Source organism: Miscanthus floridulus, chromosome 11 (genome assembly GCF_019320115.1).
Source record: "Miscanthus floridulus cultivar M001 chromosome 11, ASM1932011v1, whole genome shotgun sequence".
NCBI classification, from domain to species: Eukaryota; Viridiplantae; Streptophyta; class Magnoliopsida; order Poales; family Poaceae; genus Miscanthus; species Miscanthus floridulus.
In genome coordinates this window covers 16,449,144-16,521,232 of record NC_089590.1, presented here as the reverse complement: position 1 = coordinate 16,521,232, position 72,089 = coordinate 16,449,144, and the positions used below count along the sequence as shown (strand labels likewise).

The 72,089-nt window shown below is 46.9% G+C and overlaps 1 long non-coding RNA gene across 2 annotated transcripts; it reads left to right on the top strand.

The window, feature by feature from the left end:
- The first annotated feature begins 41,374 nt into the window (after positions 1-41,374).
- On the top strand, positions 41,375-62,450 carry LOC136494574 (uncharacterized). 2 transcript variants are annotated; one of them, XR_010768628.1, is made up of 5 exons: positions 41,375-41,498; positions 41,603-41,733; positions 42,153-42,208; positions 61,781-62,003; positions 62,096-62,450. It is a non-coding gene; the product is annotated as an uncharacterized lncRNA (long non-coding RNA). The 2 variants fall into 2 exon arrangements; XR_010768627.1 differs by having other exon boundaries at positions 61,781-62,444.
- The last annotated feature ends 9,639 nt before the right edge of the window (positions 62,451-72,089 follow it).

Genomic DNA, 72,089 nt, shown 5'->3' with positions numbered 1-72,089 from the left:
ATACTCTTCCCAGCAGCTCACTTAGAAAGCCGTCAACTGCAATATCAACGGGCTGCTCAGCGCATTGCCGATAGAGCAGCTCAAGCTCAACTTAAAGGAGAGATGCTACAACTGAAACAAATCGCTGATGAGAAGCACAAGGGCATCGTCAACTTGCAGACTTCGGGTGCTGCACTTAAGCAGAAAATCTTGGATCTATCGGCAAGGAAGGCAGCTCTATTGGCTGAATTGAAAGAAATTGATGCAGCCTTAACTCATGCTCAACAAGAAGAAAGCCAGCTACCCAATGCTGTCAAAGCCCTTCAGCAAGAAAGAGATATCCAAGCTCGCAAAGCTTTAGCCATGAAGAAGAAACTCAAGCCTGTGGAAGGTGCTGCCGATGACGATATCAAAGAAATGGAAGAAGCTGACCAGATTCGCCTGCGTGCGATATTAGCTATCCAATCCTTGCTGAACGTATAATCTTATTTACTGTATCGGCACTTTATGAGACATTGATACCCTTGCATAATTCTTAGCCGATAATACTGTTATCGGCACTTATACTTTTATGCATCTGTCCAGATACTAGGGTAATATTTCTTTAAATATTTTCCATTTAACGCTCTGGGAAACACAACCCCTTCGAGGGTTTCTAAAATATATGCATTACCAGGAATAGACTGACTTATCCGATATGGACCTTCCCAATTAGGAGACCACTTTCCAAACTTTGAACTTTTAGTCCCAATCGGTAAAATCAATTTCCAGACCAGATCTCCATCGGCAAACTCTTTTACTTTCACCTTCTTGTCATACCATCTAGCTACTCTTTTCTTATTTTCTTCAATACTAACTAAAGCCCTTAACCGATGACCCGCCACATCTTCCAACTCATCTTTCATAAGAGTATTATACTCATCGGCTGTCAGCTGATTTTGAGAACGTATTCGTCTAGAGCCAACCTTAATTTCCCAAGGCAACACTGCATCGTGTCCATATACTAACTGATAAGGCGTCACTTTGGTTGCACCATGGCATGACATCCGATATGACCACAAGGCTTCATTTAATACTGTATGCCACCTCCTAGGATTTTCTTCAATTTTGCGCTTAATGAGTTTGATGATCCCTTTGTTAGAAGCCTCAGCTTGACCATTAGCTTGAGCATAATATGGAGAAGAATTTAAAATTTTAATTCCCATACCTACAGCAAACTCATCAAATTCTCCTGATGTAAACATAGTACCCTGATCGGTAGTGATAGTCTGAGGAATACCAAATCGGTAAACAATATGCTCTTTCACAAAATCAATCATATTGACCGATGTCACCTTCTTTAAAGGAATTGCCTCAACCCACTTTGTGAAATAATCGGTAGCAACCAGAATAAATTTATGTCCTTTACTCGATGGCGGATAGATCTGACCAATGAGATCAATAGCCCATCCCCGGAACGGCCATGGTTTGATTATAGGATTCATAGCCGATGCAGGCGCTCTTTGAATATTACCAAACTTTTGACACCCCTGGCATCCCTTAAAATATTTAAAACAATCTTCAAGAATGGTCGGCCAATGGTACCCATTCCTTCTGATCATCCATTTCATCTTGAAAGCCGATTGATGTGCCCCACATACTCCTTCATGAATTTCACCCATCAAGCTTTTCGATTCATCATTGCTAACACATCTGAGTAAAACTCCATCTATAGTTCGATAATATAATTCATCATCGAGGAGCACATATTTGGTAGCTTGGAACCTTATACGTCTCTCGACCTTTTTACATGGATCCTTTAAATAATCGACAATCTCTTTCCTCCAGTCATCGGTATCAACTACCGATGTTAGCACTTCCTGAATAGGCTGATACCCTGAAGCATGCTGAGCTAGTCGATTAGCTTCCTCATTATGCAATCGAGAGATATGTTCAAGACGAAAATCTCTAAATCCTTTCAACAATTGCAAACATCTTTCATAATACGGAATCAAAGCTTCACTTCGGCATTCATAAATTCCATCTAATTGATTTATAACTAGCATAGAATCGCCAAAGATTTCAACAACATCGGCACGTATCTCCTTCAGCAATTCTAACCCCTTTATCAAGGCTTGGTATTCAGCTTGATTATTTGTCGCTGTAGCAACAATCAGCAATGAAAACTCATACTTCTTTCCTTGAGGTGAAATTAACACAATGCCGATACCTGCTCCTTCACCACATGTGGATCCATCGAAGAAAAGTGTCCAGGGAGCAATCCCCAAAGAATCCACCGTATTACAATGCTGAGTGACAAAATCAGCCATCACTTGCCCTTTAACTGCCTTAGTTGATTTGTAGCGTAACTCAAATTCTGATAATGCTAAAATCCATTTGCCGATTCTACCACTTAATATCGGCATCGACAGCATATACTTGACCACATCGTCTTTGCATATGACCATACACTCGGCAGATAACAAATAATGCCTTAATTTGACACAAGAAAAGTATAAGCACAGACACAATTTCTCGATAGCCGAATACCTCGTCTCAGCATCCACTAATCTTCTGCTCAAATAATAAACAACACGCTCCTTCCCTTCAAATTCTTGAATAAGAGCTGAACCGATAACTGTATCATCAGCTGACAAATACAACCTGAAAGGCTTCCCATGTTGAGGTGGAACTAGCACTGGAGGATTTGATAAATATTTCTTAATTTCATCAAGGGCTAATTGCTATTCAACTCCCCATACAAATTCCTGATCAGCTTTTAATTTAAGCAGTGGGCTGAAAGCCTTGATCTTACCCGACAGATTAGATATGAATCTTCTAATGAAATTAATCTTACCGATCAAAGATTGCAATTCAGTCTTATTGGCAGGAGCAATCACCTTGTTAATTGCATCAATAGACTTCCCACGATTTCAATGCCCCGTTGATGCACCATAAAACCCAAGAATTGTCCTGCCAATACACCGAATGCACATTTATTAGGATTCATCTTCAATCCATGCCTCCTTGTGCACTCCAGTATCTTTCGTAGATCGGCTAAATGTGCTGTGATATCCCCAGACTTAATCACTACATCATCAATGTAGATCTCCACTAATGTGCCGATGTACTCATGAAAAATAAAGTTCATAGCCCTTTGATAAGTAGCACCGGCATTTTTCAAACCAAACGTCATGACTATCCACTCGAACAACCCCACATGTCCTGGACATCTGAAAGCAGTCTTGGGAATATCCTCCTCAGCCATGAATATTTGATTGTAACCTGCATTACCATCCATGAAGCTAATAATTTGATGTCCAGCCGCAGCATCAATCAACAAATCAGCAATCGGCATTGGATAGCCATCCATCGGTGTGGCTTTGTTGAGATTCCTGAAATCAATACAAACACGAAGTTTTCCATTTTTCTTATAAACAGGAACCACATTAGAGATCCACTCTGCGTATCGACATTGCCGAATAAACTTTGCTTCAATTAACTTAGTTATTTCGGCCTTAATGTCAGGAAGTACATTAGGGTTGCATCGGCGCGCTGGCTGCTGATGTGGCCGAAATCCAGATTTGATAGGTAACCGATGTTCAACTATCGATCGGTCTAACCCAGGCATCTCAGTATAATCCCAAGCAAAACAATCTTTATATTCTTTTAACAAATCTGTTATTCGCTGCTTACACTTAGAATCTAACTTAGCACTAATAAAAGTAGGCCTCGACCTATCACCATCACCGATATCTACTTCTACTAAATCATCTGCCGATGTGAACCCTTGGCCTAATTTTCCGTCATCGGCAAACCTATCCATTAAAACTCCTCTTCAGAACCGACTGCTTGGATCGGTGGAATCTCATAATCAGCAACTCTAAGGAACTCTTTTTCCCAAGCTTCTCCTGATATGCATTTGGTTCGCTCATAAGTATCTGATTCTGCCGATGCGATGATATAAGAAGAATCACCAGGGACGACCTCAATCTTATCCCCAATCCACTGTACGAGGCATTGATGCATTGTAGAAGGAACACAACAATTAGCATGAATCCAATCCCTCCCTAGAAGCAGATTATATGCACCCTTGCCGTTGATAACAAAGAACGTCGTTGGCAAGGTTTTGCTGCCGATGGTCAATTCAACGCACACTGCCCCTTTAGCCGGTGACACATTGCCTTCAAAATCTTTCAACATCATATCGGTTTTGGTCAAGTCTTGCTCTCCCCTACCAAGTTTCCGATACATCACATAAGGCATAATATTAATCGCAGCTCCTCCATCAATAAGTACCTTAGACACAGGCTGCCCATCAACTCTGCCCTTCACAAATAAAGCTTTAAGATGCTGTCTCTCGTCATCGGTAGGTTTCTCAAAAACAGCCATCATTGGATCTAGTGTTAGCTGAGCCACTTGATCAGAGAGAACAACTTCTTCCTCATTATCAGATATTGCCAGAAACTCCATCGGCAACATGAATACCATATTAACATCTGCCGATGGACCCTTATTTTTGTGTTTTACTTGCCACTGCTGATGACCAGGCCTTTCATTGGAGGAATTTTCCTCCTGGTATAAATCCTCCTGACGCTCACGTTGCATCCTCCTTCTCTGCGTCTTTGTCAGACCCTCTGGGCACCATCGAGGAAACTTGGTCTTCCAAACCGGCTGATAACAAGTCCTAGTTGATTCTACGCGACGTATATTAGGGTCCCTGTAGAATATTTCCTCATCGGGAACTCTTGCGTTTGCCATCTCCTCAAGCTCCTCTTGATTCCTTGGAAAATATCCAGCGCGTTTACCAAGCCTCTCATGTACACTAAGTCTGCCCCCCAGCCGATCATGCACTGATGCTCTGCCTCTGATCGGCTCGTTGATAGACAAACCCTGATTTACACGTTGAAACCTCCTTTCTGAACGATTGACTCCGTAATAACCATTACACTCAGGGCAATTTTCAACAGTTGGCAATTTAATACCTTCTTCCCAGCAATGGATGAAGAACGGACATCTCCAATGATCTTTATGTCGATTCCACTCTTCCTGACGTCTCATTTCTTGCTGTTGCCGATATCGGTCATTACGTTGATGCCAACCCTCCTGCTGCCTTCGATGAGTAATCACAATGCCAGGTCGAGGAGGTTTTTTGGAACTACTGCTTTCTCCTAGCAAACCCTTACTTTTTGCATCATCGGTAGTTATCCGATGTTGGGGGTCTACTGACGCATTTTTCTCAGCAGCCTCTGACGTCAACACCTTGGTCTTTCCTTTGGCATCCAACGTATTTGCTGGAAAAGGATGTTGATCAATTTTCATCGGCTTCTGGGTCTTGGAAATACCAAACTTAATTCTCCCAGATTCAATAGCCGATTGTAACTGTTGCCTGAATACCTTGCACTCATTTGTACTGTGTGAAGTTGCATTGTGCCATTTGCAGTACAAAATCTTCTTCAACTCTTCTGCCGATGGGATCACGTGATTAGGTGACAGCTTAATTTGGCCCTCTTGAAGCAGAAGATCAAATATTTTATCGGCCTTGGTGATATCAAAGGTAAACTTTTCTAGCTCTTTTTGACCAAAGGGACATGATATCGGCTTTTTATTCTTAACCCACTCAGCTAAGCCGATAACTGGTTCTTCATCAGAGTCAGAATCTCCTACTTCTTCAACAAATGATACCTTTTTACTCCAGTTCTTTTTAGGTTCAAAAACCCTAGTATCTTGATCAGAGATCCTTTGCACAAGATGACTGAGGCTTTCAAATTCCTGAGAAGCATATCTGTCCTTAAGATGTGGCAATAACCCTTGGAAAGCCAAATCGGCAAGCTGCCGATCATCCAGCACCAGGCTGTAGCACTTATTTTTTACATCTCGTAGCCTTTGTACAAAGCTCTCTACCGATTCATCATTACGCTGTCTCAATTTTACTAAATCGGTAAGCTTCTTTTCATGGATTCCAGCAAAGAAATACTTATGGAATTGTTTTTCTAGATCAACCCAAGTAATAATAGAATTTGGTGGCAATGAAATGAACCATGTAAATGCTGATCTAGACAAAGATGACGAAAATAAACGAACTCTTAATTCATCTCTGTTAGCTGCCTCTCCACATTGAATAATGAAGCGATTGACATGTTCCATTGTTGATGTATCATCTTGCCCAGAGAATTTAGTGAAATCTGGTACCTTGTACCGATTTGGGAGAGGAATTAAATCGTATGCAGGAGGGTATGGAGTCCGATAAGAATAAGTATTGACCTTGGGTTTTATCCCAAACTGATCCTTCATAATCTCTGCTATCTTATCGGCCCAAAAAGCATCAGCCTCCTGCTGACGAACTGGTTGAATTTCTACAGGAGGTGCCTGCTGACATCCCTCCACATATCTTTGTGGCCCACGATCTCCAGCAATCGGCATATTTGCCATTACTTGTGGTCCATTGACCTGTTGGAAAGGATTCATCGGCTGGGCTGCCGATGCTTGATTCTGGATACCAGCTTGTATATGACCTTGTTGAATCCCTGCAACCTGCTGATTTCGCTGAACTGTATGTTGAACAGGTAACTGTCCTGACCAATCATTATTAGAACTCATCGGTACAAAACCTACCGATGGCTGGTAATTTGCTGATATTGTTGGATAATTATAACTGGTTTGAGGCATGAACTGAACCCCAGTTTGACTCAAAGCAGGGGCTTTCTGCTGCATCGGCAGTACGCTCGCCGATGGACTTGAATTGAATGTTTGAATCATAGGCATCTGGAAACCTCCTGGAGTTGGTTGTACAGAAGTAGTCGTGGCATATTGAGGCACTTGAGTCATCGGCGAAACGGCCGATGATATAGGCGCTCTTCCTGCTGCATCAAATACTTGAGGTAATCTAGGATTGAAAGCAGATGACTCTGGAGGCATGCCATATCCCCACCAATTAGTAGGAATCTGGTTATTCTGAGACACAGGGCCTGACATAGCTGATGCCGATAGATCTGTATTAAGCTGAATTCGCCCTCCTGGTAGTACCTGATCTGACTGTATCGGTGTAGATTGAATATTAGGTGAACCTGCCAATACTGGTGGGGAAGTAGCTTCTGTACCCACAACGGCCGAAGGAGCCGATGGAGTTTTGACAGATGCCGGCTCTGGTTGATGATAGGCAGGCCCAACGTAATGTGGTGCCGCTTGTCCTTCTTTGAGAGTTCGAACCACAGCATTATGAACAGTATTGGACAGCACATTGGAATGATTAATCAAAGCATGATTTACTGCAGAATTAACCATCTCTTGAAGTTTACCAGGATTGGAGTCAAAGGTAACCTGCCGAGGCAACGGCAAATCTTGCTTCTGGATGACTTGTCCACTCTTGTTCAAGCTAAACGATCTCAGACAAAGCTGCTTGTATTCTTCTACAGCCTTTTCCATAGCCTGCCTCTGTTCTTCCTTGAGATCTTCTTCTGATACTGCGATAATGTTCCCTGGATCGATCTCGGAGTTGAACATATTGGTTGAAGTGTCCCACCGAGCGTGCCAAAAGATGTGTTGATGCAAAAGTGATCTGCAAACACAAAGGGCTAATACCCGAATCGATATCCAAAGCGTGCCAGTCGATTTGACCTACTAATCGACAAGGATGAAGACACGAACACTTTGATCCTGACAACAGCGATACGCCCGGAAGTCACGGCCAAGAGGTGCTCACACGGAACTCGAGAATCGCCGAAGGTCGCACTGAAGCGATGCAGCTCGCCGAATCAATGAGAACTCGTAAAGAGGAAAAATATGCAAATTGACGAAGTCGCCGAAAAGTAAGTAGATGCAAATAGGAGTAAAAAGTTGGTTTTGATATTGATTGATATTCTCTATTACATTGCCCTTTACTCCATATTTATACCCTAATCTAAAGAGACACAACCAAACACAACTAGGACACCAATCCCGTATCTAAGGAAACACGTGACTCTTACACGAATTATAACCTAACAAATACAGAAAAGGAAACCAACTCCTATCTATTTCCCTGTCCGCCTTAATTACGATGGAAATCTCACTGTCCTCCTTCCCATTGGCATACTCCCTATTTCATCGGCAGCAGGCTTCAAGTCTTCCTTCATCGGCATACTCCCTGCTTCATCGGCAGTAGTCTTCAAGTCTTCCTTCATCGGCATACTCCCTGCTTCATCGGCAGTAGTCTTCAAGTCTTCCTTCATCGGCATACTCCCTGTTTCATCGGCAGTAGTCTTTAAGTCTTCCTTCATCGGCATCGACAACAACTCCTCCAACCTCATCGGCAACGCCCGAGTCCAAATCAACCTTTCCATCAATCATCACCAACTATCGGCAACCATTTTTACAAACTGGCTTTCATTGGCTATCAAAGTATTCAATAACTTTCCCCTTGCCGATTGGTCCACTCCGATTATTTTGACATGTGCAAAAAAACGGTGTCAACACAATGAATCCCAAGAGCATGCCTCGGGGGACCCCAAACACACACTTCTCGGGGTTGAGCTTGATGCCCTTCTCTCTAAGGCATTTGAAGGTCACCCTCAAGTCATTCATGAGATTTTTAGCCTTTCTGGTTTTGACCATGATGTCGTCTACGTAGGCCTCGACGGTCTGCCCAATGTTGTCGCCAAAGACCTAGGTCATGCACCGCTGGTACATGGCACCTGTGTTTCTGAGGCCGAAGGGCATCGTCACGTAGCAGTACATGCCAAACGGTGTGATGAAAGAAGTCATGAGCTGGTCGGACTCTTTCATCTTGATCTGATGGTAACCAAAGTATGCATCGAGGAAAGACAGGGTCTCGCACCCTACGGTGGAATCAACGATTTGATCGATTCGAGGTAATGGGAAGGGGACCTTTGGACAGGCTTTATTCAGACCGGTGTAGTCTACACACATCCTCCATTTCTCGTTTTTCTTCTTGACTAAAATGGGGTTAGCCAACCACTCTGGGTGGGATACTTCCTTGATGAACCCGGCCGCCAAGAGTTTCTGTACCTCCTCTCCGATGGCCCTACGCTTTTCTTTGTCGAAGAGGCACAGGCATTGCCTCACCGGTCTAGATCCAGCCCAGATGTCCAGGGCGTGCTCGGCGACTTCCCTTGGTATGCCCGGCATGTCCGAGGGACTCCATGCGAATATGTTGGCGTTCGCACAGAGAAAGTCGACGAGCACGGCTTCCTATTTGATGTCGAGGGTGGCGCTGATCCTCAGCGCTCGGTCATCGGGGCATGCGGGGTCAACCGGGATGAGTTTGATGGTTTCAGCGGGCTCGAACGCCCCTGCACGATGCTTGGAGTCAGGCACCTCGCCACTGAGTTGGTCGAGGTGGGCGATGAGGGTCTCGGCCTCCGCAAGAGCCTCGGCATACTCGATGCACTCGACGTCGCAGTCGTATGCATGTTCATACATGGACTCGATTGTGATGACACCATTAGGGCCTGGCATCTTGAGCTTGAGGTAGGTATAGTTGGGCACTGCCATGAACTTGGCGTAGCACGGTCGCCCCAGAATGGTGTGGTAGGCTCCCCCAAACCCGACTACCTCAAAGGTGAGGACTTCCTTGCGGTAGTTGGAAGGGGTGCTGAAGCAGACAGGAAGGTCGATGCGCCTGAGGGGTCGCGTGCGCTTCCCTGCCACGATGCCGTGGAAGGGTGCGACATCGCCTTGTAGCCTCGACCGGTCGATCTCCAAGAGCTCCAGGGTGTTGGCATAGAGGATGTTGAGGCCGCTGCCTCCGTCCATCAACACCTTGGAGAGTCGGGTGTTGCCGATGATCGGGTCGACGACCAGTGGGTACTGCCCGGGATTCAGAATATGGTCGGGGTGGTCACCTCGATCGAAGGTGATCGCCTCTCGAGACCAGTCGAGGTACTGGGGGGTGGCCACCTTGACTGAGAAGACTTCTCGGCGTTCCCTCTTGCGCTGCCGCGCCGTAAGGCATGCCGAGGGCCCACCGAAGATCATGAAAGTGTTGCGTACCTCAGGGAACCCGTCGTCCTTGTCTTCGTCCCGACCGCCGGTGCCTTTCTGCTTGGCGTCGTCGTCGGGGAGCCCGAGCCTGGTGTAGTAGCGCTGCAGCATGGTGCAATCCTCGAGAGCGTGCCTGACCGGGCCCTAGTGGTAAGGGCAGGGTTTCTTAAGCATGTCATCGAAGGGCCTAGGGCCTTTGGGGCCTCGGGGATTCTTGCGCTCTATGGTCGCGACCAGATCAGCCTCCAAGACCTCCTGCCTCCCTAGGCGCCCCTTTTTCTTTTTCTTAGGGAGGTGGGAGGCTGAGGCCTCGGGGGCCTCTTCCCTCCGCTTACCCTTAGTATCGGCGTCGGGGAAGATGGCTCCGACAGCCTCTTCTCCTGAGGTGAAGCTGGTGGCGATGTCGAGGAGCGCGGCAGCAGAGCGCGGGACGTTGCGACCTAACTCTCGGACCAAGTCCCAACAAGTGGTGCCGGAGAGGAAAGCCTGGACGATCTCCGAGTCGCCGACGCTGGGTAGCTCGGTGCATTGTTTGGAGAAGCGCCAGATGAAGTCTCAGAGAGACTCGTCCGGCTTCTGGCGACAGCTCTTAAGATCCCAGGAATTCCCAGGGCGCACGTACGTGCCCTGGAAGTTCCCGACGAAGATCCTAACCAAATCACGCCAGTCGTGGATTTGCGAGGGAGGGAGATGCTCGAGCCAGGCTCGTGCTGAGTCCGACAAGAGCAAAGGGAGATTGCGGATGATGAGCAGGTCATCGTCCACGCCACCTAGCTGGCAGGCTAGGCGGTAATCGGCGAGCCAGAGCTCCGGGTTGGTCTCGCCGCTGTACTTCACGAGATTGGCCGGCTGTCGGAACCGGGCGGGGAAAGGAGCAGCGCGGATGGCCCTACTGAAGACCCGAGGGCCTGGTGGCTCAGGGGAAGGATTGTGGTCCTCACCGCTATCGTAGCGACCGCCTCGGTGTGGGTGGTAGCCTCGAGCGGGCCCCTCGTTGTCGTGGCGTCATCGCCTGCTGACCACCTCATGGTCTCCCTGCACCTCGCATCGACTGCCAAGGCGGTCCAGAAGCACGAGGACCCTGTGGGCTATCGGTGCTCGGTTGGGGTCGGGACGAGCCAGGGCTTCCCTGTCCTGCCGAGGCGGTGCCGTGAGAAGGTTTGAGGCGCCCCCGCGCCGTCGGGAGGCGGAACTCTTGGCCTGCTAAACCGCAGCGGTCTCTAGGAGATCGTGGAGCTCGCCGTGGACCCGCCGCCCCTCTGTGGTAGAAGGCTCGGGCATTGCGCGAACCAGCATTGCTGCAGCCGCAACATTCTGGCTGGCGCGATTGAAGACTGGGGGTTGCTCACTCCCTTCGTCGTCATGGATGCGGTGATACACATCGTGAGCTCTTCGTCGGGCTCCCCCACCTTTGCCACGGCCTCGCTGTTCCTGTTCGAGAGAGTCTCGAAGCTGCTGCAGAAGGAGTTGGTCTTGCTCGACCTTGGCCTAGAGCTCACAGAGTTGCTCTAGGTCTGGGCGCTGAGGTCGTGCAAGAGCGACGTTCTCATTTTGTGCGGTCGGTAGGGCATTGCGTGGGGGTGTGACGGCGCCTGCCCCTGGACGAAGTGGGGAGCAGCTACCTGCCCCCTCATCCTCTTTGCCTACCCTCGGCATCCCAAGCCCGACGTGAAAACACTCGTGAGTGGGGTCGTAAGTGCCTTCGTCGTTGGAGTCGGAGTAACCGAAGCAGTAGTCGCTTGCGGCCAAGAACTGGCGCAAAGTCCCAGGGTCGTGGAGCCTGGAGAAATCCACTCCGGGCCATGCCTCGTCCTCATCCGAGGAGTTAGCGTGGGTGCTTAGGTCGAGACCGAAGCGCTGGCAGCGTTCTGAGGGACCCTCATGAGCAGCAGCGTATGCGTAGGTGTAAGAAGCGGCGGCATTTTTCAACCCAAAGGGGTATGGGGATGATGTTGTTGCCAGATTCTGCTCCGCCGGGGTCGGTTCTTCAGGGAGTGGTGGAGCGGAGCTTGACGACTGGGCATCATCGCGAGCCACCGACGATTTCCCTTTGTCCAAGCTCAGGCCAGATAGGTCCCCAGCCAGGGACCCCGTACCAACAGCTGGTCGTAGGATATCGGCGGGGAGTGGTGTGCTGCCCCGGGTTCGCGTAGCGTCAGGGTGGTCTTGCTCGTGTCGTGCCTGGCGAGCGCGGCGAGAGCGGCCGCCCGGGCGCCGCCTACGCCTAGGCTGCCGGTGCGTAACTTCATCGTCGGGCGGTGGGGCTCGAGGAGCGAGGAGTACCATGTCATACTCATGCCCTAGAGACATGAACTCTAGGCTCCCGAACCAAACTACGGTGCCGAGACGCAATGGTCGCATGGGGTCTACCATCCGGAACCTGCTGGGATGACGAAACTGACACGCAGACGCCCCCTACCTGGCGCGCCAACTGTCGGTGTTTCGGACTGGGGGGTCCTTAACCGACTAGTGAATTTTTTCTGCGTGCTCCCGATTCCAGATGGTGATGCAAGGAGACACAAGGTTTATACTGGTTCAGGCAATCGGCGCCCTACGTCCAGTCTGAGGGATAGAACTTGTATTCCTTGCACCGAAGTGCTCGTAGTAGGGGGTTACAAGCTAAGGGAGAGAGGGAACTTGTCCTAGGTCTCGGCAGGGTGTCGTGGGGCCGTCTGAGACGTTGCTCTCAAGCGACTGGAAGGTGTGCCTGTGTGTGTGTTCTCCGGGCATGCCCCCTAAGTGGCCCAAGTCCTCTCCTTTTATAGTTGAAGGGGGGACAAGGGCAGTACATGTATTACTATGCGGCGTCGTGCCGCCAGCGACGGCATGTCTAAGCCCTGTGGCATGTTCCTGTGGCAGCGTGGTCGTCGGAGTGGCCCATCCTTGGAGTACTAGGACGGCGTGGTCGTCCATCAGATCCTGTGCGTCGTGGGAGCCCCAGGAATGCCTCGGAGTGGATGTGGCAGCGACCATAAGCTGCTGGGGACGGACTATGCACGAGGCCAAAACTTGGTCGGGGCCGAGGCTAGTACTGCGGTGGGGGGTCTCGGTAGGCGCGGACCCCAATATTGCCGAGGCCCTGATGTACAGTGCCGAGGCCTTGGTGTACAGCACCGAGGCCTTGAGCGGGTGGCTGATCATGGACACAGTGGTAGGACACAGCGGCCAGTAACCCCCGCCATATCCTGTCCCAGGCGCTGACGATGGCTGATCGTGGTCATAGTGTTTGGACACAGTGGCCGGTAATCCCCGCCATATCCTGTCCCAGGCACTGACGGCGGCTGATCGTGGTCACAGTGTTTGGACACAGTGGCCGGTAATCCCCGCCGTGCCCTGTCCTGGCTGGTATGGTGCTGATGCGACTTCGGGTCGCGTCGGTCTTTCTGTGACGTTGAGCCACTGTTCGGCTGAGATCACGGGAGTGGTTGAAAGCATTAATGGGACATGACCGGCTGTCGGGAGGGTCGGCCGAGGCGGGGGGCGACGGACCGCGGGCGAGCCGGCCTCGAGTGACATGGAGAATGGGGCCTCGCGCGAGACGGGGATTAGGCTTCTTGCCAAGGCTTCGCGCGAGAGGCCTCACGCGATACGGAGAACACGCCTCCTGCCAAGGCCTTCTGTGGAGAGCCTCGGGCGAGGCGGAGACGGCGTTCCCTGCTGAGGCCTTCCCTGGGGAGCCTCGCCAAGATGTCGAAACCTCCTTCTCGGGGCTCGAGGCGAGGAGGAGGAGGACCCAGTGGGCCTGGTCGCAACGAGGAGGGGCCCACGACTTACCTTTTTGCTTTTATCATCGTTATTTTTTAGATGGGACTGGGGCAACCCATTTGATGTTTTGCTTGGGGTACCCCATTCTAAGGTACCCGACACTTTTCCATACACTGCGCCCAATAAAATAAAAAATTAATTTGGCCTTTAATAATTGTTGCAGTTAAGAGATCGGGATATATATAGTTGCTAGAGAGACCAAATTACCCTTAGATTATATCTATCATGTCTTGGTACTCTGTTTGCTCTTTTTTTAATGAGTCTAAGATGCTCAACCGACTATTGGCTATATCGATGACCATCAATATCCAGTGATTGCTGCATATGTTTTTATATATAAATATGATCGACATTAACTAGAGTCAACATATATATATATATGGGAGATAGCTTAGCTAGTAAGTAAATAATTGAACAAATGTCCATATGATCGACATTAATTATTTAACACTCACTTGAAGTTGTAGGAAAAGAATATGTCCTTGTTTTGTTGGTTCACTAAGAACCTCATAAGATTTTTCTCGAGTTCAGCTTTCCATTAAGGCGGGGGATTAGGGTGTTTGAATACGACATTTGGATCAACGAAACCAATATCATTATCCTTTCTCTTTCTGAGTTCTGTCATCTCATATCTGCATATATAAAAATATAGTGTGAGGATATATAATTTATATATATACATGTAGCTTTATATATATACACTTTAATAGTAGAAAATAATCACACTTACAGACAATAGCAGCTAATGAGACTTTTGTCGAGAGAGTCCAGGTGGCATAGTTGGTGTAATTCTAAAAACTCGACATATATAACGTCATCGCCATGGAAGTAATGTTGGTTTCTAACTCTGACAGAAACAAAGGTCTCTCCCCATTCACACGCCGCCATGTACCACTTGTTTAGCAGGTACATTTGCGTAATCAGTTCACCTAAGGCCTTAGGGTTGTATAGACTCTTTTCATGTTCAAATTTCTTCTAAGGATCCACTTTTGGAGCAGATGGTCCTTTAGCGAGCACTTGGGCAAGGTCCAAACTAGTATCCTCATAAAATCAAGCTAGGTCCTCAAAATCGATATCCAGTAAGTCTAAGTTTGAACCATATTCATTACAAATGACAAGAGGGGGGACTGATGGTTGCGATTGTTGTCCGAGTTGTGCAACACCTTTCCCTGCTCTAGTCTTTTTCTGCATTGCCTCAAATGACTTGGTGAGAGAGCGGTCGTAGTCCGATTTTGGCAGGGTCTTTTGAGATTCCCGCTTTTTTGGTCCACCTTCTTTCTTAGAAGATCTGGAGGTAGGTAGAAGTACGGTTTCTCATGGTTCTCCCTCGCTTCTCGTTACTTTCTTACTTTTTCGAAGAAACTGTTCACATCTTTTTGTACTGCAGCATTTAATTCCTTTTCACTTTTCTCGTAAGATAGTTTTTGGGGAATAACTGGATTAGAGGAGGCTTTCTTCTTTACCGGCTGGTGGGCCAATGGCTTCGTTTATGGGGCGGACCTCTTAGGAGCTGGCTGCTTCTTGGTCATCAAGGGAGGCAGGGCAGCCATTGGAGACCTCCTTGGAGGTGGCGGCGGTGGCGGCGTTGCCACCTGATTGCCCAGAGCACTATGATGATCTGGAGATTGAATAATTGGATTTAGGTTGGTGGAGGCCCTGCTGTGTGAGTACAAAAAAGAATAATTAGGTATAAGAAATTGTTATTATTAATCATGCATGTCAATAGAAAATTAGTGAAAAAATTATTTCGTTCACCTTTGTCCGCATCTATTGTCTGGTAGTTGAGGAAGCGGCGGTGGACTAGAGACCCCGGGAATAATGATGTAGCGCTTGCGTCATAGTATGAATGTCTTCTCTGCTTCTCCTGGAGTCTTCTCCCCATTACCTCCTGAAATGTTAAGAGCTAGATCACTAAAACCTTTGTTAACTCTATCCATTGAGACGCTAACATATCCAGGTGGTATTATTGCCCCATGGATTCTTGGTGTCTTGGTAGGATCTGGAGGAGAAAAAACACTGAGAGCCATCATGATTGTGGCATTCCCTTTTGGAATATGTAGCTCACTGTAAACGATGCAGTGATGTCATCTATGGGGAAACGTAGCATTACATCATCTTGATTTAGCAACTCCGTGGAAGCGCAACTGCTTTTCAACTGATCAAGGGGGCTAATATTAATGTTGATTCCTGGATCTGATGCCTGCCTTTGGGCACTCATTTCTATTTGCACTTGCTTTATGATTTCATCCTGCATTCTAGCTTGCATGTCTTTTTCACGCTCCTGTGCTTGAAGCAACTCCTCCCATGACTCACGAACATATTCCTCCAACCTGCTGATCCACGCTGCTTCCTCATCCTTCCTTCTCTGCCGGCTTCTGTAGGTATCTCTGTTGTTAGGGAAACCATGCTCCCAAGAAATGTTCCGTCCTAAACCTCTTGTTCGGCCACTGTGTTCAGCAGTCCCAATGGCATACATCAGTTCATCCTTCTCTTGATTGGGCCTGAACGCACCAATAGCTTTAGTTTGTAGAGCATAAGAAAACCTTTGTGCTGCTCTTTCAAGTTTTGGGCCATGAACCAGCTTCCCGGTCTCTAGGTCTAGTCTTCCCCTATGAGCGAAAAACCAATTCTTCACGTGTTTGGGCCAATTGAGTGATTCTGGTGTGATACCCTTGGCAAGAATATCCGCTTCCATTTTTCCCACTTGGGAATGGCAGTCGCGTAGCCACCTGATCCCATGCCATGGTGGTATACCTTCTATCAGGCATTCTCTTGGTTCCTTCTCACCTGTTCCTCACCCTCTTCCGATGTCTTGTACTGTACAAAATCATTCCAATAGGGCCTCAACTTCGCGAGCAGGCCCCTAGTATTGAAATTGGACGTTAGGTTCTTCTTGACGTATTTCGTGTATAGGGATTTCTTCCAAGTCTAGAATTGTGTGGCCATCTTCTTCATAGCCCACTTTTGAACTAGCTCCTTCAATTCATCATCGTTGATATCATCATAATCATCTGCTTGCAACGTGAAATGTTGAAGGATATCATCCCAAATTAAATTCTTATCAAGATCAGAGACAAAACTAACATGAGGCTCATTGATCTTTTGCTTCCATTCATAGGCACTGATCGGAAGTCTGTCCCTTACAAGGCACCCACAGTATTGCACAAATTTCCTTGCATGTGGACCAAGTGCTTCGCCTGTCTCGATATTGAATTCTGATATTATGTAGCGCCCCTCCAATGGCTTTTTCGGGCCTCGAATATTTTTGCTTTTTGCCGTTGTGGTTGTCGATCCAGAGGGCTACGTATAAAAAAAGAATAAATAAATATTATGTATACACATAATAGATGATAGATATACAAATATATATATATATATATATATATAATATTCAAATATATATATAAATATATATACCTTGCCAGTATTTTTTTGCACAATATTTTCTTGGTTATTTTCAAGAGCCAGGTATTGACTCACGTCATCTACATCCTGCTGGTCACCATCGACAAATTGAGTGTCAGTGTTGATAATATCCATCATTTCTTCATCCATGTTGTCTCTCGGGGCAACCATCTAGCTTTTACACCACTAGATATATCTATAAAAAATAAAAACCATATATCTATAAAATGGATCGAGTCATGTGCTTAAAATTAATTAAATAACTACACTCGAAATTCAAGTCTCCAAACCATAACTCACTCTGAGTCATGTGCTCTATCTATTTTTCTATTCTTTCTATGCCAAAAAAATATGCACATCACACACACACTCACTCACTCTGACTCACTCACTTACACACATAATTTACTGATCATCACTCACATACATGTACAAGATGATCATCATTATATCACACACATATATACAATATATACTCATCAACTCTGGTGAGGACGAGGAAGGAGAGGATGCTGACATACGGCACGCGTGAACGATGGTGGCATGTTGTTGAGTAACTAATAATGGAAGTTTATAATGCGACAAGGATGACATGTCATTTATAATGCGCAATTGTTGAGTAACTAATAACGGAAGTTTATTCATTACAAGCTCATTGAAATGGTAACTAGTTAGAAATATTCAATCTTAGCTAGGATATCTGGTTCGTCGGAAAATCCAATTTTCGCTAAGAAATCTAGTTTGTATCCAGTTTGTCGGAAACTCTAGTTTCTAGAACTAAGGACTATTCTTGTCAAGCCACGCGATAAGGATGCCATGTCATTTGTAACACACGATTGCTAGGTGATTCTCAAAACAAATTAGAACACTATATACACGAGTTCCACTGTTTACCATGATCAGACTACAGCGACACGCCATGAGATTTTGACAAATAGTAATTTGGATCAAGCTCAGCAAACACAATGGCATCAAATTCACATTTTGCCAAAGGCAACAATGGAATGCCAAAGAAATTCACAGACATGTAATCAGATGAATTTGCCCCTAGAACTAGTCCAAATACCCACATGTAATCAGACAAATTAAGCACCTAAACCTAAACCTAAGCCCGAAGACTAGTCAATGTCTTGTCAACATCGCTCTACCATACCCAGCAATGCTCTAGGAACTAGAATTTAGAAGGACATTTGCATTAGCTACGAAACCTTCAGTTAAAGTAATCATACATGCTATACTACAACATAGATCCAGTGAGGATGGCACGAAGACGAGGTAGTGCTAGATCATCGATCAGAGATGATGAGACGTGGAAGACGCGCTCTAGCGAGGGAGACGATGAGCGCGTGGCGATGCACGCGTGCACATGGAACTAGGGACGATGCGTGAGTGATGAGGTAGTGATGACGAGGACAAGGCACTTTGGCGAGGACGAGGGACGAGCGGCTAGCCAAGGAGAGGAGGCACGCCCGTGCGGGCTAGGGACGAAGCGCGCGCATGATGAGGCAGTGTCGGAGGTAGGCGCATGCGTGGACGATGACGATGATGGAGGTGGTTCTAGATTAGATCTAGGTGAGGGCGAGGACAACGGTGGCGGATTTGGATCTACGCGTCATGCTCTGATGGGAGAGGCGTGAGCCGAGCCGTCGGTGGAGACGATGAGAGAGGTCCGCGTGTGTGAAGGTGGTGTTGGAGGCGATGAGGAGCAGTGGCGGTGCGGTGGCTCTTGGCGAAGAACAAGAGATGATGGAGGGGGAAAGAGAGGAGGCGCTATATAGTGGGACCTTTAGTCCTGGGTGAAGCCACAGCCTGGGAGTAAAGGTCCTTTAGTTCCGGGTGATGGTTAGGTGCAGCCATAGCCCGGGACTAAAGGTCCTTTAGTTCTAGGTGATGGTTAGAACCAGGACTAAAAGTCTGACCTTTAGTCCTAGGTGCAGCCACGGACCGGGAGTAAAGGGAATTTTGGCGGGCCGCGAAAACACAACCCATCTTTAGTCCCGGGTGGTTGATCAACCCAGGAGTAAATGTGAGCTACAGTTTGGCTTCCCGTCGGTTTCTAGAAGTTTTTCCTTTTTTATATATTTCTTTTATATAAATATGCAGAGAGTTGTTAATTGCCTAGTAAATAAAATATTAGCAAAAAAATTACAAAAAGAATTCCTGGACCTGGTTTTGCATTATTGTACATAAGAAAAATTTGTAACCTAAACTCTTTTATTTTACCATATAAATATTTAACATAGTGTAAATAATAATCATAATTTTCACCATGCAAAAATATACTACTTAATTAAAATCATTAAAACTATTACTTTTCGATAGGAAATTAGTTTTCACATCTTATTGACGTTGAAAATTCATTTAAACTATAGAAAATATGAAAACATGACAAAAAATCTGAAGTCATAATTATTACATAATAGGTCTAATACATCACCATATCAAGCCAGGACTAAAACAAATTTTTCACTAATTTTTTCACATCAGATGCATTGCTTTTGCTTTTTGCTTTGTGCGACATGGAAATCCCACCATCAAACACAAATTTAATCTGAACATAGAAAAAAGGAAACACCTAATAAACATCTCTGAATTCACAATTATTACATAATACCACTAATACAAACTATTAAACATCACTATATATATCAAGTGGGCATAGTAGTGAACTTCTTCTTAACGTATATCCCTTGGTTATGATCGCACCGTAACCATGGAGTGTCCTCATCATTTAGCTGGATGCTTGGGTCTTTGTTCACTGTGAAGGGTGGAATTCGGTCATCCTTTTCATAATCTTCTGATATGTCTGACTTGTCTTCAATTTCGACAATGTTTCTTTTCCCTAAAAGAACTATGTGGCGCTTTGGCTCATTGATTGGGTCGTTGTTGTTTTTCCCTCTCTTCGGTTTTGTAGACATGTCCTTGACATAGAACACCTGATTCATATCCTTGGCAAGGATGAACGATTTGTCTTTGTACCCAATATTGTTGAGGTCCATGGTTGTCATTCCATACTGGTTGTCGACTGCTACCCCGCCTCCAGTTGCCTTTACCTATTGGCACTTGAACAAAGGTACCTTAAAAGTAGGTGTATAGTTTAGTTCTCATATCTCCTCTATGTGGCCATAATATGTTTGCTTATTTCTATTAGGTTTGGTGGCATCTATGCGGACACCACTATTTTGGTTGGTGCTCCTTTTATCTTGGGCTACTATGTAAAATGTATTCCCTTTTATCTCATATCCTTTGTATGTGAGGATATGCCACGATGGCTGCCTAGCCAACAAATACAATTGCTCATCAATACTCTCATCACCCTGACATTCTTTTCGCAACCTGTCGCTGAAAGTTTCTATGTGCTGACACGTAATCCAAGCTTCAGGCTTCTCTAGAAACTCGGATCGGAGCAACTCTTTATGTGCCTCGATATACGGATCCACCAAGGAGGAGTTTTGCAGAACTGTGTAGTGTGCTTTATTAAAATAATTGTCCTATGTACCAATATATGTTTTCTTCCCTAGTGTCCCCTTTCCACTTAGTCTCCCCTCATGTCGCGATTCAGGAACACCAATTAGGTCAAGGTCAGGAATAAAGTCAATACAAAACTCAATGACCTCCTCTATTCCATAGCCCTTGGCGATGCTTCCTTCTAGCCGAGCACGGTTGTGAACATATTTCTTTAGGACTCCCATGAACCTCTCAAAGGGGAACATATTGTGCAGGAACACAGGACCAAGAATGCTAATCTCCTTGACCAGGTGAACTAGGAGGTGTGTCATGATATTAAAGAAGGAAGGAGGGAACACCAACTCAAAGCTGACAAGACATTGAACCACATCATTCTATAGTTTAGCTAGATCCATTGGATCGATTGCCTTCTGAGAAATTGCATTGAGGAATGCACATAGCTTCACGGTGGCTAGACGTACATTTGGAGGTAGAATTCCTCTTAATGCAACTGGAAGCAATTGCGTCATGAGCACATGGCAGTCATGGGACTTTAAGTTTAGGAATTTCTTCTCTAGCATATTTATTATACCCTTTATATTTGAGGAGAATCCAGATGGTACCTTGATGCTTGCTAGGCATTCAAACATGCTTTCCTTCTCTTCTTTGCTAAGAGTGTAGCTGGTAGGACTTAAATAATGGCGTCCATCATCTATCTTCTCTGGATGTAGGTTGTCTCATTCTTTCAAACACCGCAGGTACTGTTGTGCTTCAAGTGTGTCCTTAGGCTTCCCATACACACCCATAAAGCCTAACAGGTTCACACAAAGATTCTTCGTTAGGTGCATCACGTCGATCACGCTACGGACCTCTAGGACTTGCCAATAGGGTAGCTCCCAAAATATGGACTTCTTCTTCCACATGGGTGCGTGACCATCGATGTCATTCAGAATAGGTTCACTGCCATGTGCCTTTCCAAATACTACTTTCACATCCTTGACCATATTGAGTACATCTTCACCAGTTCAGTTGCCTAGCTTGGTCTGGTGGTCTGCCTTACCTTTAAAATGCTTGCCTTTCTTTCTTAGGGGGTGATTCACAGGAAGAAATCGACGATGGCCAAGGTACACGACCTTTTGACATTTTTTTCAAGAATATACCTTTAATGTCATCGAAACAGTGTGTGCATGCATTATATCCCTTGTTTGATTGTCCTAAAAGATTACTTAGAGTAGGCCAATCATTGATTGTTATGAACAACAATACTCATAGGTCAGAGTGCTCTTGTTTGTGCTTATCCCACACATGTACACCTGGTCTATTCCATAAAAGTAGAAGTTCTTCAACTAGTGACCTCAGGTACACATTGATGTCATTGCTAGGTTGCCTTGGGCCTTGGATGAGCACTGGTATCATAATAAACTTATGCTTCATGCATAACCAGGGAGGAAGGTTGTAGATACATAGAGTAATAGGACAAGTGCTATGACTACTGCTCTGCTCCCCAAAAGGATTCATACCATCCATACTTAAAGCAAACCTTAAGTTTCTTGCATCATTTGCAAACTCCGGGAATTCTCTATCGATTGCTCTCCACTGGGACCCATCAGTAGGGTGTCTCAACATATTATCTACCTTACGGTCTTCTTTGTGCCATCATAACAACTTTGCATGGTCTTTGTTTCTGAACAGATGTTTCAAGTGTGGTATTATAGGAGCATACCACATAATCTTGGCAGGGATTTTCTTCGTGGGACGTTCGCCCTCAACATCACCAGGATCATCTCGCCTGATCTTATACCGCAATGCATGACATACCGGGCATGCATCTAACTTCTCGTACTCCTCGCCACAGTAGAGGATGCAGTCATTAGGACATGCATGTATCTTTTGGATTTCTAATCCCAAAGGGCAAACTACCTATTTTGCTTCGTACGTAGTGGCAGGCAATTCGTTATCCTTTGGAAGCATCTTCTTTTGGATTTTCAGTAACTCCCCAAATCCCTTGTCAGATACACCATTCTTTGCCTTCCATTGCAGCAATTCCAGTGTGGTACCCAACTTTTTCTGCCCCGCATCACAAGTTGGGTATAGCAATTTCTTGTGATCCTCTAGCATGCGCTCGAACTTGATCTTCTCCTTTTCACTTTTGCATTCTCTTTGTGCATCATGAATGGCCTGACCAAGATCATCAGCGGGCTCATCTTCTGCCCCTACCTCTTATTTAGCTTCCCCTATTGCAGTATCATTGAAGGCACCATATTCAGCAATAAAGTCATCATCGTCCCATTGTTCTTCTTCACCTTCTTCCATTATAACCCCGGTTTCTCCGTGCTTCGTCCAACAAATATAGTTTGGCATAAAACCCGACTTCAACAAGTGTGAATGAAGACTCCTTGAGCTAGCATATTCCTTCAAATTCTTACATATGGCACATAGGTAGCACATGAAACCATCGCGTTTGTTTGCCTCAGCCACACGTAAGAAAGAATGCACGCCCTCAATGAACTCTTGGGAGCGGCGATCAGCATTGTACATCCAATACCGGCTCATCTACATTACATGACATACATACCATATTAAAACCTAGAACATAATTAGTTAATTATATGACATGCATGCCACCACACAAGGTATTAATTTATGAAAGTCTCGCTACAATGTAGACAATCCCAACTACCACTAAAAAAACTAAAGCTAAAATGCACTTCAGCAGCATAAGGAGACCAATCCCAACTAAAACAGACAGATCATGCGTTTGTTCAATATCTATGGGCTTCTTTCGCAGGATCACTGCCTCATTAGCCGCCATAGCTGAAACGACCCCAATTTCCGTGAAGGGAAATCCACAGCGTCGAAGTGTAATAAGACTGTTGTAGATCATATTACCCAAATTCCAATCGAATATCACATCCATACAATGATAATATCAGAGTATAATAGTGTAGAATTACATAATTTATTACATCGCCGCATTGGCGGAATCAAAAGTAGCATTCATTCAGAACAGCTTGAAGATAAGATCGCCAAACTTGAGCGTAGGCACGAACCCCTCATCCGTCAAACTCCTCGGAGCTATACTCCTCAGCAGAACCTGTGTGCCAAAATTTATCAGTACGATTTGTACTAGCCACTCCCATCCCTATGAGCATTGCTTTGTGGAAATTGGATGCAAGTTGGATATAGTCAAAAGGAACCTATAAGGCTGGGGTTTCCTATGTATTTTAGCATATCAAGTATATAACAGTATAGTCAAGTTTTAACACCATTCCCACACATATTCCACCCATTCCTATTCTAGAGCCAGGTTTCGATCTTGGGGATCGATATACCACCATCTCCACACCATCACCATACCATACCATCGCTCAGTCGACAGGCCAACTCCCTCTCGGCACTGTCTCAAGGCCCGTAGCCCCTAGCTATGACCGAACACTCACTTCTAGGGGGGAGAAAAGGACTCATCTCTCTATCTAGTTTAAGCAAAACCCAGGAAAGGTCCATTGCCGACGAGTCGGCACATGTATCGATCGATCAACCATACACTCTACAGAGGTTTTACATCACCACAAGATCCGCCTTCCTCGCTGACCGTCGTTAACTAGGCTGATTCTGGCCGCTTGCTAGCCTAGGATAATGCCACTCTACCATTCAGCCCTGGTACACCCCAAGTCTAATCTGGGGTGGCTAAAATTGTGAGTTATGAGCCAGGTCCATAAGGTCTCCATGAAGTCTTAGAAGGGTGTGGGGGAAATCCTCCACGCCCCGTACCTCCTTACACTGTCTGCTATCAACCTAGCAGTAGTGGCAATATCCTACCAAGTAGTCCGGCCGTCCCGCACCATATAGGGCGAGTGGTACGTAAGGCTTCCCAGTGAATCTGAGTACTAGTAAGTCCTTAGGGGTGACCAAGCTAGAATGTCTTCATCAGGGTTTCCATTTATCGTGCCACCACAGCACCTCCATCCCAGGCTCCTCCCATCATAGGTTCACACCCAGGACCACCTCATATACCATTTACCCACCACAGGTATCCATTCCAAGGGTGCCCAGGTAGCACCACATGGCATGACTTGCCCCAGGCTCATCGTATACTCCAACTTGGTCGACACAACCCTCACCCTCCACACACCCAAGTCACACACGCAGCACTCTCCCGTAGTCCAGAATACACCGCGCATTAATGTAGTATAAGCGTAGTAGAAGTACAAGCAAATAAAATATAGCAGTAAGCATGTGTCTAACCTAATAGTAGGGTATGCAGGGGTAAGGTTGCGTCAAGTCAAGGTAAAGGCCATCAAGAAAGCATACTACCATGCAAGTCCTATCATAGTATGATTATAACAATAAAGTAAAGCAATAGCAGTTCTACATTAGCCATGCATAATAGGTGCTACGAGATTAGGTGGGATGTGGCACCTTTAGTGTAGTCATCTCTGTACTCCTCACAGTACTCACGATCCTTGTCCGTCAGGTTTTCCTCCGAGTCTGCAAACGATCATATTATAGTCGCGTTAGCGACGTCCATAGAATAGCACATAGAAGCAATGAAAATTCAAAAGAGCCAAATGTACTCAAACATGGGTTCATTGCGTAGAGCTTGATTTTAGATGAATTTTGGTCCTGGTTTTGTATTTTTCTGAGGTCATATGAATTAGTTATGAATTTCCAAAGTTTAAATCATTTCTGAAAATGGAAAAGGCTGAATTAATCCTGGGCTGACACGTGTCATGCTATGGTTGGTCCACGTGGCTTGCTAATGTCATCATGACGTCAGCATCACAGTTCCGAGCTGACAGGTGGGGTCCAGCTGACGTCAGCATGACGTCAGCATGACGTCATCACATCATCCACACCAACAGGTGGGGCCAAAGGCTATTGGGTCACTAACAGGTGGGTTCGGTCAAAGTCAACATTGGTCAACAGTGAGTCAACGATCAATGGTCAATGGTCAACAGTCAGGGTTATTGACATGTGGGGCCTGGGCTGCTGACGTCAGTAGCTGATGTGAGCGTGACGTCAGCATGACATCACCCTGACTGCATGGGCTGCTGACATGTGGGTCCCGTGTGACGTCAGCATGATGTCAGCGCCTATCATGTGGGTCCAAAGTGTCCGTGTCATTGACATGTGGGGCCAGGTCAACGGTCAATGTTGACCAATCAACGGTCAACACGGCCGGGTCTCAAATGGGCTTTGGGTTGGGCCGGTCTAGGCCGGGTTGGGCTGAGCACGTGGCGTGTTGTGGCGTAGCCACGTCACGGCCATGGGCCTCCACTAGGCCGTGGTCCATGGTTCACGGTCCATGGTGGATGGATGCGTCGATCCACGGTGGACCGCGTCTTCTTCCGGTGAGCCGCGTCCACCCCTCTCTTCCTCTGTCTGTGGTTCATGTGCACCAGGTTTACATGTGGGTGGTCGGCGAGGGGGGTGTTCCCATGTTTTTCTCCCATAGCGGTGCTCCCGATGGCAGCGAGTGCTCGGGGAGCCTCCGTGGCAGTGCCGGTGTCCGATTAGGGAGGGGGAAAGCTTCCCCGGGCCACGGCGATCATGATCCTGAGGTCTAAGTGGTGGTCGAGGTCCTCCAGTGCGTTGGCCACGGCGGCTGGTGGCTCAGTAGTGCTCGCCGATGGCGAAGCCATGCATGCAGGCCCTCTAGTGGCTAGTGCTGGGCAGATGAGGCTTTTATGGCTTCGTGTGGACGCGGCGAGGGCGTCCCAAGCTCGAGGTGGGGTTTCGGTTTCTCGGTGGCCGGTGGGGGCTCCAGCGGCCATGGCGACATGGTGACGATGGTGATGCACATGGTTGATCAAGGGGGCTCCCGTGGGGTGGTCACGGCATGGTCGTGGGGTGTGCGTGGGTGCGTGTGTTACTAGTGGCCGGAGACAAGGCGCTAGCCTACGTGCTCCAGGTGTGGAGCGCCATGGCCGATGGTGAGGTTCGGCAGCAGAGAGAGATCGAAAGGGGGGGCTCACCATGGGTGGCGTGGAAGAATGGATGGTGGTGCCATGTCGATTCGAGGCCATGTAGCTCCGGTAGCCATGTAGTGCCGTGCCGATCCACGTCGGTGATGTAGACGACAGCGTCGCTCTCAGCTCCGGCGGTCTCCTCCCCCACAGCGGCTTCGGTGTCCCCCCCCTTCTTCCTCTTTCTCCCTCCTCTCTTGGTTCGGGTGCGCAGTGGATGGCCACCAAGTGGCGGCGGGCGACGGGACGAACACTAGGGCAACCGAGGTCGTGGCTTTATAGCTGGAGCTCTGAGCTCCAAGGCAGACGGCTGGGGATCACGTCGAGCGCATTGAGTGGCATCGCGGGGCATGGGTGGTTGGCGCGGAGTTTATGTGGGTGCGGCGCCCAGGGGGGCAAGGCCATGGCCTAGGCATGACCCCCTGGCCCACTCTGCCATCGCTGTCGGCCTCTGGTTGGCTAGCGGTTGAGCGTGAGCACGAGGAAGATGAGCAGGGGAGGGCTGTCATGCGGGGTCCATTGGCAGCGACTGCGGGCGAAGAGAAAGGGGCGTGTGGGTGAGCAGTGCTCAGCTGACGTGTGGGGCCCAGGGGCAGTGACAGCGAGCGAAGGCGGGGAGGCATGGGGCGTGAGCGGCGTGCGGGGCTAGCCGCTGGGCCTGCGCATGTTGGGTCGACTTGCTGCGCGATGGTGGGGCTGTGCTGGCGGGCCGAGCGGCTGGCTACGAGGCCCACTTCTACTTTTCTTTTTTCTATTTTCAGTTCTCTTCCATTTGTTTGAATTCAAATTTGGTTTTGGTTTTTGAATTCAAAAATTAGTGCACCGAATTCATTAGAGTTTTAGATATGTGACCCACAACATTCTTATATATATATATATATTAGGAATTTATTTAGCCATTTTGTATAAAAAGTAAGTGTAACAAATCCTTATTTTTTGATTTGATTTGATGGTTTATTACTTTTAAAGGAGTTGTTAGGCATTACATAAAACAAATGAAGATCCAACTCACAATTTGAGTTAACAATGTATGCAACCCTTTATTTGTTAGAAATTAAATAACATAATCAGCAAATGTCATGCTATGCTTATGTGATGACTTGGGTTGGGGTTATGCCTAATACAGCCCTCAGGTTGGCTTTCTATACATGACACTCACCACTACATGGGAGTTCGAAGAATTTTTTTTTGTAGTTGGTATTTTTGGTGTATGGATTTTTGGGTTGTTACAGTCCTACCCCCTTAACAGAATCTTGTCCTCGAGATTAAAGTGTAACATACTCTTCAAAGAGGTAAGGATATCGTAGCCGGAGGTCCGACTCTTTCTCCCATGTTGCTTCTCTCTCAGTATGATTACTCCATTGGATCTTGCACATAGGAATAGTCTTGCTTCGGGTCTCTTTGGTATCTCTATCTAGAATTCTGATAGGATGTTCTTTATACTCAAGTGTATCTTGATTGTCGAGTGTATCAGTTGGGACTACTTCATCGGGCACCCTCAAACACTTGTGTAGCTGTGAGACATGAAATACGGGATGTACATCCACCAATTCCTCAGGTAGCTCGAGTTTGTAGGCGAGCTTTCCAATCTTTTTGCAAATCTTGTATGGGCCAACAAATCTAGGGACAAGCTTTCCTCTCACATGGAATCTGATAGTCCCACGTAGCGGGGATACCTTGAGATAGACGAAGTCCCCCACATTAAACTCAAGTTCTCTTCTCCTTTTGTCAGCATAGCTCTTGTATCGACTTTGAACAATTCTCAAATTCTCTCTTACTTGAGCAACTCCTTCTTCGGCATCTTGAATCTTAGCGGAGTCAAAGAATGATCTTTCTCCTGGTTGGGACCACATCAAAGGTGTCTTACAAGGTCTACCATACAGAGCTTCAAATGGCGACATCTTGATACTGGCTTGGTAGCTGTTGTTGTAAGAAAATTCTACATAGGGTAAGCATCTCTCCCAATCAGAGCCATAATTCAGTACACTAGCGTGAAGCATGTCTTCTAAGATCTGATTTACTTGTTTAGTCTGTCCATCTGTCTGTGGATGATAAGTGGTACTAAAATCAAGTTTGGTTCCAATGGACTTGTGTAGGGCTTCCCAAAATCGAGATACAAACTGAGGGCCATGATCAGATACAATACTAGAGGGAGCTCCATGCAGTCTGAGAATATGTTCAATGTATAGATCTGCTAGTTTTTTGGTATTGGTCTTGGTCTTAACTAGTACAAAGTGAGCAACTTTGGTCAAGCGATCAACAATCACCCAGATGGAATCATTGCCTTTCTGTGAACGGGGCAATCCAACTATGAAATCCATGGATATGCTCTCCCATTTCCACTCGGGAATGTCAAGAGGCTTTAGCAAACCTGCAGGCCTTTGATGTTTAGCCTTGACCTTATTACAGGTGTCACATCATGCCACATGTCCTGCAATATCTGTCTTCATGCCTTTCCACCAAAAGTGTTTCTTCAAATCTTGATACATTTTTGAACCTCCAGGGTGGATACAGTACTTAGAATCATGAGCTTCTGACAGAATTTCCTCATAGCACTAGGTCAGATGGAACACAGATTCTGTTCTTGAACCAGATGGTTCCTTGTTCATCTTCATGGTGGTTGGTCTTATAGCCTAGTTTCATCAGACCGCAGAGATATTCGATTTCTTCATAATCTTTCTGAGCTTGATGGATGCGTTCTATGAGATCATACTGTATGCGGAGCTCATTCAACAAGCCGTGCGGTAGTATCTCAAGTTGGAAATCATCAATCTCTTCCTTGAGCTCAGGTGGTATGGATTCAGTGATCAAAGTGTGATAGTAGCTCTTGCGACTGAGAGCATCTACGACTACATTAGCTTTTCCCGGATGATAGTGAATTTCTAGGTCATAGTCCTTGATCAACTCTAGCCAACGGCGTTGCCTCAAGTTTAAATCTTCTTGAGTGAAAAAGTACTTCAAGCTCTTGTGATCCATATAGATATCACACTTGTTGCCTATCAAGTAGTGTCTCTAGATCTTCAGGGCATGCACAACTGCTGCTAACTCAAGATCATGAGTAGGGTAACAGTTCTCGTGTTCTTTCAACTATCGAGACATGTATGCTATCACTCTTCCATCTTGCATCAATACACAACCAAGTCCTTGACGGGATGCATCACAATAGACTATGAAATTTTTGCCGATATCAGGCAATGCTAGTACATGAGTTGTGGTAAGCTTCTATTTCAATTCCTAGAAGCTTTGTTCGCACTCGGGTGTCCATTCAAACTCCTTGGTCTTCTTCAGAAGATTGGTCATTGGACGGGCTATCTTGGAGAAGTTTTCGATGAATCGGCGATAATATCTAGCCAATCCCAAGAAACTTCTGACTTCTGTCACATTACGGGGTTGATCCCACTCTTTCACAGCTTCAATCTTGGCTGGGTCAACTACAACACCTTCAGCTGATAGTACATAGCCTAGGAAGGCAACTTCCTATAGCCAAAACTCACATTTGCTGAACTTTGCATAGAGCTGATGTTGGGCTAATTTCTCGAGCACAATTCTCATATGATGTTCATGTTCTTCAGCGATGGGTGAATAGACAAGGATGTCATCAATAAATACCACCATGAACTTATCTAGTTCATCCATGAAGACCTTATTCATCATGTTCATGAAGTATGCGGGCGCATTCGTGAGTCCGAAGGATACCACAGTGAACTCAAACTGCCCATACCTAGTCACAAAAGCTATCTTTGGGATATCACTTTCTCGAATCTTCATCTGATGATAGCCAGATCTAAGATCAATCTTAGAGAAATACTTGGCACCTCAAAGCTGATCAAGCAGATCATCAATCCTTGGCAAGGGGTACTTGTTCTTAATGGTGACTGCGTTCAAGTTCTGGTAATCAATGCACATTCTCATTGAGCCGTCCTTCTTCTTGACAAACAGAACAGGGGATCCCTAGGGTGAAGCACTAGGTTTGATATATCCCTTTGAGATGAGCTCATCAAGCTATTTCTTGAGCTCAGCCAGTTCATCAACTGACATGCGATAGGGTCTCTTGGCAATGGGTCCTGTTCCCGGCAACAGATCAATGATGAACTCTACATCACGGTCTGGTGGCATACCTGGTAATTCTTCAGGGAATACATCGGGATAGTCTCTGACTACTGGCACATCATGAACTGTCTTCTCCTCTTTTTGTGATTCTGAACTTGCTTTAAGAGCACATAGGATAGAGGTGGACTTTTCAGACTGGGGTTCACATCTAATGACTTGGCCTAATGGGTGGGTCACTTGGACGTATCTAGGTGAACATGATATGATACCTTGGTGAATGGTTAACCAATCCATACCTAGGATGACATCTAGGCTAGTGGAAGGTAAAAGGGTTAGGTCGGCTTTAAAGACAAGACCCTCAATGGTAAGACTCACTCCCTTACATATGTGGGTGCATTTTAGGTCTCCTAACGTTGAACTGGTGATGATAGGCTTTTCACGTGGGGTTACAGGCAGGTCATGCTCTCATGCAAACTTGGATGATATGTATGAACAAGTTGCTCTAGAGTCGAATAGAACTGATGTAGTGTTGCCATTAACTAAAAACATACCGTACACCACGTCAGGGGTAGCTTGTGCTTCCTCGGCATCCAGATGGTTGAGACGTCCATGAGTAGCAGATCCCTTGAGCTGAGACTTCTGAGCAGCTGAGTTCTGAGGGCACTCAGTGGCTTTGTGACCTGGTTGGCCACAAGCAAAGTAGTTGAAAGGCATACCACCTGTAGGGGTTGGCGCGGGTGCCTTCCAGTTTCCAGTGCTTGGTGCAGAGCGGTTCTATGCTGGGCGTTCATTCGCTGAGCGGGGATGGTTGAAATGGTCCTGAGTGTTGCGGTCCTGCACCTAATGGTCCCGGGTGTAATGATCCTGAGCAGGGCGGGAGTATTTGGCGTTGTAGCCTCCACTACCCCTACTCGATCTAGGGTTGTCATCCCTGTTGTGGCGAGAGTGCTCCCTGGAGGGTGCATCTCTACGGAACCTCTTGTGATCACATCCATGGAAGGACTCCTCAGGCTTACGCTTTCTCTCCCTGTAATCTTCTCCAGCTTCAGCACTGTCCTTCTCAATCTGGATGCAGCGATCCACCAGAGCACACAACATGTTACTCTCAATACCGCCAAACTTCAGCTTGATGTGCAGGTTAAGTCCCTTGCAATAATAGTATAGCTTCTCCTTCTTAGAGTTCACAACATAGGGAGGTGCATAGCGGAGAAGGTTGGTGAAACGAGTAGTGTACTCAGTCACCCTATCCTTTCCCATCTTAATGTTGTGGAACTCCTCAGCTTTGGCCTCCATGACACCCTTGGGAATGTGATACTCAGTGAATGTTTCAGCGAACTCATCCCACGAGATGTGGGTAGGGTCCTCATGGGAATCACTGAAACTGTCGCACCAAGCGCGTGCTGCACCAGTGAGCTAGTGTGTGGCTGCTCCAACACACTCATCATTAGTGAAAGTAGTGAGATCAAGCTTCTTCTCCATCTCCTTGAGCCAGTCATCGGCTATAAGTGGGTCAGGGTTGGTACCATCATAGGTAGGTGGCCTTAGCTTTAGGAATCCCTCCAGCTTCCTTTGGAAGTCATTCTGCTAACCTCCCTGGCGACAGTTTGCTCCTTCAACAAGAGCTGCAAGAAGTTGGGTCTGCTATGCCATCACTTCTACCAGGTTCGGTGGTGGTGGTGGTGGAATGTTCTCCTCGGGCGGTGGGGTATTCTCTATGTGGAAGGGTATCCCTCCACGTCCACGGCCATAGCCACGGCCATGGTTGTTGCCACCACATCCCCCATTTGGTTCGACTGGTTCGGGGGTGGGCGCACATCCATGGTTCATTAGGCGATTTGATCGGTGGTTCGGCATCTGCAATACGGATCATAGGAATTTTAGTTCTTGTGCCAAAAGTGCTTATAATTCAATATGATTATCTGTTTTTGACGATTTGATGATTTAAAGAAAACATTTATACTATCCAACACTCATCACAAAGAAGCATTAGGATTTATAAGGTGCAATAAGATCCAAAACAATCATTACATGGGTTTTATTACATAGCATCATCTCCAGTAGCTACACTTGAAGACGTGCAAGAATCGTACTATGCATAGTGTCTCATAATACATCTCATAAGGGTACATCATGGGGTACAACTCATGGAAGCTTCTGACATGACTCATGACCACGCAGGGTCATCTACTCTAACTCGTACACCACAGCTGGGATACGGCTGTTCTCGATCTCAATCTCCTCATCAGACTTATGAAGTCGGGACACGTACTTCAAGGCTTCGGCGAGCTCCTCAGTAGGCTTGGCTCCAGGTAGGGTAGGACAGGCATCTAGGTTGAGGCGAGTCGGGGCTAACTCAAACTCCTCTACCCTAGGCTTCGTCTTGCTGTGAATCTCCTTAGGTAGTTGATCCCACATACCCTTCATCTCCCTAAGGCACTTCCTATCAGACTTTTGCCAGGCCTGTCGAGTCCTATCACACTTGTCCTATAGGTACTCGTTCTGCCTGAGTGCCTCGATCAGGTGACCCTAGTTGCGAATGGCCTTCTTTTTGAACTCTTCTAGATCTTGAGTCATGGTCTTATTTCGAGACTGGATCTTCAGCATGTCAATCCCCTTGGATCTCTCTCTATCTCCTCTACGGTTGAACTCAGCCTTCTTGTCATCCAACTCTCTCTGCAACTCCAAGACCTTACTGTCGAGGTAGCAGTTTCTGTTGCCTAGGTCAGCGGCTTTATCTAGTAAGTCATCGACCTCAGCTCTGTGGATTTCTTCACGGCGGTTGAGCTCATCCTGTAGCTTGGCCACTATCTCAAGTAGACTAGCTCGCTCCTATGCTCTCTACGAGTCTTGCTCCTGGTACTCCCACCGGAGGGCCTAGTCCTGACATCTCCTCTACTCCAGCAGGTGCATAGCTGAGACGTGAAGGCATCTATCCTCCTCAGCAAGGATAACTCTGCCGGCTATGAAACTCTACTCACTAGGGGTAAGGCTAAGGTCGAGGGCCTGGGGAAGTAGACGGAACTCTGTCGTCTTCAGGTGCTCGTAGTGGTCCCTCATCACTCTACGAAGTGCCTTGTGCGAGATAGCTCACAGTCCCTCCTCGATGGTGTCCTCTATAGTTAATTTGGTGGAAGCTGGAACAGAAGGTAGGGTGGTGCTAGCTGGGAACTCGACTGAGGTGACAACTGGTCCTTCGATTCCTCCTTCCTGAGTTGGTTTCCCGGTGCAGGTGACCTTGACAAGCTCGTCGGGGACACCTATTGTGTTGAGAACTCGGCAGAGGGTCTGTGCAAAACCCCCGAGCTCACGTAGGTCAAAGGTAAGCTTGACGTGGTCCAGAGGTAGCGGTCCTAGAGGCGGCCAGTCGACGTTCATTGCCATCTGCATGTTTCAAGGGGACAGGTGTTAGCAGGTCAATAAATAGATAAGCCTTGCATAAAAGTAAATGCAGGGTCGGTATATAACCGAAAGAAGGGTTGTCTATGTCCTATTCTATCATCCATTTCTGAGGGTTTCGTCCTATGGTCAAGTATGGCTCTGATACCAACTAAAACGACCCCGATTTCCGCGAAGGGAAATCCACAGCGTCGAAGTGTAATAAGACCATTGTAGATCATATTACCCAAATTCTAGTCGAATATCACATCCATACAACGATAATATCATAGTACAATAGTGCAGAATTACATAATTTATTACATTGCCGCATTGGCGGAATCAAAAGTAGCATTCATTCAGAATAGCTTGAAGATAAGATCGCCAAACTTGAGCGTAGGCATGAACCCCTCATCCATCAAACTCCTCGGAGCTATACTCCTCAGCAGAACCTGTGTGCTAAAATTTATCAGTACGATTTGTTCTGGCCACTCCCATCCCTATGAGCATTGCTTTGTGGAAATTGGATGCAAGTTGGATATAGTCAAAAGGAACCTATAAGGCTGGGGTTTCCTATGCATTTTAGCATATCAAGTATATAATAGTATAGTCAAGTTTTAACACCATTCCCACACATATTCCACCCATTCCCATTCTAGAGCCAGGTTTCGATCCTGGGGATCGACATACCACCATCTCCACACCATCACCATACCATACCATCGCTCAGCCGATAGGCCAACTCCCTCTCGGCACTATCTCAAGGCCCATAGCCCCTAGCTACGACCGAACACTCACTTCTAGGGGGGAGAAAAGAAGGACTCATCTCTCTATCTAGTTTAAGCGAAACCTAGGAAAGGTCCATTGCCAATGAGTCAGCACATGTATCGATCGATCAATCATACACTCTATAGAGGTTTTACATCACCACAAGATCTGCCTTCCACGCTGACCGTCGTCAAGTGGGCTGATTCCGGCTAGCCTAGGATAATGCCACTCTACCATTCAGCCCTGGTACACCCCAAGTCTAATCTGGGGTGGCTGAAACTGTGAGTCATGAGCTGGGTCCACAAGGTCTCCATGAAGTCTTAGAAGGGTGTGGGGGAAATCCTCCGCGCCCCGTACCTCCTTACACTATCCGCTATCAACCTAGCAGTAGTGGCAATATCCTACCAAGTAGTCCGGTCGTCCCGCACCATATAGGGCGAGTGGTACGTAAGGCTTTCCGGTGAATCTGAGTACTAGTAAGTCCTTAGGGGTGACCAAGCTAGAATGTCTTCATCAGGGTTTTCATTTATCGTGCCACCACAGCACCTCCATCCTGGGCTCCACCTCATATACCATTTACCCACCACAGGTATCCATTCCAAGGGTGCCCAGGTAGCACCACATGGCATGACTTGCCCTAGGCTCATCGTATACTCCAACTTGGTTGACACAACCCTCACCCTCCACACACCCAATTCACACACGCAGCACTCTCCCCGTAGTCCAGAATACACCACGCATTAATGTAGTATAAGCGTAGTAGAAGTACAAGCAAATAAAATATAGCAGTAAGCGTATGTCTAACCTAATAGCAGGGTATGCAGGGGTAAGGTTGCGTTAAGGTAAAGGCCATCAAGAAAGCATACTACCATGCAAGTCCTATCATAGTATGTTTATAATAGTAAAGTAAAGCAATAACAGTTCTACATTAGCCATGCGTAATAGGTGCTACGAGATTGGGTGGGATGTGGCACCTTTAGTGTAGTCGTCTCCATACTCCTCACAGTACTCATGATTCTTGTCCATCAGGTTTTCCTCTGAGTCTACAAACAATCGTATTATAGTCACGTTAGCGACGTCTATAGAATAGCACATAGAAGCAACGAAAATTCAAAAGAGCCAAATGCACTCAAACATGGGTTCATTGCGTAGAGCTTGATTTTAGATGAATTTTGGTCCTAGTTTCATATTTTTTTGAGGTCATATGAATTAGTTATGAATTTCTGAAGTTTGAAATCATTTCTGAAAATGGAAAAGGCTGAATTAATCCTGGGCTGACACGTGTCATGCTGTGGTTGGTCCACGTGGTTTGCTGATGTCATCATGATGTCAGCATCATGGTTCCGAGCTGACAGGTGGGGTCCAGCTGACGTCAGCATGACATCATCACGTCATCCACACCAACAGGTGGGGCCAAAGGCTATTGGGTCACTAACAGGTGGGTCAGGTCAAAGTCAACGTCGGTCAACGGTGAGTCAACGGTCAACAGTCAGGGTTACTGACATGTGGGGCCTGGGCTGCTGACGTCAGCAGCTGATGTTAGCATGACGTCAGCATGACGTCACCCTGGCTGCGTGGGCTGCTGACATGTGGGTCCCGTGTGACGTCAGCGCCTGTCGTGTGGGTCCAAAGTGTCCGTGTCACTGACATATGGGGCTAGGTCAATGGTCAATGTTGACCAGTCAATGGTCAACACGGCCGGGTCTCAAACGGGCTTCGGGTTGGGCCAAGCACGTGGCGTGCTGTGGCGCAGCCACATCACGGCCATGGGCCTCCACTGGGCCATGGTCCACGGTTCACGGTCCATGGTGGACGGATGCGCCGGTCCACGGTGGACCACATCTTCTTCTAGTGAGCCATGTCCACCCCTCTCTTCCTCTGTCTGTGGTTCACGTGCACCAGGTTTACGTGCGGGTGGCCGGCGAGGGGGGTGTTCCCCTGTTTTTCTCCCACGGCGGTGCTCCCATCGGCGGTGAGTGCCCGGTGAGCCTCCATGGCAGTGCTGGTGTCCGATTGGGGAGGGGGAAAGCTTCCCCGGGCCACGGTGATCATGATCCTGAGGTCTATGTATTGGTCGAGGTCCTCTAGTGCGTTGGCCATGGCGGTCGATGGCTCAGCAGTGCTCGTCGGTGGTGAAGCCGCGCACGCAGGCCCTCCAGTGGCTAGTGCTGGGCAGATGAGGCTTCTACGGCTTTGTGTGGACACGGTGAGGGCGTCCCGAGCTCGAGGTGGGGTTTCGGTTTCCCAGTGGCCGGTGGGGGCTCTAGTGGCCATGGCGACATGGTGACAACGGCGATGCGCACGGTTGATCAAGGGGGCTCCCACGGGGTGGTCACAGCATGGTCACAGGGTGTGCGTGGGTGCGTGTGTTCCTAGTGGTCGGAGACAAGGCGCTGGCCTATGCGCTCTAGGTGTGGAGCGCCATGGCCGACGGTGAGGTTCAGCGGCAAAGAGAGACCGGAAGGGGGGGGCTCACCATGGGTGGCGTGGAAGAATGGATGGTGGTGCCATGTCGATTCGAGGCCGTGTAGCTCCGGTAGCCGTGCAGTGCCATGCCGAACCGTGTATGTAGACGACGACGTCGCTCTCGGCTCCGACGGTCTCCTCCCCCACAGTGGCTTCGGTGTTTCCCCCTTCTTCCTCTTTCTCCCTCCTCTCTTGGTTCGGGTCGCAGTGGATGGCCACCAAGTGGCGGCGGGCGACGGGATGAACACTTGGGCAACCGAGGTCGTGGCTTTATAGCCAGAGCTTTGAGCTCCAAGGCAGACGGCTGGGGATCGCACCGAGCGCATCGAGCGGCATCGCGGGGTGTGGGTGGTTGGCGCGGAGTTTGCGTGGGCGTGGTGCCAAGGGGGGCAAGGCCATGGCCCGGGCGTGACCCCCTAGCCCGCTTTGCCATCGCTTCGGCCTCCGGTCGGCTAGCGGTTGAGCATGAGCACGAGGAAGATGAGCAGGGGAGGGCTGTCATGCGGGGTCCATTGGCAGCGACTGCGGGCGAAGAGAAAGGGGCACGCGGGTGAGCAGCGCTCGGTTGACATGCGAGGCCCAGGGGCAGCGACAGTCAGTGAAGGCGAGGAGGCGCGGGGCGTGAGCGGTGTGCGGGGCTGGCCGCTGGGCCTGCGCGTGTTGGGCTAGCTTGCTGCGCGCTGGCGGGGCTGTGCTGGCGGGCCGAGCGGCTGGCTGCGAGGCCCACTTCTTCTTTTCTTTTTTCTATTTTCAGTTCTCTTCCATTTGTTGGAATTCAAATTTAGTTTTGGTTTTTGAATTCAAAAATTGGTGCATCAAATTCATTAGAGTTTTAGATATGTGACCCACAACATTCTTATATATATATTAGGAATTTATTTAGCCATTTTGTATAAAAAGTAAGTGTAACAAATCCTTATTTTTTGATTTGATTTGATGGTTTATTACTTTTAAAGGAGTTGTTAGGCATTACATAAAACAAATGAAGATCCAACTCACAATTTGAGTTAACAATGTACGCAACCCTTTATTTGTTAGAAATTAAATAACATAATCAGCAAATGTCATGCTATGCTTATGTGATGACTTGGGTTGGGGTTATGCCTAATGCAGCCCTCAGGTTGGCTTTCTATACATGACACTCATCACTACATGGGAGTTCCAAGAAAAAAAATTGTAGTTGGTATTTTTGGTGTATAGATTTTTGGGTTGTTACAGTAGCCGCCTATGCAAGAGAGTTTTGCACGTATTCAACATACTCTTCCTCCCAGTACTAGCCTGAACATCCAGTGCCATCCCACTGAAATTAAAACAAAAAATTAGAACTTTAATCACAATCATCATGAAAATAAGTATAAATTAACCATAATCATCAAATGCGACAAAATAACTCACATTGCGATCCGGACACTTGTAGAAGATACGGCCCTTGTTGCGACACTCCTTCCTCACCCGGTACTCCATCACAATCTTCTCCTCACACTTGCCACATGCAATAGAGGGAGGTCTGGCCTCAGTCGCTTTGGAACCCGATGAGAGGCCGAGGACCCAGAAGCAGTTGCCATCTACTCTGTATACTCATTTTTAATATAATATAAATTTCTCATTTTATAAACAAATAAAATTAAAAAAACTCTAAAATTCTCTATATCTCTAAACCATGAAGTGTGCTATGCATGCTAGAAATGAAAGCTGAATACTAGTTTTGAATAACTACTTTAACCTTCCTTCATCCAAATATGCAAACTTTAAAGTGATTTTGAGCTTAAATGGCTTACAAATAAAAAAAATCCACCATAAAAAACCACATATATCTAGTCCACAAAATGAGATATGCTACTGATGAAACATAAAAGTATAAAGTTGGTAACCTTTAGAACCGAAGAATCGATGGAGGAATCGAAGAAATCTTGTGATTATCGACGATGAGGAAGAAGAGAGACCAGCGATGAAGCAAGAACACTGAACTCAAAGTGGCTTGGGCTCGGGGAGGAAGAAGGGGTATATAGGAGAGGATCTTTAGTCTTGGTTGGAGACAGCAACCAGGACTAAAGGTCCCTTTCTAGTCTCGGATGGAGCCTCCAGCCGGGAATAAACTTTTACTCCCGGTTGGAGAGACCAACCGGTAGTAAAAGTTAACCTTTAGTCCAAGTTGGTAGATCCAACCGGGACTAAAGGTCCCCTACAACAAAAGCCTGCCGCAGTAGCCATTGGGCAGGGACATTTAGTCCCAGTTGGAGCTACCAACCGGGGCTAAAGGTTTCTCTAGTCCCGGACGCGAAAAATACCAGGACTAAAGCCAAATTTTGAAGTGAAGCAAAAGTCATTTCTCTACTAGTGAAAACTTATTACTTTTACATATCTTGTTATTTTCTTTTAACAACAAGCATATGAAACTTAAATAAAAGTTATTTGTCATTTAATTTGGTGTTGTTTCAACACATTAGCAAAGCCATACACATAACCTAAGCAAGCATGTTCACCCCAGGAGCTGCCCAGGAACAGTGTCTAGGTGATGGTTCGATGATTTCTCCTTCCTTTGGCCATTGGCTCATATTCCATTGCAGCAAAAAACATCATTTTTCTAGATCCGTTAATGATACAGAGTGACTTAGGAGGTGAGAATTGCTGAAAATTTGAAGTGTGATGAGCGCCATACCTTACCATATTGAGAGCTCCTTGCCACCCCCTGAATTTAGATGAGCACCACTTGGTCTGAAGGAGGATTATCAAACGAATCAGCTAGAATACCATATATTATTGGGAATTATTTGAATTCCTGGTGTAACTCCCCGCATTTTCACTACCAAGGTAAAAATGCCGGCTTACGAGTTATTACCCGACAAAGCGAAGCCTTCTCGAATAATGACCCTAATCAAAGTGATGCAACAGAACGATAGTTAGGACCTTACAAATTTTGATATTTTTAATATTGAAAACCATTTAATAAAAATTACCTATAACAAATATAATAAGAGCTCCATCACGATATACTAGAAAATTTATGTGTATTGCATTTCTCATATGACTCCTGTAGATCATGCACTTGGTACATCGTATCATCACAAGTTGTCACTTTTTACCTGAAGGGGGGGGGGGGGGGGGGGTTAATTGCAAGAGTGAGGACAAAGTACTCAACAAGCATATAATAAATCAATAAAATGCAGGCCTAACCATTAGTCATATCCATTCTCATTCATAGACCATTTATCAAAAAGTTGCATATTTTAATCTATTATCACCCATAAGTGAGGCAGAGCCTCCTATCGGCTCTCGTAGCCTCCATACCAAGAGACATGACATGAATTCACGGTTTAACCCCACGCAGGTTTGTATCACTTTACCCATGATTACCCTGACAAATTTTACATTGCACTTCCATTGAAGCAACTCATGGTTAAGATACCGGACTTTCCCCACTTCCGTATATTATATACATCCACATTTATCCACATGCACTAATATATGTGCCTAGGTGTACTACATCGACATCTGAATGGGGATTTATTTCATCACCTCAAACCTCTCCTCACTTACCATAGGGAGTATATAACAACATTCATGGTACCGGACTTGGACCATCCCAAACGGGTTCACTTGTTGACACGGTTTCATACATAGCCCGCATAATGAGTGAGAAGGGTTTGGTCCTTATATACTCATAGTCGATGTAGAGAGAGCTCGACCCACCCTAATTCATCATCACATTACATGAACTCTCTCTATACCGAATATTCAGTTATCATCGACTAATCATTATCTATCATAATCATCATGTTCATTCAGTTTAATTTAGAAAATATATTTTTATGCAAGTATTTTGGAAATAAGTTCATTTTATAAAAATCGATGTATCATCTGCATGACTTGCCTGAGCCTTAAAAGGTGACACCAATCCGTTCGTATTCTCCAGATGTCATTCCATTGTCTTATCAAGCTTCCTGTAATTAGTATATATATATTGGTATTTAGCAAGATGGAAAAAGAGTATATATATATATACTTATCTCATGCGTAGCCATGTGTTCCTCCTACTGTCAACAAATAGCTTCCTGGTACTTAGTATCCATTATGCTGTGATTTATATAAAAAGAGATCGCGTAGCTGTGCTTAGTCAATCACTAAATTAATTTAGTATTGTTAGGCTCCTACTCACGTGATCTGAACGTGTACACAGTACTAGTGCATTGCAGCTCAAAAGCACACGCACAGCAACAGGGTGTTCTCTTCGTCTCTCTCTCTTCATCTTCTTCCTCTTTCTTTCCCCCTTCCTGCATTCATGGCGTTCAAGCTGCCTCTCCTAGATCAACGACCATGGTTTGATTTACTCCTCGATTACTCCCTCAAAAATCAAATCCAAAGACTCTAGGAGCTATCTAACCATCCTTCCCCTTCAATTTCTTTCTTTGTGGTGCGTGAAGGTCGGCGGCGGCTGCATACTCCACCGAGGTGCTGAGCTCGGCAGCCCTAGCGCCCAGGCAGGGCCAAGGAACCTGTGCGTGCTGCTGTGTGGGGATTCGGACTCTGGCGACAAGTTCCCCAATCGGACACAGTGAGTGCTCTTATTTTTGTTTCTTCGTGCTTAGTTCATCTAGTCTGTAACTCTATAAAAAACTATGAGTGCTCTAGATGTGCAAGTTCTTGTGTTAGAGTTTTATCCAAGACTCAAGTATTATGTGTGTACTTGTGCTAAAAGGAATACTAGTTCTTGTTCTAGTAACAGCTAGCATATCTTTTTCTTGCAGCCTGAACGTTTTACCTAGTGTTTGTTTGATGTGCAAAACTAGTACAGTCAAGATATCTGTCCCCATGTGATGTGTTATGTGCTCTTGCTAGACAAAGGAATGTGCTCTTGGTAGACAAAGGAAAATTTTCTCTAGGTTGTGTAGGTGAAACCTCACCTTAATCTTGATGATATTTAGCTCCAATCTTGGGCTTGTTTCCCTCAAACACTCGCTCCTTCTTCTGCAGGCCTTGATTGCTTCAAATGCGCTTCCGGATTTTCTTGCAAGCACTTGGGTTCTCTGGTGACTTCTCCTAGTCAGCCCCCCTTCTTTCTCACCTCATGTCGCTCTCCTTGGTGATCAGGTCACCATATTGTGTTGGTGTGTTAGTGTTTTTTCTGAAGCAAGGAGTGATGAGGTGTTTTTTTCTTGAGGCCGCACCCTTTAGTGGAGAGGCAAGAGCTGATGAGTACTACTTTGATGGAGGCTAGTGTCGGTGTTTCGAGTTACCACCGACGAGTAAATTTCTAGTATTGTGCGTCTGGCTCGGATGGTATGCTTAGAGGACACGAGGTTTATACTGGTTCGGGTAGAAAGTCTCTATGTCCAGTTCGTCGCTGCTACTCGTGTTACAAGCACTGAAAGTTTATAGTAGGGGTTACAAACGGGCGAGAGAGGGAAATGATCCCAAGTCTCTGGAAAAAGGAGTGAACGGGTGCTGAGAGCTCGATGGCTGCTTAGCCGTGTGTTCGTTAGTGCTCTTGTGCTGATCTGGATAGGGTCTCGATGGGTCGATCTGATCAGATCCTCTTCATGGGACGCCTTGCTTTCCCTTTTATAGGCCAAGGGAAAGCATGGGTTACAGCAGAGGAAAAGAGAAGAACGAGAGAGAAGAAGGCCTTCAGGATCGTCGGGTCCTTCTCCTTCATGTGGGTCCCACCGATCCTAAAGATGTCAACAGGGATAGCTCCACGTCACGGCCCTATCCATCTCTGGTGCCATGCGTAGGTGTCGTCTCCCAGTCATGGCATCCCATTCTGTTCCGGTGGGCGTCGTGGTGAACTAACGCGCCTATCAGCATTCGTAAGAGGGTTAGACAGAACAACATCGGCACGTCCGATGCTATTCTTGATGTGAATCCTTAGGTATGGCCCATCATGGCCACGGGTTATACCGGGGCATGTCGGTCTCTTCCTTGGTGTTAGAGTTTTGACCCAGGCCCGTACGCTTGGACCTAGAGTGGTTGACGGCGGTATGGGTCCCTATCGGGCGAGGCGGGGCCCGCACCCAAGGGGTCGGATGTGGCAGAACCGCCTAATCTAATGCCTCCTAGGAGTGCTCATCTTCCATTAGACACTAAGCACCTAAGGGAGAGCACCAAATCACACGGTCCCGTTGGGCACACCCTAGGGGAGAACCCAAAAATCCATATTTTTCCATCAGGATCACAAATGAAAGAATAAAGCTTACATCATTCTTAACCATTTCTTACATGACTTTTAATACAACATCAGAGTATAATAGTTATTGTATAACAACGGAATGTAATCATCTCATCAGGGTTTATGAACAATTTAATTGAACAACGGAATATAAACATGTGAACAGAGTTACAGCAGAATTAAACATCTATTCATGGCATGATGAAGCATTGATATGTAAACTAGGACAACAAATTATAAACTTTCATTTATAAAAACATTTAGTGAGAGTTATAAATAAAAACTATGACCGTAGCGTAAAGGAAATCCTCGCTGAGCCCACCAGGAGGAATCCACACACAAGAGTCGGCTTTAGCATCCATCTGTCACCTGCAATAGAGGGAATAAAATTCTGAGTACTTAATTGTACTCAGCAAGACTTACCCGACAAGAGGAAAGAAAAAACTCCAAGGCTATCTGACTTGTGGGTTCATTGCATCTACAGAAAGCTTTACTAAGCGTGCGTCCTTATATTCGATTTTTATTAATAGCCGCATTGGTTCATTAACTAACCATTCTATGTAAGCAATTGTGCTACTTTCAAGCAGGTGGTAAGCAATCAGATTTCCTTTTTCCATCTTCCATCTTTCATCTTTCAGTTCTAACTACGATGCTAAACCATAGACAAGCCGTACCGGGTCGCCCGACGATTCGTGAATCAATGCCCCTAGCTGGGTACCCCGAAAACACACGCCCCGCTTGTACCCAAGGCACAAGCAGGACCAACCCATCACCCTCCTATCATGGGTGTCTAGGTCCTCGTCCAAACTGGGACTCCAAGCCCCCACCCCTGAGTCTTGGACTCAGTGCGGTGCAAGGACCTCCTAACCCAAAAACCACCATGATAGTCGGTCCAGAAAGAGCCGAATCCATGATAAGAGAGCAACTAGTCTTCCAAGCGCCCATACCCAAGTAAGTGCTTAGGATAATAAGTCTGTGATTTGCGTAGAGCCTTATGCAACAGCTGGTCTTTAACCGACACAGACAGGGAAAGTAGTGTAACCAAGCCATGCCTCGTGTCCATGACAACACAACCTCTTAGACCCACCAATACCCAAACCATGTCCCTGCCCGGTCACCATTTTTCATTTCCACCATTTATATTTTCCAAGTGATAATATTACAGTAATATATTTTCTATCTCTCGCGAGTGACAGGCAATCACTCGACTTCTACCGGAGTCCTGTACCATAGCATTCTACACGATCCTGTAATACTAGTAGGACTCATAGGATAAAGATTTATATATGCAAGTAGGTTTCATTAAACTCCTTAAAACTTAATGCACAAATATAATTTAAACTGTAGAAAAGTAGGGGTTATGCACCGGGGATTGCCTGGGTAAGATATATTAAAAAGTTAGTATCTGCTTCTTCAGATCATCCATCATCAACTGAATAGAAAGCCCATCGCATCATCTCCTAGAGAGAATACCATCACACCATCTGTAGATTCCCACTCATCCTTCACTTGATCCGTTGATCCATCATCGTATCTATATGATATGCAATGCGATGCAATGCAAAGACGTAATTAATCGACTACAATCGTGACTCGTAAAATATGATTTACGCCTCTCAAGTTAACAGGCTAGTTCTAACGACGATCGTACTTAGGCTACATATACACATTGTCGGATAAGGCGTTATTTTCCAACCAATGTTTTAGTTATACAAAACCCAAGGTGTTTATTTATCCCATTCTATCCATTTAATCTTTATTCGGAATAGGGCATCATTATCTATTTAGCAAACTAATTATTCTAGAGCTATAAAAATTACAGTGAGCACCTAATATTGTTAGGAGCCTACTGTAAAAATTTCAGATTCAACACTACTACCAATTTATCACCACAATTCCTACAAGTTTATATTTTTACAATACTAAGTGCCTTAAATTAATTATATACTCCCTCCATATAGCTTTTAGATGTGGTTTAGTATATGATTGTGCATACCAAGAAGTGATTAATTAGGGTGAAGTTTTCCCTGTTTGCCCTTATTAAATAGGGCTGTGGGTGTACCATGGACACGAAAAGAATTCGCCTCGATTGGTTGTTGCAACATCTCTCGAGGCAGCCGAGACTGGAGGTCTCAGGTTCAAGTCCTCGTGAGAGACTTTTTTTTGCTGCGTTCCCAATTTTGCATGGCGCGTTGGAAGCTTGCATGGCCCTATAGCGGACGTGCGCGTGAGGTTGGCGCGTTGGCCTTGTAACTGATTTCATAATTTTTGAACAACTACACAATTTTATATTGATTTTGCAAGTTTATTTCCAAAACTAATTAACAATCACTTTGGAAAACAAAAAGGACCCGCGCTTGGCTCGGCCCGTAGGCATGCGCTCGGCCTGCTGGCCAGACGCGGCCCAGCGATTAGGCATCTCAGGCAGACAGATGAGCGGTGGCCCAAGCAAAGACGGGGGCACACGCGGCTGAGTGGGAGCCGACGGCCCATGCAGACACGCGGCGCGTGGCCTAGGCGCGGCAACACAAGGCCGGCCCAAGCACGCGGGCACGAATGGCCCAATGCGGCGGGCGCAAGCGGCCCAGTGCATGGCCTGCCCCCAAACCAGCCAGGTGATTTTTGTAAAAACATCCCTGCATTTACCTCTGTTCAACTCAAGATCCACATGCACTATTTAAATGAGTCACATATTTTGCAATAACAACCCTGTACAATTTTTCAACTTCAATCCTTACCCTTTCCTGCAATGGGCGAAGCAGAGAAGTAGAGGCGGACTGCCTCCGGCCGATTTCCACCGGAGGAGCCGCAATGGACATAGTCGTACCTACGGGCGCCGACGGCACGACCAAGGCGGCCTGAGGCATGCTGGCCACGCACGCACGCGGTTTGCCACTGCGGCAACAATGGTGCAGCCATGGCGGGGTGCTGTAGGGTTTGACGTGGAGGTGGAACAACGAGGGGAGGGTGCGGGCCACGATGGCGGCACAGAGGAGGCTCGAGACGAGCGGTCGTGGAAGGGAGGAGCGGCACTGTGGCATGGGCGCATGGAAGGGCAGCGGTCCAGCGTAGGAATGGAGGGGCGGTGCTCATGCATGGTGGGAGGGAGTCACGCATGGGGCGGCGCTCTAGGCGCGGCGGCTACGCAGCGGCGGCATGCGCACGTGAGGAGGAAGGCATGGGCCGGGGCACAGCATGACGGCCACGTGCTGCTGCGGCAGGGAAGCCAGCAACGGCGACGGGGCACGGGGCTGTGGTATCGGTGCGGAGAATGGAAGGAACGGCGCTGTGGAACCATAGACGCACGATGGACGGCAGCGGCGACTGCATCGGAGAGAGCAACGTAGCCAAAATAAAAGGGAGGAGTAAGGGGCTTGGCGGCGATGCTATGAGGGCTCGGTGCAGCAGAGGAAAAAGGGAGGTAGGGAGAGACAGGTCTGGCACAACTTGACGTGGCCCAAAAACACTAAGACAGAGGTAGACAGAGGCCACTGGAAAAACAAGGAGACACATGTGGGCAAGAGCGAGGAGTCGTGCATGGCTCGCCACCTAATTCATAGACGCGACGTTGGGGGACAGGGAAGGACGATGCAGCATGGCCGTCAGCTGCGCGACTGCACATGCACAGAATGTGAAAGGACATGGCGACACAGGGACAGAACCACGTGCTCCAATAACAGACGTCCACACATAGAACAATAGTGGCATGGACGAGACGGTGAATAATTGCCATGCAACGAGTACGTTGTACGCTAGAAAAAATAAATAAAGCTGCTGCGCTCTCGCTCTCGTCAGTTCGTGCTTATCAAAATAAACCTGTGAGTATATATATATATATATCATTCTATTTATTAATGGATTTTATTTTATTTATAAAAGTCCCTTTCCATGCTTAATCTAATAGAACAAACCGTTCGCTATTTATCGGCTAGAATTGTTGTCCGATATTTCTAAATATCTTTATGCACTAAGTAATATAACTTGGGCATTTATTTGAGTCCACAAAACTGAGATACATAGGATTCGCTTATCACTTCAAGTATGTTTTAAATAAAAAGTCTGAGAAACTCTCTTTGGAAATTTTTCTTAGGCCTAAATCTCGGCGCTAAACGAGCTCGTAACACCAGAGGTGTTACATCGGACAAGACGGAGACCGCGGCCTTGGGTCGGGCGTGGCGGGGCCCATCCCTAGAGGTCAGGGGAGATAGAGTTCGTGGCCTTGAGGTCAGGCGAGGCGAAGCCCGCCTCCAGAGGTCGGGCAAGGCGAAGATCATGGCCTCGGGGTCGGGCGAGGAGAAGATCGTAGCCTCAGGGTCGGGCGAGGCGAAGCTCGCCCCCAGAGGTGGGGCAAGATGGAGATCATGGCCTTAGGGTCAGGTGAGGCGAAGCTCGCACCCAAGGGGTCAGGCGAGGCGGAGCCCACACCCAAGGGGTTGGGCGAGGTGGAGCCTACGCATCTGGGGGTCGGTTAGAGCTATAGTCATGCTCTTGACTGCTCGAATGAATCAATGTTGATGACCATTAGCTCCTCCTCTTTAGGTACCCTAGTATTGGTCCCTGATAGTAGCCCCCGAGCTAGTAGAGGAGTAGAATACTCCTTCGGAGGCTTTTCCAAATGGGAGGACTCCGAGGGTCTTGGCCTTCTTTTGTTGCCCACGGCGTGTCCTAGGGACAACGATTCCCTTTCATCGTGATCAGACCCTTTGGGGGTGTAGCTGTGAGATTTGGTGGGTTGGAAAGGTCTTTCCTGATTTTGACCCCTACGGGGTCTGTCATTCTGTGACCGCGCGTTCGTTCTCCTTGCGAGTCCAACTTTCCTTGAGCCCCCACCCATAGAAGGGGTTCGATCGAGGGTCGGCTCGCCTTTGTGGTCATCTTCACTCAAGCATTTTTTCGATAAAAACAGAGAGGCTGAGCCATGCCATGATTTTCCTCTATGGACGAATCATGGTGTTTGGTGAGCTATTAACAGGCTTGTCCAAGTGGGGCCCTGGCATCCCATTCGTGGGGGTTCGGTTTGGGCCATCTGGTGACCAACTCCAGATTCTCAATGGTAAAATCATATAGTTCTCGGGTCCGTTCAACCGGTCTCGAGGGCTCTCTACTTTTCTTTGAGGAAAAACCATGGATCGTCTGACCGGGTTGCCCGTGGCGCTCGTGCACCTGGCTACTGGCCGCTAGTGGGCCCATCCTTTTCCACCTCTTACTCTAAAGGTGTCCGGAGCGGTTGTCGAACCCATCGGTGAGCCAACCTTCGAACTCCTAGGCCTATACGAGTCATGAGGGCGATGAATCACACCGAGGGCAAGTAGCTAAGGAAGGCGAAGGAGGACAAGAAGAGGAAGGAGCAGCAGAAGCTGTGGGCACGGGAATGAGGAGAGGACACTGACGATGATGATGACGATGGTGATGCCAACGAGGTGATGGAGGGAGAGGAAACGATAGTCAACGATATCGAGTGGGACAACCTGGAGAATGAGGATACGCTGACTAGCATTGGTTCGTCCTTACAAGCGTCGAGGCCCTTCCCGTTCCATGGAGGGGAAGGTATGTCTGGGGAGCCAGTGGGGGCTGGTCGTTCTGATGATGCCCCCTAGGAACCAACAGAGGCGAGATGTATCGTCGGCCTGCCCCAGGAGCCAATAGAGGCGGGTGGCTCTGCCGTCGCGCCCGAGGTGCCAACAGAGGTGGCCAACTCCATTGTCGCACCCCAAGAGTCAAGGGGAGTGGGGTGTTCCGCCAATGTGCCCTAGGAGCTGCCAAGGGCGAGCCCCTCTGCTCAGGAGTAGGTGGCAGGCTCGAAATGGCCTCATTCTAACGTGGTGGAGCAAGGGTCGGGGGTTCATCCCCCAAACGCATTTTCCACCCAACAACGCTGAGGTGAGTTATCAATTCCTCTATTTTTCCTATTTTAGTCAGATTTCATCGTGACTTATGTTTTTCGTCCCTTGCAGCGTCGGTAGGCATCGGAATCTTTTGGCACTGGTGTCAAAGAAGAGCATCGCCCTCCAATTGGGGTGGTGGCTATCGGCTAGTGTTGCACCCATTTTGGGTGGGAGCGGCGCCAATGTGACCACATCGCTAGCCTGTTGGGCGCCGCCCATAGCGCCACCTGTGCCCACGATGGGACGGGTGGACACGGGCGTTCAAGGGGTGCCTTCGAAGGTCGTGGAGTAGCCGGTGATGGCCGCAATACCACTGCCGATGACGAGGCATATGGGGCTATCGACCACGCTTGTGGCACCGACCGTGGCAGGCGTGATGTAGCCGGTCATGACCCCACCGACGTAGGTGGAGGTGGCGGCAACCATGACAGATGGGTCATAGCTGGGCGCAACGGTAGCATCGCCTGAGGCATTGACGCGATCCGTGCCATCGGCGGCCCAAGCGATGGCGCCTGGTGGGGGCCGAATGGAGGGGACACGGCCGAGGGGTCCCTGGGAGTTGTGGTGCTGGGAGAGAGGTTCGCGTCCACACCTTTGACCCCTTGTGTCGCTGTAGGGGCCATCCCGATGAGGACATCACGGTGAGGGGTCAACAACGCTAGGAGTCGGTGGGGAGTCGTCCCTGACCTTGGCGTTAGTGGGCAGTGGCTCGCCCACATGGGGCGAGGCCCTGCTCTAGTGGATGGATCCATAGGATCCAGCGTTGTTGCTTTTTAATCTAGACGACGCCGTAGAGAGCATGAAGTGGGAGAGCCTCGATGTTGGGATCATGTTCGTGCTCGAGGCCTTGGACCACGCCACGGGTGCATTGCATGACGTTGTTGTTCCCTTCAGCCGGGTATTGTTTGGTCCTGCTCCTTGCCCTTTTCTTCCTCTATATACTTTTTGTATCCTGACCATCATCTCCCTGTAGTCCCTTATAGCTCGTAGCCAGGGGAAATCTTGGTTCCTTCATCAACAAAAGGAAGCCTAGGACTGCCTCATTGGGGAGGTGATAGCTCAGCCCATTACCGCCCAGCAGAGGGTGGTCGAGCTAAATCCACTCGTCGAGGAGGTGACAAATCTTCTATCGTGGGTGGTCGAGGCCCGTCGGGATGCTAACGAGGCCGAGAAGGCATTCGAGGCCTTGTTGGCAAGGTCGTGGAAGGATGACGAAGAAGCCGCTAGGATCAGGAAGGAACAGGATGAGTTGCTCCAGAAGGCCAAAACCAGCCAATGGATCCTTGACCTTCTGGGTGAGGTTGAGAAAGAAAGGGATCTAAAGCTAGGGGTCAAGGAGAAGCTCATGGCCCTAGAGAAAAGGGTGAGCCTGGATGCCGTGGTGGTCGCTCGGCTGCATAAGGAGCGGGATGAGCTGACCCTAACCGTGGAGAGGCTCCACTTGCAACATGGCATGGCTAGCGAGCATGACCAGGCTTTCCGAGAGCATGACTAGGCCTACCAAGAGGGCGACGATGTGTAGCAAAAGGTTGGCTCTCTCTAGACTGAGCTTGAAAGTGCGATGACTCAGCTTGTAGAGGCCGAGAGCGTTTCTACCGGGCTAGCTATGGATCTCGCCAAGGTGAGCAGAAATCTTCAGGCGAAGAGTGAAGAGCTCATCCTGAGCACCACCCTCAGAGTGGTCTGCGACGACCTTGAGGTGGTGCGGTCATAGGGAACCAGCTCGCTCATGGCCTATGCCATTGGGATCATGGCTCAGGTGTGCCAGCTTGAGATGAATGCCCTTCGTGCCGGTGTCAATCAGTCCTTCATGATTGCTCGTTCTCATTATGGGGACAACATCGATCTGGAGGCAATGAGCCATGGCTATGCACCTGGTTATGAAGTCCCTGAGCTAGAGGAGATGGAAACGGTGGTGGCTCCCCTTTCGCAGGACTTGGCGAACAGGATAGAAGACATAGTTCTCTCCCGAAGGGGCTAGTTAGTTAAATAGGTCAGGCGTCCGTTTTTGTAATAGGCAAACAAGTTCGACCCTTCTGTCTCGTTTAAAAAACTTGTCATTTTGTTTCATTTGATCAAATCTGTTCTTTTGTTTCAGTTGAACAAATTTGTTCTTTCTCCCTTTTATGTGTAAAAAAGGGTTAATGCGTTTCGACCATTCCTATTGTTAAGACCGTAGAGTTTGAGGTATGGGCGGGAAACTTTGATCATGCTGGTAAGCAAGAGTGCCATAGCCGCATATGTTTCTTACAGTCCGACCAGCCTTACTCAGTCGTTCATTTTCACAAACCTTGCCTCTATGTTTTTAACATGAGGAAAGGGTTGGGCATGGCGACTATTTCAGAAAGGGTATATATACACACCCTTACCAACCCCTGAGTGAGACCCGATCCCTTGTTGTTGTCGGGTTGGGTTTCACTAAAGACAAGGAGACGATAACGGAACTTAGTAGGAGAAAGCACCTCTTGTTTTAGAAACGTTATTCTTAGTTTTCATACTTATCCCCTCCCTAGGATCTAAGCCATTGTTCTGTGACCACGCATTCAGTCTCCTTGTGAGTCCAACTTTCCTCGAGCCCCCATGCATAGCAGGGGTCTGGTCGAGGGTAAGCTCATCTTTGTGATCGTCACCCCGTCCACGGTTTCTGCAATCAGAGGGGTTGAGCTAATGTCACTTGCCTCGATGACTCAAGTGATGCGCTCGGTGAGCTCGCTAACGGGTATATCCAGGTGGAATCCGGGTCCATAGCTCATGATGGTGTCGGCAGAGCCCTCATGTGGCATTCCACTGCTCCTTAACATGCCTCTCGGCAGGTGCCTGAGTCGTTCTGGAGACCGACTCAGGTGGCCTGCTGGCCTCTCCTCGATGGAGATTCTGTGGGCTTGGCTCGAGGTTAGAATCGAACAAGAAGGTCAAGATGACCCTATCTGCTTTTGAGCGGGTCAAGCAAAGGTCATTGGGGCTCATCTGCGTTTTCTCCCCTAGCTCTGTTCGACGTGAGGCGGCCTCGAGCCCAACGCGGGCAGGCCTTCGAACCATGGTCGGTCGGATTCCTGAGTAGGGGTTGGGCAGCTTGAGCCCCCAAGCCCCATTGGGCTCAGTAGGGGTCGATCAAGTTTTATGTGTTACCCCGTCAATAGTTTCCACAACCGGAGGGGTTGAGCTAACAACACTTGCCTCGATGGCTCAAGTGTTATGCTCAGCGAGCTCGCTAATAGGCATGTCCAAGTGGAATCTAGTTCTATCGTTCATAATGGGTTCGGCATAGCCCTCATGTGGCATTCCGCTGCTCCTTAACCCGCCTCCCAATAGATGCCCGAGTCATTCTAGAGACCGACTTGGGCGACCTACTGGGCTCTCCTTGATGGAGATTCCGCCGGTGGACCCCTCTAGACCCTTCCTAGAAAGGTGGAGGCTAAAACTTAGGGTGCGGTCAACAAAAACCTCTGATCATGCTGGTGAGCAAAAACGCCATAGCCTCTAGGGCATAGGTTTCTTGCGGTCCGACAAGTTTGATTCAGCGTTTGTTGTCGCAAACCTTGCATCTAGGTTTTTAACGTGAGAAAGGGTCAGGCACAGAGAATGTCTACCGAATAGACATACTCTTACTAGCCCCTGACTGAGGCCCGACCACTCATCGTTGCTGGGGTCGAGCATCACTTAGATATCATGGAGTCGATAGTGAAACTAATAAGAGAGAACGTGCGTATATTAAGGGTGACCCATCTCTTGGCAATGGTCTGAGCCGTCCGATCGACTTGGATGACCCACTGGCATAGGACTTACCTTGATGGCTCGAGTGACGGGTTCAGGGAGCTCTTACCGGATATGTCCAGATGGAATCTGGGTCCATCGTTTGTAACGGGGTCGACATAGCCCTCATGTGTCATTCCATTGCTCCCTAACCATTTCTCGGCAGCAGCCTGAACCGTTCGATCGATTTGGGTGACCCACTAGCACAGGACTTACATACGGAGATAGAGGATGAGATCATCCCCCAAGAAATTAGTTAGGTAGATAAGACAGGCGGTGAACTCGTAATAAGTGAACAAGCTCTCAAATTTCGTTATGGCCAAACAGATTTTTAGCCCCTTCTCCCCTTTTTGTATAAAAAAGGTTAATGCATTCTGACCCTTTTCGTCGTTAAGGCCATAAAGCTCGGGGTGCAGGTGAACAAACTCTGATCACGCTGGTGAGCTAAAATGCCATAGCGATTGGTGCATAGGTTTCTTATAGTCCGACCAGTTTTACTTAGCGTTTGTTTCCGCAACCCTTGCCTCTGGGTCTCAACATGAGAGATGGTTAGACACATAGAATGTTTGCTAGGTGGATATATTCTTAAATGTGTACCGACTCTTTCCGTAGTTAAGGCTAAAAAGCTTTGGGTGCAGAAAAAACTATCACGCTGGTGAGCAAAAACACCATAGCCGCTTGGGCGTAGGTTTCTTGCAGTCTGACCAGTTTACTCAATATTTGTTTCCGCAACCCTCGCTTTTGAGTCTTAACGTGAGAAAGGATCGGGCATAGAGAATGTCTACCAGAAAGATATGCTCTTATCAGCCCCCGAGTGAGACCCGACCCCCTGCCATTGCTGGGGCCGGGTGTCACTTAAAGATCGGGGAGTTGATAGCGAAACTAATAAGAGAAAGTGTGTGTATATTAAGGATAAAAGTGACATAGTTATTTAATGTTCTAGGCGTTGACAAAGACTTCGCCGTCGGTAGTCTTGAGCTTGTAGGTGTCTGGTCGGAGTACCTCCGCGATGACATGATCCCTTCCACGGTGGAGAGAGCATGTGGCAGTTCTTGTTGCTCTAGACGAGGCGGAGCACCAGGTCCCTGACGTTGAAGGCCCGACCCCGCACTCGACGACTGTGCCACTGGCGCAACGCTTGCTGGTACTTGGCTGAGCGGAGGAGGGCAACATTGCGCACTTTATCTAGCTGGTCCGTGGCATCCCTGAGGGACGCCTTGGCTCCCTGTTCATCGCACGCCCTGACCATTGGTGTTCCATAGTCGAGGTTGGTCAGGAGGACAGCCTCAGAACCGTAGACCATGAAGAATGGTGTGTAGCCGGTGGCCTAGCTGGGGGTCGTTCTCAGGCTCTAGAGCACCGCAGAAAGTTCCACGACCCATCGTCCACCAAACTTGTTCAACTGGTTGAAGATCTTAGGCTTGAGGCCATGTAAGACCATGCCATTCACGCGCTCGACCTACCTATTTGTTTGGGGGTGCACCATGGCAGCCCAATCGACGTGGATGTGGTATTCATCATAGAATTGAAGGAACTTCTTTCCAGTGAACTGTGTGTCGTTGTCTGTGATAATGGAGTTCAGAACTCCAAAGTGATGGACAATGTCAAGGAACAACAGCATGGCTTGCTCGGACTTGATCGTGGAGATCGATCGAGCCTCTATCCATTTTGTAAACTTGTCTACGGCGACAAGTAAGTGCATATAGCCCTCGGACACCGTGTTAAGAGGTCCATTCAGATCGAGCCCTCAGACCGTGAATGATCACGTGATGGGCATCGTGTAGAGTGCTAGGACCGGCAGGTGGGTCTACCGAGCGTAGTATTGACACCCTTCATAGGTGTGCATAATCTGTTTAGCGTCGGCTACTATGGGCGGACAGTACAAGCCTTATCGGAATGCATTTTTGACTAGGGTCCTAGGCGTGGCATGGTGACCATAGACCCCACCATGGATATCGCTCAGTAACCGCTTCCCTTTTTTGATGGGGATGCAGCGCTGCAGTATCTCGGTGTGGCTTCGCTTGTAGAGCTCACCCTCAATAAGGACAAAGGACTTGGCACGACACACGAGCCACCGAGCCTTCATTTTATCCATCGGTAGCATCTCATGGAGGAGGTAGTTGAAGTAAGGCGTCCTCGAGTTGGCTAGAGGGTCCGGCTCTATCGCTGGATCCTCGTTAAGCTCCATGACTTCAAAGTCAAATGGAGCCGACGGCTGGTTAGCCCCCGAGCCCAAGGTAGGTGGCGTGTCACCATTTTGTTCTAACTCCTCGTAGCAGACCAAGGGCTTCTACTAATCATTGGTGAAGACGCTTGCCGGACGCCATCTTCGCCATCGCGTCGGCCGCCTCGTTGAGATGCCTCGGAATGTGATTGAGCTTGAGACCGTCGAACTTGTCCGCTAGTGTGTTGGTCACCTTGTTGAGACGCCTTTCTTCATCAGCGATCCATCGAAGTACATCGTCCAGTACTCTTGGTCGTTGACTACTGGCAGCATTTGGACATCGGTCCACTCTACAACGAAATCAGCCAGCACATGAGATTTGATGGCCATCTAGAGGATGTACGAAATGCCTTGACCCATTAGCTCAAGTGCCCACTTCGCAATTCTTCCTGTGGCATCCTGGTTTTGGACGACCTCGCCGAGAGGGAAGGACGTCACGACCATCACCGGATGTGACTCGAAGTAGTGACACAACTTCCTCTTGGCGATACGGATGGCATATAGGAGCTTCTGGATTTGAGGGTAGCAGATTTTGAAATCGGATAGGACCTCGCTAATGAAGTACACGGGAGGCTACACTTACGTGGTGGCTGCGATGTAGAGCAGAAGCGGTTCCCTGTCGACCAGAGAGACTAGGATCGGCCCCTTTGTCAGGAGCTGCTTAACCATGTCAAGTGCCTCCTAGGCCTCGGGCATCCATTCCAAACAGTCGGCCTTCTTCAAAATCCGATAGAGGGAGAGACCTTGTTCACCGAGGCGCGAGATAAAGCGGTTGAGTGTGGTGAGGCACCTACAACTCGTTGTACACTCTTTATGTTCTTAATCGGGCCCATCCTTGTGACGGGCGAGATCTTCTCCGGGTTGGCATCGATGCCATGCTTGGAGACCATAAAACCTAGCATCATACCCCTTGGGTCCCTAAAAACGCATTTCTCGGGGTTGAGCTTAATGTCGATTGTTCGGAGTTTCGTGAAGGTCTGCTCTAGATTGGCTATGACCTAGTCAACCCGTTTGGACTAGACCACGATGTCATCCACATAGGCCTCAAGGGTTTGCTCAGTGAGGTCCCCGAAATATTTGAGCATACAACACTGGTACATAGCCCCTGCATTTTTCAGACCGAACGGTATTGTGACATAGCAGAACGATCCGAATAGGGTGAAAAAAGATATCACGAGCTGGTCAGACTCTTTCATCATGATTTGATGGTACCCAAAGTATGCATCAAGGAAGCAAAGGGTTTCACAAATGGATCCTTTGGACATGCTTTGTTGAGACCCATGTAGTCAACACACATTCTCTATTTCTCACTCTTTTTCATACAAGAACAAGATTGGCTAACCACTTCAGGTGGTATACTTTCTTGATGAACCCGGCCGCCAAAAGCTTCACGATATCCTCACCGATGGCCGTGCGCTTCTCCTCATCGAAGTGATGTAGGCGCTACATCACTGGCTTGGAGCCTAGCCTGATCTTCAAGGCATGCTTGACGACTTCTCTTGGTGTGCCTGGCATGTCCGAGGGTCTCCATGCAAAGATATTTCTGTTGGTGTGGAGGAAGTCATTGAGCGTGTTTTCCTATTTGGAGGTGCACCATGTTGCCCTTGGAGCCACTGGGATCTATGAGCACCTCCTTGGCACCCTCCATAGGCTCAAAAGACCTGGCCGACTGCTTGGGGTCGAGTGCTTCTTCGATGACCTCCTTCCTAATGGTCGCAAGCTCTTTGGAGGCGATGATTGCCGCGGCGTGTTCGCAGTACTCAACCTCGCACTCGTAGGCGCGTTGGAAGAAGGTGCCAATGGTGCTGACTCTGCATGGACCTGACTTCTTCAATTTTAGATAGGTGTAGTTGGGGATGACCATGAACTTTGTGTAGCATGGACGTCCTAGAATGGCATGGTGGGTTCCATGGAACCCAACCACCTTGAAGGTAAGTGTCTCCATCCTATAATTGGTCAGATCCCCAAAGATGACGGGCAGATCAATCTACCCAAGTGGCACGGCCTATTTTCCTGGCACGATGCCATGGAAAGGTGCCCTGGTCGGTCGGATGCGCGCTCGGTCGATGCCCATGGCGTCGAGTGTTTCAACATACATGATGTTGAGGCCGCTGTCTCCATCCATCAGCACCTTGATGAGCCACTTTGTGCCAATGATTGGGTCGACCATGAGCAGCTATCTTCTAGGCTATGGGACGCTTTCCGGGTGGTCGGTCTGATCAAAGGTCATGGCGGACACCGACCATCGGAGGAAGGTTGACTCAGCCAGCTCGGCCGTGTAGACCTCGAGGCGCACAAGCTTCTAGCGGCGCTTGGAGTCATAGGCCGTCGACCCTCCAAAGATCATGGGGCAGTCATCCAGCATTGGAAAGCCACCGTCCTTCCCCTCAACATCCTTTGCGGTCGGCTTGGGGTCCCCCCTATGCTCCCCCTTGTTGGAGCCTCCGGACAAGAACCACTTCATGAGGACGCAGTCCTTGTATAGGTGCTTGACAGGGAAAGCATGGTTCGGACATGGTCCTTCGAGCAGCTTCTCGAAGTGGTCCGAGGTGCCCTCGGTGGGCTTCCAACCCCCCTTGCGGTCGGCGGTGGCCACGAGCAAGCTCTCGCGCCGCTGCTTGTTTTTCTTCTTGTTGGGATGGTTGGAGGTGCCTTTGCCGGTGTCCTCATCTTGCTTTGCCTTGTCTTTGAGGTGGTCGAAAATTGCCCCGATCGCCTCCTCACCCGAGGCGTGGCTGGTGGCGATGTCGAGGAGCTCCTTGGTGGTTCGTGGGCCCTTGCATTCTAGCTTGTCAACCAGGGACTCACAGGTGGTACCAGACAGGAAAGCTCCTATGATATCGGCATCGACGACGTTGGGCAACTCGTTGCACTGCTAGCAGAAGCGCCGGATCTACCCACAAAGAGTTTCCCCTGCCTTCTATTGGTAGTTTTTGAGATCCCATGGGTTCTCAAGATGCATGTATGTGCCCTAGAAGTTTTCCACGAAGATCTCTTTTAGGTCCGCCCAACTTTGGATTTTGTTGGGCGGAAGGTGTTCCAACCACGTTCGCGCCAAATCAGCTAGGAACAATGGAACGTTGCGGATAATAAAATCGTCATTATTCGCTCCACCGGCTTGGCAAGCAAGCCGATAATCCTTGAGCCATAGTTTGGGTTTCGTTTCCATAGAGTATTTCAGAATGTTGATCAGTGGTCGGTACCATAGTGGGAAGACGACGTTGAGGATGTATCGGCCGAAGGCATGAGGTCCCGGCAAGTCATGGCTCGAGCTTCGGTCCTTGTCACTGTCGTAGCGTCCGCCACGACATGGGTGGTAACCGCGGCTTGCCCCTTCCCTAGCATCGCCATTGGTACGCCTGCGGGCATCGAGGGTGTCGTGTGTGTCACGGTGGAGGCCGAGACGCTCATGCAACGGGACCACAGTGCGCGCCTTGCCGCCTTGCCATGCCTAGTGGACTAACACGTCCTTGTTGGGTCACTCTAAGGGCGTGTGCTGGCTGGTATCGAGCTTGTGTCGTTGAGACAACACAAGCTCTTGGCCTACTGTGTCACCGCACGCTCGAGTAGCGTGCGAATCTCATGATAGGCCCGACGATCCTCGTGCATCGCGGGCCCCGGAAGCCCCCAGAGCAAGGCCGCCATTGTAGCGATGTTCTGGCTCACCCGGGTGAAGTGTGGGTGGGCTTCATCGTCCTCGATGATCCTCCGGTTCACATCGTAGGCCACGACGCACGCACGCCCGCTGTCTCCATGGCGCTCGAGCTCCGCGCGTTCCTGCTCGAGCTAGAGTCATGCTTCCTCGAGCTCTTGGTGCTGGACCTTTAGCTGCTCCACCCGTAGGTGAGGTGGGGCCCCTGCATCCCTCTCGAACTTGTCGTCGAGGTCGTTTGTTGGGGTAGCCTCTCCCTTGTGGATGCTTTCGACATGTCCCTCGGGGGTACCTGCCATGAAAAATTCATGCGAGGGGTGATGGCTCTCCCTGCTGGAGTCAAAGTTGGAGGGCGACTCCGTTTCTCCCGCGAGAAGGTCGTGGAAAGACTCCGTGGCATATTCGGTCATCCCCACAAACTCGTTGTTCGTAGGGGATGGAGGCGTGCATTGCCCCACATGGTGGCCAACAGTCTCTATGGCATTGCGGAGACTAGATGGGAGCACTATCGGAGCACTCTGGATGAGGTATTCCGGAGAGCGGCTCTCCTTTGGCAAGCTACGTCATGACATTGGCGAGCGAGAAGGTGAGGTGGCGCAGGTCCTCCTGGGACGGTCGGGGTCCTAGGAAGGCACCAAGCTGGCGCTCTAACCTCTCGTAGTCAAAGCCGAGGAGCTGGTCACTCCTGGAGCGTGGGCCTTTAGTGCGTGCAGTAGCTCCTCAAGCACCTCGGCGTTCACGTCGAGGCCAGCGGAGTGGAGAGGTTGGACGATGACAGGAGCCCGCACCAACTCTTCCTGCATCATGATGATGAAGTCCAGGTTCCCGAAGCACACGTGCATGCCCGAGACCCAGCTGACGTTGTGACTAGCCATCCAAGGCCAAATGTGGATGTTGAGATGCGCAAAAGTCCCCTACCTAGCGCGCCAACTGTCTGTGTTTCAAGTTACCACCGACGAGTAAATTTCTAGTATTGTGCATCTAGCTCAGATGGTGTGCTTAGAGGGCATGAGGTTTATACTAGATTGGGCAGAAAGTCCCTACGTCCAGTTCATCGTTGCTGCTCATGTTACTAGCAGTGAAAGTTTGTAGTAGGTGTTAGAAACGGACGAGAGAGGGAAAGGATCTCAAGTCTCTGGTGAAAGGAGTGAACGGGTGCTGAGAGCTCGATGGCTGCTCAGTCATGTGTTCGTGTAGTGCTCTTATGCTGATCTAGATCAGGTCTTGCTGGGTCGATCTGATCAGATCCTTTCATGGGACGCCCTATTTTCTCTTTTATAGGCCAAGGAAAAGCACGGGTTACAGCGGAGGAAAAGAGAAGAACGAGAGAGAGAAGAATGCCTTCAGGATCGTCGGGTCTGTCTTTCCTTCATGCGGGTCCCACCGATCCTATAGATGTCAACAGGGATATCTCCATGTCGCTGCCCTATCCATCACTGGCGCCATACGCAGGCGTCGTCTGCCGGTAATGGCATCCCATTCTGTCTCGGCGGGCATCGTTGTGAACTGACATGCCTGTCAGCGTTTGTGCGAGGGTTAGGCAGAACAGCATCGGCACGCCTGACGTTGTTCTTGATGTGAATCCTCAGGTATGACCTATCATGGCCATGGGTTACACCGAGGCATGCTGGTCTCTTCCTTGGTATCAGAGTTTTGACCTAGGCCCATACGCTTGGACCTAGAGTGGTTGACGGTGGTTTGGGTCCCCATTGGGTGAGGCAAAGCCTGCACCCAAGGGGTCAGGTGAGACAGAGATCGTGGCCTCAGGGTCGGTGAGGCAAAGCACGCCCCTAGAGGTTGGGCGAGACAGAGACCGTGGCCTTGAGGTCGGGCGAGTCGGAGCCCGCCCCTAGAGGTCGAGCGAGGCGGAGATCGCGGCCTCGGGGTCGGGCGAGGCTAAGATCATGGCCTTGGGGTTAGGCGAGGCAGAGCCCACCCCCATAGGTCGGGCGAGACAGAGATCACGGCCTCGAGGTCGGGCGAGACGGAGCCTGCGGACCTAGGGGTCGATTGGAGCTGTAGTCGCGCTCTTGACTACTCAGATGAATCAATGTTGATGACCATTAGCTTCTCCTCTTTGGGTACCCTATTATTGGTCCCCAATAGCTAGGCACCTTTCACCTGAGCCCATTTTCTACTACTACTACTCTCTTCTAGCTCTTCTAGATATTTTACTCCAAGTCATGGCTGGTCAAGGAAATTTACTGTGTGCTGTTGAGCTGCTGCTACCGGATTGGGTTACTCCATTCTAGAAGGGCAGGGCTACAGCTCACTTGTACCATGTGGTGAAACTATAGCTATAGTCTTGTGTACTCTAGTGTACTTAAATATGTAAAGAATGGTGGTCAGAACTTGTTTTTGTGGAGTGAAATTGGTCTACAAGTGTACCTAAACACCATCAGGGATTAATAATTGATTTATGCATGTTAATATCAATGTGTACTAAATTGTCTAGCTTGTTGTAATTGATTTTCGTTTACTATGCACTTAGCTATGATTAACTATGAGCTAAAATGGTGGGTGTTACATCCTATCACCCTTAGAAAAGATTTCGTCCTCGAAATCTGAAATTTGTGCATGAGCGATGTGGTGCTATGACCCTTAGAAAAGATTTGGTCATAAAAAAACAAATTATACTAAGAGTGGGATGGTCCTCTTGTTGGAGTTTTGTTTTATTGGACAAACCTAGTGATAGGGTATTCTGCCCTATCACCCTTAGAAAGAAAAAAAAGTTTGGTCTAGGCTAGAAAAATTCAAATAGATGGGTGTATAGCATTATACTGAGAAGAGCTAGTTGATATTTTGTATCCAGTAAAATTATTGTGTCACGGTGGCTTATTTACCAAGGTTGTGCTTAAAAAGAATATATGTGTGTGTAACCAATTAATGTAGGTTACCTAACATGTTCACTGCCTACAGGTTGGAAGGAGGTGTCAGAACTCTGGTATAAGCAGAAAAGATAAGCTGGTTCATCATTCTTTTTGGTGGCGTGTGCGATAGCACTTAGTCTTCAGATCATATGGAGCGAGAAGGTGACATTTGAAATTTAGGGGTTGTTGTAAGCAAAACTTCAAGGTAGGTGTTAGTGGAGCTATGATAACTCAAAGGAGAGCCCTCTTTCCTGCTGTTAAGAACATGAAAGGTATACACACTAATATCTGGTCTTGTGTATAGCTAGCATATAGATGTGATTCTATCCCCCTTTTTTAAGCTTGATTATAAATTTGGATGTAGGATGAGGTAGAAGTATCTTTAAAAAAACTTCATGGTGCACATTGTACTATTGATGACGTGCTCTCTATGTGCTTGTAAGTTTTACCAATCTTGTTTTTTCAAAGAAAATAAAACTAGGATGATGCAGGTTAGTTTTTAAATATGAATGCATATCATGTGATGGACATCTATTAGCTGATAGTTATGGTTTTGATAGCATGCTAGTGTGGATAAATTGAGATAAACATGGCCTGTGAAACATAATTATATGAGCACTCTCTGTGTTCACAATATGTGCCACCATGGAATGAATGATTTCAAATTCAAAACCACTAATGTGCAGGGAAATAATGATATACTTTAGAATGTTGTGGCCATTTTCAGAAATAATGTTTTTCCCTATCATTTTTTTTTTGCAAATCTTGTTTCAAAATGTAATGATCAAAGGATGGCCAGAGATGTATGCCAAGGATCCAGGGTAACACATATTGTTGAATGAAGGGAGTGCATCATAAAGTTAATCTATGCTGCATGATTGATGTCAGAGTTAAAGTTATCAAGACAAGTGTTTATGTCTTGCATATGTTCTGTATCACATCACTGCCATGGGTCAACTATTGGACAGTTTGTGCTACAACTATTTAGTGTCTTGGAGGATCTAAGTCACGTAGGTTAGCTTGCTAGAGTTAAAACTTAGAAGGTCCTGTCTTGATCTAGTGTCACCAAACACTCATTACTAAGCTTCCAGTTTTAAGTCTCCAAAAGGTTACAACATAAACTTTTATTAATGTACAAGGATCACTAGATCTATTTTAGACAATAGTGTTTGACGACATTTATTATTAACATACAGAAGGGACATTATTTTTCACATACACATGGGACACAATTTATCATGTATGTTCAAGAAAGTAATTATTTTAAAGTTAATTGGTCATGAACTCCTATATACTGTTTAAAGATCAAAGATTAAATAGTGGGATGATGATTGCAGACAATTTATTTTTAAAAGAAAACAAAGCAGGTTCATTTCGCCTTTTAAAAAAAAGAAAGAATATATATCTAGTGACCTTACAACAACTACTTACAAAATATAGAAAGGACTTATGTGCTGATAAGGGTGAAACTTATTTATGGGGCTATAGATGCTACGTTTAACTATTTATATAAAAAAAAATGAACTACCACATTTAAATTCAATTGTAAGGTTAAATAGAACTAGGAGTATTCTTTAACAAATCAAAACAACCTATCCTTTGTGCTATCAGAGTAAACAGAGTTAGGAATTCATATTTTTTATAGCCATATTTTCAACATGGTGGCCTAATCCTCTTTTAATTAGTCAGGAAAGCTGCAGTTTTCTGTATACTGTAGAGGGAACAATTCTATAACTCCTTTGTACCACAGTGATTAGTAAAGGTTTATGAAGCAAACATGACAAATTATTTTTCAAAGGAGAAAGCTAAAACAAAGCTAGTCCGGTACCTACCCTACTGGTTACTTATTTATTCCCATGAACATCAAAAGGGTTTACTGAAAGTTGAATTGAGCATAAGTTTATTTTCAAATTAACAAAACAGAAATACGAGTCACTATAAGACATTTGCATTAACTTCATTTTTTAGGGGACTTTATAATGAGTCCTTAATTAACAAGGATGGCACTTAGTTTAACTAGATACATGCTGATGTTGCTACCATCATTTCAAATAGTGATATGGATTGGTATGTGAACACATGCATGAAGGTTCAAAAGACGTCCTTTGTTTTTTTAAACATGGATTTCCCTCATGCAAAACATAATGATTTAGTGGTAGTGATTACTGCTAATCCGAGTTAAAAAGACTTAGCTGTTTTGTCAGCTCTAGTTCCTCGCTGTTCCACCTACAAGTCTATCTGGTCGAGCGTTAAAGGAAGGTTTCCTAACATTACCAAGTTAACAGGGTATTTCTAAACTAAAGAAACTCGATTGTGCTACCTAGTCTCCAACTACAAGCATGGTTTGATCGACCATTGCTCTGATACCACTTGTAACACCCTGCATTTTCACTACCAAGGTAAAAATGCCGGCTTACGAGTTATTACCCAACAAAGCAAAGCCTTCTCGAATAATGACCTTAATCAAAGTGATGCAACTGAATGATGGTTAGGACCTTACAAATTTTGATACATTTAATATTGAAAAACATTTAATAAACATTACCTATAACAAATATAATAAGAGCTCCATCATGTTATACTAGAAATTTTGTGTGTATTGCATTTCTCATATGACTCCTGTAGATCGTGCACTTGGTACATCGTATTATCACAAGTTGTCTCTTTTTACCTGAAGGGGGAGGGTTAATAGCAAGAGTGAGGACAAAGTACTCAGCAAGCATATAATAAATCAATGAAATGCAGGCCTAACCATAGGTCATACCCATTCTCATTCATAGATCATTTATCAAAAAGTTGCATATTTTAATCTATTATCACCCATAAGTGAGAGCCTCCTATAGGCTCCTGTAGCCTCCATACCAAGAGACATGACGTGAATTCACGGTTTAACCCTGCGCAGGTTTGTATCACTTTACCCATGATTAAAGGGCAGACCCAGTGCTGGAGGCTCCCACATGAGTGGGGTCTGGAAAATAGATAAACCGAGACAAGCCTTTCCCCCGCAAAATCTGCGGAGAGGCTACTTCGAATCCACGACCTGGTGACTCAGTGAGATATCTTTCACCACTGCACCAGGTCTGCCCTTCACTTTACCCATGATTACCCTGACCAATTTTCCATTGCACTTCCTTTCATGCAACTCATGGTCAAGATACCGGACCTTCCCCAATTCCGTATATTATATACATCCACATTTATCCACGCGCTAATATATGTGCCTGGGTGTACTTCATCGATACCTGAATGGGGATTTATTTCATCACCCCAAACCTTTCCTCACAACCATAGGGAGTATATAACAACATTCATGGGTACCGAACTCGGTCTGTCCCAAACGGGTTCACTTGTCGACACGGTTTCATACAACCCACATAATGAGTGAGAAGGGTTTGGTCCTTATATATTCATAGTCGATGTAGAGAGAGCTCGACCCACCCTAATTCATCATCACATTCCATGAACTCTCTATACCGAATATTCAGTTATCATCCAGTAATCATTATCCATCATAATCATATTCATTTGGTTTAATTTAGAAAATATATTTTTATGCAAGTATTTTGGAAATAAGTTCATTTTATAAAAATCGATGTATCATCTGCATGACTTGCATGAGCCTTAAAAGGTGACACCAATCCATTCGTATTCTCCGGATGTCATTCCACTGTCTTACCAAGCTTCCTGTAATTAGTATATATATATTGGTATTTAGCAAGATGGAAAAAGAGTATATATATACTTATCTCATATGTAGCCATGTGTTCCTCCTGCTGTCAAGAAATAGCTTCCTGGTACTTAGTATCCATTATGCTGTGATTTATATAAAAAGAGATTGCGTAGCTGTGCTTAGTCAATCATTAATTTAATTTAGTATTGTTACGCTCCTTCGACTCACGTGAGCTGAACATGTACACGGTACTAGTGCATTGCAGCCCAAAAGCACACGCACAGCAACAGGGTGTTCTCTTCATCTCTCTCTCTCTCTTCATCTTCTTCCTCTTTCTTTCCCCCTTCTTGCATCCATGGCGTTCAAGCTACCTCTCCTAGATCGATGACCATGGTTTGATTTACTCCTCGATTACTCCCTCAAAAATCAAATCAATAGACTCTAGGAGCTATCTAATGTTAGGAATTTAGGCATTTTCATTATCAGTTTAATCCAGAAATATAACATCAGTAGGTTTGTGACAGCATATATATGCATGTGTATATTTCTTATAAACGCTACAGCATGCATAGATGATATACTGATTGATACAGTAAGAATACAAAATACAGTAATCACAGAGATTAGACTGTACCCAGCGGAGGGTCCCATGCCGAGGGCATCGGAGGCTCCATTTGCACTAGTTGATATAGTGCATTACTCGAAGTCACGGACCACAGTCGATGCAAGAAGACGTTCATAGTGCAATCCCACGAACAGATCATCAAGAAGAAGACGCCTTGACGTTCTAGGGAGAGGACGGATCCAAGAGCGATCTCCAGGAAGAAGATGGACGAGCAGTCGTGGATCGCTCCCCATAAACCGAATCGCCGCTTACCCCGTGCAGGATTCTCAGGCGGACGAGGGTTCCGGAGGCACCTGCTCTCCCGCTCCTCCGTGCGCGCAGAGGTACAGGACGAGGAAGTCAGAAGGCTGCTGATCTGTGGTTCTCTCGGGAGTGGTTACGGAAGATGGGGTCTGAACTGACGAAAGATAGGATATATGGCTGCTGACGGGGAAGAGACGATGAAGGCAGCGGAGAATCCTAGGAGACGGGAAGCGGAAGCGGAAGGGACGGTAACTGACGTAGTCAGTTCGCCTCCACCATCAAGGAGTGAAACTCCCATGATAATGTGGATTTAAGTAGCAAAAGACTAGCCACACCCGCCCGCTCGCTCACCGCCCACCTTCCCACGCCTCGCCCCGCCCACGGCCTTGGCCTCGGCCCAGCCCACGCCCACACCCACGCCCATGGCCATAGCCCGGCCGGCAGCGGCGGCACGCGCACACGTGTGGCACGTCTTTATCCTTTTCTCAGCTTCTCAATTTAGATGAATAATTTCCAACCATATAAGCTAAGTCAGCGTTCAGTCAAAATCTCGTATGGTATTAAACCATACAACACTTAATGTTACGCCCCATAGAGTTTTATTTAATTATTAAATATTATATGGGCCAAGCCCATATTATATCCAACAATCCCTACCAAAATCTAGGGTTTATAACAAAGTAGTCTTATAACCATATTTCTTTTATATACCAGTGTTTTGATGGAGACTGTTAAGTTGAACATCCATCTAGAACAATAGTTTCACTCAGTCACAACTGAACAATGGACTAAGCCTTGAATTGACAGTTTTGTATGAGGTGAATGTCACTAAAGTCCTTAGCTGATACTGGGCAGCAAAAGACATCCCCTCTATTTGAAACATATAAGTCATACTTCAGTGCCTTTCATAAGTATTTAGAGATCACCCAAATCTCATAGACTGTGACCAGTAGTCTGACTCATATAGGTGTGTTCCTCAAAAGATGTTCTGTAGGACAACATCTTTGCTTTGACAAACCACTTGGAACACATTAAGGCAAAAGCCAGCCAGCCTTACAGAAAGGAAAGATATGCATAAAAATGAGTCTTACTAAGGATGTTTTCTCACAATTTACTACTAACTTGTTTCACCGTCCTACTTCACGGGATCTCCGATCACATAGAACAGGTTATCACTATAGTAAATTTCAAGTGGGTCTCAAACCCATCTCTCTCGATGCACTTTCTATCACATTACATGACAGACCCTTAGTGAACCGATCTGCCAGATTGTTAGACGTGTGGACATAGTCCAACGCTATTACTTCACAGATTTTAGTTGTCTTTTAACATGCCTTGTGGACTTCATGTTATCCTTAGAACTGTTAACCTTTGTAATCACAGTCTGGTTATCGCAATTCATAGAAATAGCCGATATAGGTTTTTCAACAATCGGTGAATCCATAAGGAGATCATGAAGCCACTTAGCCTCAGATCCAGCAGTGTCTAATGCTATGAGTTCTGCTTCCATTGTAGACTTCATTAAGATAGTCTACTTGCAAGGCTTCCAGGAAACAGCGCCACCTCCAAGCGAAAACACATATCCACTTGTGGCATAAAGCTCATCAGCATCAAAAATCCAGTTGGCATCACAGTAGCCTTCTAACACTTTTGGATGTCTAGTATAACAAATACTATAGCTCATGGTCCCTTTTAGGTAGCGCATTACTCTCTCAAGAGCACGCCAGTGATCATCTCCCAGGTTTGACACAAATCAGCTCAGCTTGCATACTGCAAATGAGATGTTAGGCCTTGTTGCACTAGCAAGATACATGAGTGAACCAATGATCTGAGAATATCTCAATTGATCCCTTGCTATTCTTCGATTTTCCTCAATAGCACACTAGGGTCATAAGGTGTAGGAGTAGGTGCACAGTCACTAAACCCAAAGCAACTCAGCACCTTTTCCACATAGTGGGTTTGTAATAGAGTTACCCCACCATCATCTTCTCTTAGAAGCTTGATATTAAGAATAACAGCAGTCTCTCCCAAATCTTTCATCTCAAAATTATTAGTTAAAAATCCCTTCACCTCTTCAATCACTTTGAGGCTGGATCCAAAGATTAGTATGTCATCAACATATAAACACAAAATGACTCCTTCACCCCCACCATACCGATAGTACACACATTTGTCAGCTTCATTCACAACAAAGCCAACAGATGTTAAAGTTCTGTCGAACTTCTTATGCCATTGCTTAGGAGCTTGTTTTAGGCCGTATAATGACTTTAATAATTTATACACTTTGCCTTCTTGACCATTTGTCACAAACCCATCTGGTTGATCCATATAGATCTCCTCCTCCAACTCTCTGTTTAGGAAAGTTGTCTTAACATCCATTTGATGAATGATAAGACCATAAGAGGCTGCCAGGGAAAGCAAAACTCGAATTGTGGTCAATCGGGCAACCAGTGAATAAGTATCAAATAAATCCTCACCTTCCTTTTGAATATAACCCTTGGCCACAAGCCTTGCCTTGTACCTCTCAGTAGTACCATTAGGCCTAAGCTTTTTCTTGAACACCCATTTGCACCCTATAGGCTTGCACCCATAGGGACGATCAATAATTTCCCAAGTTCCATTGGACATAACAGAATCCATCTCACTCCGTTCTGCTTCCTTCCATAAGTCAGCATCAGGAGAGGAATATGCCTCTTCAACGGTCGTTGGTGTGTCATCCACAAGGTACATAATATAGTCATCACCAAAAGACTTTGCAGTCCTCTATCTCTTGCTTTTCCTGGTGACTATAGTGTTATCCTCCTCAGGATTTTGCACATAGGGTTCCTCAATTTGTTTTATCAGAGTAAAATTTTTATGCTCATGGGGAATTATAAATTCATGACTAGTTGTGTTAGGTGCATTTTTCATGGGAAACTCATTCTCAAAAAATGTAGCGTCTCTAGATTACATGATTGTATCAACAGCCATCTCAGGAACACTAGAGTTTATAATTAAAAATCTATAACCCACGCTGTGAATAGCATAACCAAGAAAAACACCATCAACAGTCTTTGGTCTAAGCTTTCACTTTTTATTTATTGGCATATTCACCTTTGCCAAACAACCCCAAGTTCGCAGGTAAGAGAGATTTAATCTCTTCTTCTCTCATTCCTCAAATGGTGTAATTTCTTTGTTCTTTGTGGGCACTCTATTCAGGACATGACATGCTATCAAAATAGCCTCACCCCACCATTCCTTAGATAGTCCCGCAGTCTCCAACATGGCATTAACCAAATCAGTTAGAGTGCGGTTCTTTTTCTCTGCAATCCCATTGGACTGTGGTGAGTATGGTGGCATCCTCTCATGAATAATTCTATGCACCGCGTAAAACTCAGAAAATTCATTTGAGAAATATTCTCCCCCGCGATCGGACCACAAATGCTTGATTTTCTTCTCAAGTTGATTTTCTACCTTAGCTTTATAGACTTTAAAATAATGCAATGCTTCATCTTTAGCTTTTAATAAATACACGTAGCAAAATCTAGTGCAATCATCTATAAATGTCATGAAGTATCGTCTACCGCCTTTAGTCAATTCGCCATTCATTGTGCATAAATCAGAATGAACGAGTTCTAATGGTGCCAAGTTCCTCGCCTCAGCAGCCTTGTGAGGCTTACATGGTTGCTTTGATTGTACACACACCTAGCACTTAGAATCTTTGACTAAGTTAAATTTTAGGATTAAATTCAGATTTGCAAGCCATGTGAGACAGCCAAAATTAATGTGACAAAGTCGTGAATGCCATATATTCGACTCATCCAAAACAATAACATTGTTCACTACTTTATTACACACATCATCATGCAAAGATAAGCAGAACAAGCCTCCGCAATCATAACCTTTTCCGACAAATGTTCTATGTCTTGACACAACACATTTATTAGACTCAAGCACAATTTTAAAGCCATCGCGACACATCTGAGAAGCGCTAACAAGATTCTTTTTGATGGAGGGGATATGCTGCACGTTCTTTAATAGCACCGTCTTTCCCGAAGTAAACTTCAGAACGACCGTACCAGCACCAAGAACATACACATGCGAACCGTTTCCCATCAGCAAGGCTCCACTCCTACCAGCCTAATAGGAAATAAACAAAGAAACATCAGCACACACATGGATATTAGCACCACTGTCCATCCACCACTCAGGTGAAAGACAAACTGAAAGAACAAAGGGTCTTTTCTTGCTTGAATTTGTGGTCTGGGCACGCACTTGCCCAATGCTCATCACTCCCGCAAACAAAGCATCCTCCACCTTTCTTGTTGTTTTTCTTCTTAAACTGTGCAGTCTGCTTAGGCTTTGCATTGTTGTTCTCTTGCATGTTTTTCTTCTTTTTATTATGAGATGCAAATGAGTTTTTCTTCTGCACCATATTGGCAGCGGAAGACTCAACTCCTTTTCCACGGTTGTCTTTTGCTCTCGCCCTCTCCTCAACATCAAGAGATCCAATAAGCTCAGCCATGCTAAACTCTTGTCTCTTGTGTTTTAGAGATGTGGCAAAATCCCTCCAAGAAGGTGGCAACTTAGCGATTATACCGCTGGCCACAAACTTGTCGGGCAACAAACATGGGAAATGTTCTAGTTCCTTTACCAGCGCCTGTATCTCATGAGCATGTTCAACCACAGAATGGTTTTCAACCATTTTGTAGCCATACAGCTGCTCCATAAGGTACAGCTCACTACCAGCATCAGAAACCCCAAACTTTGCCTCAAGAGCATCCCATAATTCTTTGCCTGATGTGCAAGATATGTAGTTCTTCTCATACTTGGAATGAAGTGCACTAATCACGGTGCCTCGAAATAGGTTATTGGTAGCCAAGAACTTTCGCTCCTCCTCAGGAGTAAACTATTCAGACTTCCCCTATGCGGCGTGATAGCAGTTCATCGCAGTCAACCACAATACCATCTTTGCATGCTATATCATAAAATTCTTGCCATCAAAATTATTCGGCTTCAAAGCAGCAACAAATCCACTGACAGAAAATTGCCTATTATTAGGTTTTTGGATTGTTAGGAATTTAAGCATTTTCATTATCAGTTTAATCCAGAAATATAACATCAGTAAGTTTGTAACAGTATATATGTGCATGTGTATATTTCTTATGAACGCTACAACATGCATAGATGACATACTGATTGATACAGTAAGAATACAAAATATAGTAATCACAGAGATTAGACTGTACTCAACGGAGGGTCCCATGCCGAGGGCATCAGAGGCTCTATTCACACTAGTCGACATAGTACGTTGCTTGAAGTCATGGACCATAGTCGATGCAGGAAGACGTTCGTAGTGCAGTCCCACGAACGGATCACCAGGAAGAAGACACCTTGACGTTCTAGGGAGAGGACGGATCCAAGAGCGATCTCTAGGAAGAAGATGGACAAGCAATCGTAGATCGCTCTCCAAAAACCTAATCGCCGCTTACCCTGTGTAGGATTCTCAGGCGAACGAGGGTTCTGGAGGCACCTGCTCTCCCGCTCCTCCGTGCGCGTAGAGGTATGGGGCGGGGAAGTCAGAAAGCTACTGATCTATGGTTCTCTCAGGAGTGGTTATAGAAGATGGGGTCTGAACTGACGAAAGACAGGATATATGGCTGCTGATGGGGAAGAGAAGACAAAGGCAGCGGAGAATCCTGAGAGACGGGAAGCAGAAGCAGAAGGGACGGTAACTGACGTAGTCAGTTCACCGCCACCATCAAGGAGCGAAACTCTCATGATAATGTGGATTTAAGTGGCAAAAGATTGGCCACGCCTGCCTGCTCGCTCGCCACGCCA